This window comes from Tachypleus tridentatus, chromosome 1 (genome assembly GCF_004210375.1).
Source record: "Tachypleus tridentatus isolate NWPU-2018 chromosome 1, ASM421037v1, whole genome shotgun sequence".
NCBI lineage: Eukaryota > Metazoa > Arthropoda > Merostomata > Xiphosura > Limulidae > Tachypleus > Tachypleus tridentatus.
In genome coordinates, this window is record NC_134825.1 from 80,336,730 (window position 1) to 80,408,818 (window position 72,089).

At 32.1% G+C, this 72,089-nt stretch overlaps 1 pseudogene across 1 annotated transcript; it reads left to right on the forward strand.

Moving 5' to 3' along the window:
- The first annotated feature begins 18,588 nt into the window (after positions 1-18,588).
- LOC143253211 (octopamine receptor beta-2R pseudogene) lies at positions 18,589-44,618 on the forward strand (annotated as a pseudogene). Its single transcript, XR_013029448.1, has 2 exons — positions 18,589-20,152; positions 44,070-44,618. The product of XR_013029448.1 is annotated as an octopamine receptor beta-2R pseudogene (transcript).
- The last annotated feature ends 27,471 nt before the right edge of the window (positions 44,619-72,089 follow it).

Below are 72,089 nucleotides of genomic sequence, written 5' to 3' on the forward strand. Positions count from 1 at the left end.
TCAGGGCACAAATAACGTGAGCTTAAAGTATTTTCTTTAAAACAATTTAAAGTGAAAGAGGCTGAAATTAAGTAAGGTATATATAAAAACATAAGTACACTCGTTATTAAATGATCACAACTTTGAAAGTTGCAGTTTGAACTTAAATATAACGATTTATTTAAACCCAATAAGGTAAAAGGTAAAAATCATGTTAGACTGCATATATTTATTTCCTATTTTTGTATTTTAAAACATATGTTCCTTTAAATCCCAACTGACAAACTAGGAATAATGAGAAAAATCAGTCTGTATACTACTGTGAAATGTTTTTTTTTATTAGCTTACTATAATATAATGTAATAATATAAAAATAATTAGTACCACTGTTTCCATGTGGTTTTTCAAAAGGTACTATTAGTTTTAAGAAATTAAAAATACAGATCATTGGAAGTAGCAAACATAATAATAAAAGTCAGATTATATTTTCACATCATATTTTTTGAACAAATATCTGTTAACACATTTTCCTCTACATTGGCTTTTTGACAATACAAAATAATAATTCTTAAATTTTACTGCCATCTTTTGACACTAGAAGGAAATAGTTCTTAATTGTAAGGAAACTTTGAAGGTTATCTCCAAGCAGCACAGCGGTATGTCAGTCTACTTATACTGCTAGAAACCGGATTTCGATACACATAGTGGCCAGAGCATAGTTAACTCTTTGTATTTTATAACAAACAGTAACAACAACAGCCTTGAAAGTTATTGAGTGTTTTTGAACTTTTTATTCTTGTGATTAACCTTTATATACTATTCTACAAAAATATACATCTTTCTTTAATGCTAACTATACAATTATGTTTAACTACCAGTTCTTACTCCTAGTTGTTTTTTGTCAGTCATATCAGTTACAACCAACCTTTCAGAACAGCCTAAAAGTTTATCAAATTAACATGATACACAATGTTGTTCAAAACTGTTACTCCACTTGCGAAATCTTACCACAAGGTGTTATGTTATACCGCATGGTAAAATAAGTAAGTATAGCGACTCGAAGTTCTCGTAGCTGTCTTTATAAGATGAAAGTGTATACATCTCGTATATACAGCAGAATATATGTCTCTATGCCTAACTATAAACCGAAATTTCGAGGCTGAACTTTTCTTGTAATAAAGTCTTATTTATTCAGGTCTTAAAATTAATATAACTGTTCTGATATTTTTAAGATTTAGCAGTTTCGCCAAGTTGTTAAAGTCCATTTCATGACCTTAGGTTATGCTCTAGCTAATGACCGTGCGTCTTGAAAATAACCCTGTAGTGCAGTTTATATTATAAAAAGTTCCGTGAGTAGGCTGTCATATTCAAATTGCGCCTCTTCCCTGTTTTATATGACTATATCAAGCGACTGTAATCGTATGTCCTTTTATGGTATAGCAAGGATACTTGTTTCATCCTCGAAGTGCTTTAAGTGTGAAATGGTTGGACTAATATATCGTAGGAACAACTTGTGTACATATGACAAGTGTCACTTTTCCAGAGAAGAGATCCGTCGTGGCTGTGAGATGTATGTACTACTGTTTGTGGAACGTGAGTGGAATTTGCCACTGACATTTGCATTTGCTTATCAAATTTTGGATTAGATTTCTTTTTCCCATATTTCTGATGTCCCAAGTTCATTGATATTCCTTCGTTTCTCATTGTTATGAAAAACTGTTGATATCGTTGTCCTCGAAATTCTAAGTTTCTGACCTTAACACCGCTTTATGATCTTAATGTATGAATATTTTGGGTCGACATTGGTTATCACATACCATTTCCAAAACGGTTAATTGCAGCAATATACGACATATACAACTCCAAATAATGTCAACCTTTAGTACTTATACATCAGTTCCATTGCGACTATATTTCTGTTGTAGTTGTCAGGTGATTCGCTTATTTACATGTTAAAAAATCATTTTAATATAACGTGCCCATACCTCTGCCTTTGTGTAATTATTTCTGGTGAAAAGAAAACAAATCATACAAATAACAACATATATTAATTGAAAATAACACATAGATTAATAAAGTAATTCGTAATATGTTTCGCAGTTCAGAAATACTCAGCGTCTTAAGTTAAAAGAGCTGAAACGTGATAATTTGATACACTGAATTGTCAGTTGTTCTAAGCGTCCTTGTCAAAACTTCATGCTAATCAATGAAAACGTTGATATTGCATATTTTATGCTTGATTTGCTAAACTTCCAAGGATATTGAAAATAAAATAGTCACGAAATAAATATATATACACATAGAACTAAAATATAAATAGAAGGGAAAACACCACAGTCTACTTTTTAGTTTATGAAATAATAATGAACAACAATTATGAAATAACAATGAACAACAATGGAAGCAAAAAAAAAGTTGTAGTCAAAAATAGATTATTAACACTATTTTAAATGTTGTCATTTTATGAATTTTTTTCAAAATTCAGAGGGGGTCGACGCTAGTGAGAGAACCATGGGGCCAGGCCCCATGAAATTTTGTGGCACCACAAACTAATCTGATGTCTCTCACTGCCACCTGTAGTCAATTAATGAAACTAAGATTGGTACTGGTTCAGGATGTATTTTTATAAAGTCGTGATTTACTCAGAATTTTGAGTATTTTAATGTACCTTCAAAGTATTTTTAAATGTGTACACTTTTGTTTGCTACTTATGGGAAGAGTTTACTCATACATACTTCGTTAAGAGCAAATATGCATAAATATTTCTAGTTTTCCTCTACATAATGTCTGAGTGTAAGTTCTTTACGCTTGACTATATTGGTTCTGGTATTTTTCTAAAAAAAAAAAACAGGTTTGCAGAAGAGATAACGATAAAGATAACAATATTTAGGAGAGAACTTGACATGCGTTCAAACTGAATAGCAGCATACGAATCAATAGAACACGGTGGTCTCAGCAGATAGCCCGATGTGGCTTTACTATAGGGAAAAAACACACACTCAATAGAACAACTGCCGCAGGACCTTAGACGTATGACGGCCTGAAAGGCCAATCGAAAACTATACATATTTCCACTCACTCGCTAAAAATAGTTTTTTAAAGACGTCGAATAGAACATTGAATTCATATGTATTCGAATAATCTGTAAATACAGAACCAATGATAAAAATATTTTGCGTGCGACATTCATTGTAAAGGAATTTTAGTTTATTATGAGGGTGTGTCAGAGAGATAAACCCCAAAGGTGTTTTTGAATAGAAATATTTGTTATAACAAAAGTTAAAATCAGACATTATAATTAAGGTATAGAACCTTTAAAGATCCAGTAGGTAGTTTTGTAAATAGAACTCATTATTCTACTTGTTTAAATATAAGTTTAAGAAATTCGATTATTTAAAATTAAAATCTATTGCACTTTCAATGTTATAAGTTTAGCTTACCTATTTACATTAGGTTTGTTTTGAATTTCTCTCAAAGCTACATTAGATCTATCTACACTAATCATCTCTGGTCAACACCATCCACCGCCAACTACTGGACTACTCTTTTATTAACTAATAATGGGATTGGCCTTTGGGGAAGATAATTCGAACCCAATATCCTCAGAATCGCCAGGCCATGCCAGGTAGGTTTATATCGCGTTAGGGTTTAAATTATAAATAAGGAAAGTTTATTCCTAACTTAGGTCTCTATAATTTGAAGAACCTCACAGTATCCAATAACGCTTTATTAACAGATGGCTATCGCTAATACATCAAGCTGTTGTGTAGTGTTTGAAATCATAGAGACGCACTATTTGGAATAGTGTTTAAAATTATAGATGCTTTTGATTCATGACAGTACTTCAAAGTATAGAGACGTGTATTTCATGATTCACAGGTTTCATGATAAAGTAAGGAAAGAGGAACAAAAGTTTTAGGATAAGCTATAAAAATAAGATCCCCAGATTCTCTCTCTTTTTTAAAAATCAAATTTTGAATAGATTTAATAAATTGTTAAATGTTCATTACAGAACTATAATCTAAAAACACCTGAAAATGAGTAACGTATAGTCTGAGAGAAATACTGCGGCGAACTTTAAAATGCTAATATTGTGTAGAGGAAGAAATGTATCAATGAGATGCAAGATATCAAACCTTAATGAACGCCTGCAGAAAGTGAGAATAACGAAGATAGACCACTGTTGGCTGATGGTTCATTCAGTTGGACAGTTTGGAATTCAAGGAAGAATAATATCAGTGGGCTAAAATAAAAAAAAACAAACTATGGTAATCTTCTCTACCAAAGTTGAAAGGTTTAGGGACACGAAAAAAGGAATAATTCGTGACTTGTTTCAGTTAAAGCTTATAATAATGAACTTAATGATGCAAGGTAAATGGTTAGTTATTTGTTAAGTTCTAATGGAATAATTTCAGACAAAATGTATGATTAAATTTTATTGTAATTAAAAGATTTTCTCATAATTATGTTTTTCTCTCACAGTTTATCAAACACATCAATCATTACATTGGAGGATAATTTGCTCACTGATTCTGTTTTGTATAACAGTGACAAATGTCAATTTCCAAAGTTTGGAAAATAGATGAATTGAAAACGGGAGAATAGAGAATTAAAATATAGAAAAGAAAAATTGTGTTTTGCTTTAAACTATTACAATAAAACTAGTTTATATCATCACCTCCAGAAGTAATATACTATTTACTAATTCAATGTTTTAATCTTGGTTGAAGTAATGCTTTATGATACATTCCAACCGCTAATATTTGAAGAGCATCGTTACGTTCACTACTACTTAAGAGAGCAAATAGAAAAAGAACAAATATAAGACAAGAGAGAGAGAGAGAAACTCAAATGTCTTTAAGTTTATCAAATAAAATTAGAAAAAAAAATATTAACAAATGTACGGATCCGTACGTTTCTTAAAAGCAATATAGAATTGGAAAAAGAGGTCTTTAGTATGAAAAAAATCTGAAATCAGTTTGGGTAGTAACGAAAAATACGTGTTTATATTAATCTTGTAGAGTTAAAACCTCTTCCCAATCACTCATTGCTTTTGGCTTGATTATTTTTACACTGTGGATACTTTAACGCCCGTATATTGGCAAATCTAAACGTCACATAGAAGTCAATGAGCATACGAGAATTTTCACCTAAAATACAAAAACACAAAACCGAAAAATCCTCGCGCCTTCTTTATACACCAACATAGGATGGAAACAGGACACTGGCTCAACATGTCCAATTTCACTATCCTCTGTTAGGCCAGTACTTACCTTGAATTATTTATTAAATTAAACACTTTACATCAAGCAACATTCTCCAACGATGAGCAACAAACAACCTTCATTTAAATTGCACATTTCTAATATATACATAGAGTTATTAATGTTTTGTATGTTTTCTGATTCTAGCGTCTCCTTTTTCTATGTGTTTTTCTTTTGTTTCAATTATCGTTCAATGTAGCAGTGTAATCTTAGTGATATTCAGAGACTGATATAAAATCTCTATATCTTACTCTAGATACTGAAGATGGAATACGTAGAGTTCCGAAACGTTTATTTGTGTCTCTTTACCAAGACATGATGTTGTTCATCATAAGTGTCGTAATCCATTTTTTATTTCCAAACTTTTTCTTGAAACATGTCGAGCTAAGAATTACAACTGTTTTCACAGCTTACGAAATAGAAAGAGATTGCAGCTAATAAATGTAAGTATTTATTTGGTGACGGTCAGTGAGTCAGAAAACCCATCACTTCGAAGACCTGATAGTCCGAATACATAAGTTGTTTTCTTGTTTGTTTTAACAATTAAAATGTTAGATTCATTCTTTGGTAAAATATGTGATATTTTATGACAAAAACACCCCACATATGATCTGAAAGTTGTAATTTCTCATAAATGAACGGATGATGTTTTTCGTTAATTCACCAATATCATTTTCTTGTCGTATACAGCTTTAACTGTAGGACCAGCATCCGAAGTGAATTTGAGAGAATGGACGTTCAATATTCCCATTCCATAGTGCTCTGACAACAAATGTTATATCTCATGCTCATTAAACATGTTGAAACCTTCCAGTCAGTAAATTTAGCTTGACACTGAATCAATGTAATGAGCTGTAAAATGCAATCTCGATTTAAGTGCTTCTGTTATTCGTATTTAATACAAGAGCAAGCCTTCATTAGAGACTCGTTCCCCCGAGCTTCTGTCAAAATGTACTATTTAAACTTTTTGTTTGAAATTGTATGCATCTATTATGGACCTACGAATATGTTTATTTTTCAATTTTAACTTAATATTGCGAGAACCAAAACTCTGTGACTACCTGATCCCCATTTATTTCCCACCTTTCGTTACCTCCAAAACTTTGGTTTGGATTTTGGATGTTTTTTTTAGAGCAAAGCCACATCTGGCAATATACTGAGCCCACCGAGAGGAATCGAACGTGTGATTTTAGCGTTGTAAATCCCTAGGCATACCGCTGTACTAGCGGGGTGCTCCGAAACTTTGCTCATAACATAAAATTCATAACAGCACGTACCCGTAATACTAATTACTGGTTATACAGTTTCAAACAAATATAACTCTGCCATGTTTTTATAAATAGTTGTGGACCTTTGTTATCAGAAATACCGAATATTTCATGAGATATTCTGAAAATTTTGATGAACAGAACGAGACTAATCACGGAGTCTTTTTGTTAGGTTTGATGTAATGTTACTATTGATATTACTGTACATGACAATTATTAAAGGATTGTTAAACACATATATCTCATCAACTGACACTATTAGAATTACTGAAGGATTGTTAAACACGTACATCTCTTCACCTGACACTATTAGAATTATTGAAGGATTGTTAAACACGTACATCTCTTCACCTGACACTATTAGAATTATTGAAGGATTGTTAAACACGTACATCTCTTCACCTGACACTATTAGAATTATTGAAGGATTGTTAAACACGTACATCTCTTCACCTGACACTATTAGAATTATTGAAGGATTGTTAAACACGTACATCTCTTCACCTGACACTATTAGAATTATTGAAGGATTGTTAATCACGTACATCTCTTCACCTGACACTATTAGAATTATTGAAGGATTGTTAAACACGTACATCTCTTCACCTGACACTATTAGAATTATTGAAGGATTGTTAAACACGTACATCTCTTCACCTGACACTATTAGAATTATTGAAGGATTGTTAAACACGTACATCTCTTCACCTGACACTATTAGAATTATTGAAGGATTGTTAAACACGTACATCTCTTCACCTGACACTATTAGAATTATTGAAGGATTGTTAAACACGTACATCTCTTCACCTGACACTATTAGAATTATTGAAGGATTGTTAATCACAGAAGTATCATTATATCGTAAAATACAAATCAATGTTAAAACGCCAATGAATCTTTCGCTTTCTATCTTCTATCAAAATACTTTCATTGTAACTCTCGGTTCTTCAGAATGTCAGTCAACTTGTTTCCCCATTATTTGCAAAGTTTACATGCAACGTTTTGAGGTAACAGCGTCTCATCAGCATTCCGCTTCTATCCACTATGTTTTTTTTTTAAGTGATGAAGATTTTGTTTTATGATATAATGGAAGAGAAATATTAACTCTAAGACGCGTTTACATAATCAACAAGAATCTTCCACTAATGCACTGGTGACAATAGCGATCATAACTAAATACGTCAAAGTGGAAACTGTGTTATAAAATTGATGGTAGATACGGCCTAAAGTATATACAGTAATGAACATTTTGTAATTAAGTTAAAACAAATTTAGTAACATGTTATTAGCAACAACGATCATAAAAAAAAGTCATCTTTAAAATCATTACTTCTATCCCAGTACATAATTAGTACCTTTAACATCAAGATAGCTTTTAAGAGTCCTTCATACCTGGATGACATCATGACGAAATTAAAGTAGCTGCTCTTGACTGCACAACAAAAGCATGACATCTAGTGTCAGTCATATGAGAGTAGAAAATCGAAACCAAAATGTGCATTTCCTAGCAAACATTCACAATAGTATTATGTACCTGGATGCACAGCCATATGATAAAATAACGCAAAACTAAACAAAAAATAAGGTAAATTAAAGCCACAATAGGCTATCTGTGCTTTAGAAGTACAAGTCCATAGGCATACCGCTGTACTACTGGGGGAATATTAATTTAGAATTTCTGTATGCATTAACGGAAACAGTTGGTGTCCCTTGAACTAACACTAGTTATCGTTTCTTGAGGAAAGTAAACATTTTATTAGCTGTGTTATTGATACCTACTTATATGACTTTTCAAAATGTTCCATTGTTATTGTTTTCACTAACTCAATGTTTTGATTAGTTAGTAGAATTGTTTATAAGGAATTATAAAGATATTTCAATTAATTAATTCCTAGTTATGTATTTTGTAATTTAAAATATTAATGTTCAGAAACTATCGAAAAATATCGTGTAAAAGGTTTTTTTTGGACAATGAAGAATACTTTGATATTTATATTGTTGCTTAGATACCTATTAAAATGAACGAATTATATTAAAACGATTTAGTGTCTCTCATATCGTCACAGTCCATGTCACCACGTCTGGTTATTCTCTATCTGGCAACCCTTCATCTTAATAATAGTCTTGTTACTGAAAAATGTTCTGATGTAAAGCTGTTATATCAAAAACATAACACAATTGTTTCTGGACGCTTTTCGTAATATATCCAGTGTAAGTATGTGTATTTTTATAACAAAACTACAGCGTGCTATCTGCTATGTTCACCGAGGAGAATCGAATCCCAGATTTTATCGCTGTAAATCCAAATACTTACCACTGCCAGACTGGGACACACTAGTATACGAAAACGAAGGTTTTCTAGCATATGTTTCAATAGTGTAATAATATATAAATCCACAGAGAATGATGAGTCTGGAGATATGAACAGTATGTAATTGTATGGAATAAGATAAATATCTGTTACGTCATCCAATTGTCTGAGGTATGCGAGAGTTAAACGGATATGGTGTAGAGATAGATTGTGTACACGTGACTTGTGTTGTTTTTCTAAAGATCCTTCTTGATTATATTGCATACTGCTTTTGAGACACATGGACAGCCTTTTCTACTTACTTTTGTAGTTATGGACTCGCATCTTTGACAAGATGACACACTTTTCTTACCAGGATAGTACATTTTGTTTCAGGCCTTTTTTCTGAAAGTTCTGGTGTCCATTATTGTTCCATATGAATATTTGGCGTCGGAAAGAGCTATTACATACTTTGCTAAAAATAGTCAGTAGTCATTGTCATCACAATACTCGCGAAATACAAAACAATAATAAAATATAGTTTTAATATACGCGTGTGTGTGTGTGTTTTTCTTATAGCAAAGCCACATCGGGCTATTTGCTGAGCCTACCGAGGGGAATCGAACCCCTCATTTTAGCATTGTAAATCCGTAGACTTATCGCTGTACTAGCGAGGGGCGTTTTAATATATATTGGTCCAATAAGGCTTTATTTCGACTGTAATTGTAACATGATTTGATGATTTAAATATTTAAAATTGTTTTAATATAACGTACACAATTTTTTATACACTACAACTCAGTTGTCGAAGTCCTAGTAGAATTAGGCCCGAAAGTTTATGGTTTTGTTTGAATTTCGCGCAAAGCTACACGAGGGCTATCTACGCTAGCCGTTTCTAATTTAGCGGTATAAAATTAGAGGGAAGACAGCTAGTCACCACCATTCACCGCCAATTCTTAGGCTACTCTTTTGCCAACAAATAGTAGGATTGATCGTTACATTATAGCACCTCCATGGCTGAAAGGGCAATCATGTTTAATGTGACGGGAATTCGAACCCGCGACCCTCGGATTACAAATCGTGTGCCTTGACCACTTGGCCATAACGGGTCCCTAAAGTGTACGACATAAAAAAATGGCGGAAAACGCTTACTGAAATATTAATTTTATTTGAATTATAAAACAAACCAAAAACAACAGAAAGATATGAGAGGAGAGAGAAACCAAATCTTTAATATAAATGGTTTAAAATAATAGATATGGCATTAGCATTCGTTCTCTAAATAAAATAAAAAGGCGTTTTTGGTGTGTCTTTTAGAAGTTTAAAATATCCATTAAAACCAAACGTTTTACCAACTTAACTTGTGCTAAGAAAATAAACAGATGACGAAACTGTACTAAAACGAGAAATACAAATTATATACCCTGTAGGAGCTTGTCGTATTAACGAACTTCAGGCTTGTACAGATAGCTATCTTTAAATGATTCGTTAAATCGTAGGGTAGACATCTCATAATTTAGTTGTTAGTTTTAAATCCAAACAAATTCGGATTGCCATTAATTATTAAAGTAGAAAATCTTTTCTCAAACATTTTCCAACATCAGATTAAGGGGTTGAAGATCTTCCTTTCAGATTGCTTAAATCCATAATTTTTCTTTTTGTCATGATATTGACAAATTATTTTCTATTTAGTTATTTTCAAACCTCTCTTCTGTTAGTTACATATAGCATAAGTAAATTAGATTTTAAATGAAACTTGTTTACGTATCTGCCTAAACAAATACGAATAGTTCTTGGTTTTTAGGTACTTAGGTCATTTAAAGTTACAAATAGAGTTATACAGACATCAATTTGCTCTAGATATTTTAATAGTTAAAATAGACTTTTCCTAAGTAAAAATTGCATAAGGTGGCAAAATACGATAAATTATATTATCATTGTGTACAGAAACGTATTCAGATTCTTAAACTGTTGTTGTAAGAATCAGTTCCCTGTAATTTTACTCACAAACCATTTAATACTCAACCCATCAAATTTATTCAATTTAAAGAAATATTATAGTAACTAGAAAGGTTTACTGTTGTGAATTTTAAATGATTGGCATCTAGTAGAAATAACAAACGTGTAGAAAGAATTTGTACATTTGTTAAAAGTCGCGCAAAGCTACTTGAGGGCCACCTGCCTCTATTTAGAAGTGATGGACCAAGGGAAGGCAATTAGTTAACATTACCCATTGCTACCTCTTAGGCTAATCTAATTAAATAGTAGGATTAACGTTCACATGATAATGCCCACGCGAATGAATGAGCAAGTATTTTTTCCTGTAGAATTCCCCTAGTGGTACAATAGAATGTTTGCGAATTCATAACCGCTCATTGTTACAGTAAAGATAATCCATTATGTAGCTTTGTGTTTAACTATAAAGAAACAACAACACAGATTAATAAATTCAAACTCGCCACCTTCCGTCAGATTGTGAATCGATAGCCCTAACTATCAAGTCATGCCATTATATACTACACATAAGAAAGTTGATTAAAGACATTGTAAATACAAATCATCTTCTGAACTGGAAATGTTGGTGGAAATGGTAGAATAAAAAAATTAAAAATTCTATAAAAACGCTTCCAAAAAGGAACTGGTGGAAGCACTTCTATAACAAACAAATCGGTAAATATTGTAAATAAGGAAACCTTATTTAAAGTGAAAGTGGTAGTGAGTTTGGCAAAAAGAATAGTCTGATCCAGTAGTAGTATTCAATAGTATCAGCAGTAATGGTTTTAGCAGAATAAACAAACTTTGAATATAAAAGTGTTATGGTGGTCGAGCCTGGTAAGTCGAAAAAGATGATACGCATTAAAGAGATAAAACAAGTGAAGTGATGGTGTGGAAGGAACTGGAAGATCAAACAAGTTTCAGAAAAATGCAAAGAAGAAACAGTTTATGAAACGTAAGTGATGATGGCCTTAACGGAAAAGCACTGTTTAACATTGTGAATAGGAAACTGTGATTGATGTGGCGGTAGGAATACTAAAGAAAACAAATGGATAAATATTATTATTAATAACTAATAACTAGAATGGCAGTGGGAAAGTTGTTGGATGAACGAACAACTGATGAACATTATGAACAAGAAGAATGTCTAAAAATAAAACTGTGGTCAAGACTAACAGAATGAACGTGACGTTTAAATCACGTACTTTACGTTAAAACTATATCCTGAATTAGCTACATTACATTTGGGTTAATGTTTAAATTCGATCTATTTAGATAGTTTGCTTTCATCGGAAATTATTGATAACAAGCTAATAAAATATGTGAATAAGAAGCAGTACTTGGAATAGAAACACCTCAGGGAAAAACAGAATGGACTGAGATAGTGAATATTGATAATAAAAATCTGTGTTTGAGGTTAGAATTGATGGTGGAACTGATACAATCACAAACTGTGAGTCTTATTATCTGCCTCTAATGGTTTGATAAAATATTCGGTTGATTATGGCTGTTGAAATTAGATTGATGAAAATATATAAAATGGGTGATTTTGATATCATAGTACTTCCACAACAAGAGATTAGTTAGTTTGTTTCAGATATTTCTATGGATCTACACAAAGTGATATTTTCAAACAGCTGTCTGTAATTTTGAATTGACAGAGACCAGAGGGAAGACAATTACTCACCAGAACTCGTCACCAGTGTTGAACTACTCTAATCGAAACGTTGGATTAGACAGTCATTCTTATAATAAACCCACGGTTCTAAAGATTAGAGAGAGATTTTGGGGCAATGGTATACGAATCACGAACCATAAGTTTCAAAATGTGCCACGTTAATTACTAGGCCATGTAAGGCCTTACAACAATAGCTGAAAAAAATATTTAAAAAAATACGAAGGAGGCTTACGTAATATCAGTGATAAGAAACACAACTTATAAAATAACCATAAAAACTACGAACACAAACTGAGAAGTAGCACAACAGGTTTCATTTAAAATCAAATATAAGCACGAGCCCTATCTCTAAAAAAAAGTATTATTTATATTGTAACGTCATTAATTCGTAACACGGTTATTATATTAACTTGTTGGCTAACAATACATAGTTGGTTTATTTTGAATTTCGCGCAAATCTACACGAAGGCCATCTGCGCTAGTCTTCCCTAATTTAGCAGTGTAAGACCAAATGGAAACCAGCTAGTCATCACCACCCACCGCCAACTCTTGGGCTATTCTTTTACCAACGAATAGTGGGATTGACCGTGACATTATGACACCCCACGGCTGAAAGGGCGAGCATGTTTAGTGTGACGGAGGATTCCAACCCGCGACCCTCGGATTACGAGTCGAGTGCCTTAACCAGCTGGCCATGTCGAGCCTGCGTAGTAGGATAAAAAAATACGTATTAGCAACTTTTTGGTAAAACACTTCCGTATAGCTAATAGAAAATCACCAAATATTTCACTATAAAGCATTTAAACAGTATATATTTAACTAGTTTGAATGGAGTAAAAACAAACAAAACCTTAGTCAAGTAACAAAAGCAAGTTATGGTAGAAACGTAAATTGGGTTTAAGAGCAGTAACTCGTGTGATCTCTTCCTAAAATCTGGATTTTTGTTTATGAAGAATTCTGTAAGAAGTTTAACATACTTACAAATAGTGAGTGAAATTCGCCATTTTTCAATCAGATAAATCTTTTTTTTTCTATAAAATCAAATACAATACTAACCAGAAAACAAGCACTTATGACAAATGGTATAATTTGTTTTGTAACTAACAGATTTAATTCGGTGAAAGTTTTGAAAGCGTTGTAAACTAGAAACATTAACTGCACAAGAAACATTTTAATACACGTTGTCCACCTGTTTTGAAGATTTGGGTTTCTGCAGGATCAGAGATGACGCCACAGTCTTTATCTCTAAAGATTGGTTTATTTAGAAATGCAGATAAGTTTAAGTTTGTTTGTTTGAATTTCGCGCAAAGTTACACGAGGGTTATCTGCGCAAGCCGTCCCTATTTTGGTAGTGAAAGACTAGGGGGAAGACAGCTAGTCACACCACCCACCGCCAACTCATTGGCTACTCTTTTACCAACGAATAGTGGGATCGACCGTCACATTATAACGCCTCCACGGCTGAAAGGGCAAGCATGTTTGGGGCGACGGGAATTTGAACCCGCGACCCTCAGATACGAGTCGAACGCCTTGATAAGTTTAAAGATTTTCGATGGTAAAATACGCTTCAAGATACCTAATTTTTTTTAAAGTATTTGTAATGGAAATCATTCGAACACAAAATTTTGAAACCAAATTCTGTGGGTTCATATGCATAGAGCTTAAAGAGGGAAATAAAAATCAATTTGACATATTTATGATCATTTTATGCGTCGAAAATTATTTTATGTATTCAGTTGATTTTGTTTACATTGCAATGTAAACAAGAATTTACATAGCTATTTTATGTTTAAACAGTCAGATTATGTTAACGCTGAAAGTTTGTATTTATGAAGACAATGTCTGTGTTTACCTTGCCATTTTCATATCAGGCATTTTTCTGTTCCTAGCTGTTTGCGGTTTAACATCTATTTCGTATTTAAACTGTCATTTATCTTTGAATACCCATTTTATATTTAAATAACAATTTTTTTTGTATAGACAGCCAGCCATTCGTGCTTGATTATCTATTTCAGATTTAAATAACAATTTATTTTTTATACATTCACTGTTTTAAAAACTACATTCGTATTTAGATAGTCATTTGTATTTGAATATGAGCTTAGTATTCAGAAAGCAATTTTTTCAACACCTATTTTGTACTAAAATAACTATTTTTAGAGAGCAGTTTGTATTCGAGTAGCTATCTTATGTTCAGTTACTTCTTTGTTCTCGAATACCAGTTCTATTTATTGTTTTATCAGCAGCTTTAATTTCATATGTCAAATGCATACTTATGAGTCATGTGATAATAGTATTAAGTAATACTATAACTCTTGTACTATAACAATCTTTTACACAGTCGATGATAAGATATTTGTAATATTTACATGAAATATATTCCAAAAATATCACTATACATTTAAAATTGAATAAGGCCTTGTTATTGAACTAGATTGCTTCTGGCATTTGGACAGGTTTAGTTATTGCTCAAATTATAAGTCAAACGGTGTTAATTATTTTTGTTGCAGCTAAAACATGTAGATACTGTTTTATACTGCGTGTTTTATGAAAAGTGATAAAAATAACGGAGTAAGGGATCTAGCTTATCTACTATGAATTTGCTGAAATAATTAACACTTTTGACTAATAATAAATAATATTTATAAGCTAAGTGAAAAGTGTTTTGACAAAAAAAAATGTTCCTAATGTAAAAACCATTCACTGATGATCAACATGTAAACATTGAAAACATAAGTATTTTCATATTTTAAAGACTGAAAATCAGTTTCCAATATCGTCGTCACGTTTTCATAAAATAACTATTGAAATGAGAAAAAGTACAAGAAAGAGTATGTTGTTCATTATCATATCACAAAATGTATAAAACTGTCCCTATTATGCCATTTAAGATAAATAAAGATGTTATTTTCAGTTCTCAACTGTTTAAGTTTGTTTTTTATATAAAAACCGTATTCCGCCTATTCTAATTTCAGTGTGTTTGGTGTCACTTGTGATTTGTTCGTAATTCCTAGAAAATAAATGGGATTCTTTCTTCCATTCTTTAACACGTTTTTTTTTCTTAACACAGTTGTTAGCATTATCGCTAATCCAAAATAATCCGAAAAGCTGACAACACTATCAGAGCTTCTTTCGCCTTCTATTTTCTCAGAAATGTTCCTAAAATCAAAGTATGCTATCAACCCGACAGCAAAATAGAGTATACAAGTTTATTTTCTTCAGTCTTTCCGGTTTGGTAAAACAAGCGAACTGACGTGCGTAATGAACCCAAAATTACTTTTCTAATGTTTCTTCCTTTCTGTTCAGTAAGATTTTAGTTTTGTTCGGAAAAAAATCAACTATCGTACTAAAAGACAGTTCTAAAGTTTTAAATTTTCAAACATAGATGTTATCTTTGTTTTTAAAGAAGGTAGTTGTATTTTTGTATACGTACCTGTACTAAGGAATATGGTTTTATATATATATATATGGTATGTGTGTTTTTTCAAACGCTGTAAATATAAAACAGTAATTATGAAACAAAAACTGATGCAGGAACATTAAGCATTAGTCATTCAAAGACAGAGTTGCGAAAAATATAATTATCATCTTCTTTAATAACATCATTAATCTTTTTTGAGCCTTGTATCTCAGAACAGCTGGTGTGGGTATTAACATTTTTACTATTAAAGCAGAGAACAACATTTTGACCTTCCTGGGTCATCTTTAGGTAGGGTTTTTTTCTCGAATAATTATTGCTTCTTTTATTTTTTCCATTAACGTTTATCTCAATGCAAAATATTTTAAAGTTGCTAATGTTAATTGGATGTTGACTCGTCTTGACTTGTCTCCTCTTAGTGAGTTTCTTTTTTTAATTCTATGAAGGTTCTAGTGACAATGTGTTTAGGGAAGTGACATTTCTTAATATGTGTATCAGGTAATGATGTTGGAGGTTACTGATACTAAATAAGTTAAATGCTGTGTTCTAAATGCATGAAAACGTGTCAGTTTTTTTAAGGGAGCTGAATCCCACTTCGCATAGTTATTATCATTACTACATTTGTGAAAGATTTTTGCGTTAAAAGCCACTGGAGTTTCGTTCTGTTGTTAAAAACCTGGTTTTTATTCTCTTCTTCGTGAGTGGATTTGATGTTATAGTGAATTTCGTTTACGTGTCGTAGAAATAACTGTTGATGGTTGTTATCTTCAAATCCACAAAATACATCGTCGACGTATCTAAACCATGCCAGTTTATGGGAGGCTGTGACGTTCACTTTCTAATTTGTTGATACGCACTTCACATGATCTAGGTGACAGAGGTGGGGGCCCAAGCTTAGACCGTCTATTTATTATAAAAGTAATTGCATCAGATCTTATTCATTGACTACAAAAACGATATTTTGATATGTAAATCTAAATGTGTTTATACACCACTAGACAAGATTTTTTATTGTGCCTAGCAAAATATTGTCTAATAAACTACCTGACGATCATGGAAAAGCAAAACAAATACCAAGAGAAACAAGTTTATAAGAGATTATTATGTCGGTGTACTGTAATTGATACGGGGAATAACAAACGATGTTTTACTTTCAGACCAATGTCCAAGGAAATTTGCGTATACCACTTATTAAAGAACAAAAATACAATGTATTGTCACGTTATGAGAGACTAAAATAATATTTGTTGTCATCCAATTATAAATCTGAGTACAATAATGTAAGTCACAAGTTAAAAAGCTGCCATGTTTTGAAAGGATATTCACCCTCTGTAAAAACAGTTACTGATAATTCAAAAAACGAAAAACTTTTGCCCTTGGAGACAATAAAATCAAGTGTGTGTGTGTGTGTGTGGAAATGAACAAAAACATTTGGGGAAGTTGCATTATTATGTAAAGTTTTGGCTATAAAAACTAGAAACAAAATCATTTACTTAGACAAGTGAATTAGTGGCACTTACACAATATTTTTTATTTCTTTTTGTTTAAGAAAAAATTAAAGTGTACTCTCAGAGACTGAAACTGAAAAAGGATTTTGAAACCAAAATGGTGCCTGTTGTTATTAAATAAAGTGAAGTAAAGACGAGTAAAAATTGTAAAGCTATTTCATATTTAAGAACTTACCTTTTAACCATTAAGACTGTTTTTGTGTTATTTCGTAGCAATTCCAGTTGTGGTTTTATTGAACAATATATATAAATTGGTGTGTGTGTGTGTGTATAATAGATTCAAGCTACTTAGAACACTAAGTACAGCCTCCTAGTAACACAGCGGTTTGTCTGCGGGCCAACACTGCTGAAAACCGGGTTTCGATACCCGTAGTAGGCAGAGCACAGATAGCCCATTGCGTAGTTTTGTGCTTAGTTTTAAACAAACAAACAAAACACTAAGTACAAGATGCAATAATTATACAGAATATAAAGCCATGCTACTGTGTCATTAGTCTATCATTAGCTAGACGGTGCGCTCCATTTATAAATTCATATACATACACACATTGCTACTAAGGATTGCAAACTTGTAGATGTTCGATATTTTACCATGTATATAGCAAATGATAACGTCTTTAGTATAATATTCAACAGTTCAATGTGATTATCCAGATATATATCAATATTATACACCTTTCCAGGTTTATTAAGAAAGCTGTTAAATTGTACCGATGTATTGCATAGAGCGATAACAGTTTTTCTATTTTTCTTAACGTTTGCAGCAAATTACGCAAACATCTAGAAACCTCATTAACATAAAACCGATCACTGTCCTATAATGACGTAATAATATATTTTTATTGCTTCTTCTTGAATTTTCTTAACCTTGTTAACACTTGAAGTTGGTATTTAATCATCAAAATATTGTCCAATCTAGTTTTGTATTGTTTTAAAAGGTGTATGTATACGCAATAAAAAGTAAAACGGGATCAGTTTCTTTGGCTTGAGTCCAGAAGATCGCTAATGAGCTTCCAAACCTAGCCCCATGTCGTTGTAGACGTCTTCACGTTCCTTTTGGTAATCAATAATCGGAAGTGGTTGGTTCCTAGGCTCTGACGCTCTATAAAGGGGGCGCTAACAGTAACAAGCTTGGTAAGTCTCTGCACGCGGGCTTCTCTGTCAGACAATCTTTCCTCTTCTGTCAAATATCGTCGATGATAACAGACTGTTACCTTCTTAGCTACAACTATTATACAAGCTCGTTGAAAGATGGTATTCAAACAATAAATCTGTTTTACAACAACTTTACCTCTCATGAATAGACAATGACAGCTTTTGAGCAAGAACATTCGATTGGAATACATAATAATAATTCTTATCATGCTAAGAGCGAGAGTGATCGAAGCAATGAAACTTTACTTTTGGAGGAACAGTCTTGGGAGACAATGGCTAGCGTGGTACCCAAATCCCTGGTTATGTGTATGATTATGGTGTGTGCTGTCTTCGGAAATTTGTTGGTTATTGTAAGTGTTTTCCGGCACCGCCGACTCCACGTTACTACAAACTACTTTATTGTATCATTAGCATTTGCTGACACTTTGGTAGCTTTATTTGCCATGACATTTAACGCTAGTCTGACAATGGCCGGGAAATGGATCTTCAATCAGACCACATGCGACTTGTGGAACTCCTGTGATGTCCTTTTCTCTACAGCATCAATAATGCATCTTTGCTGTATTAGTGTAGATAGATATTACGCCATTATAAAACCATTACAGTATCCACTTAAAATGACCACTTTCCGAGTTGTTGTTATGCTCACTTGTGTGTGGGTGTCTGCAGGACTGATTTCATTTATTCCAATATTTCTAGGCTGGTACACAACAACAGAGCATTTGAAATTTCGAGAGTTGAATCCAGAATCTTGTGAGTTTATTGTCAACAAACCGTATGCTATAATTTCATCTAGTGTATCTTTTTGGATCCCTTGTTTCATCATGGTGTTCACTTACTGGAAGATCTACAGAGAAGCTACACGACAGGAAAAGATGATCTACAAAGCACAAACGGGCTTTGGCCCTCCAAATAGTGCCCGAAACAGCACCGATACAACTGCCCGCAGCAGTAGTGACCAGACAGCTTCAACAAACTTACTGGCACCTCCACCACATCGGGCCTCGTGTGGTGATGACTCCGAAAGTGGACGTTCGACTCCTACAAAACGAGCAATAAACAAGATGAAACGTGAACACAAAGCAGCCAAGACTCTAGGAATCATCATGGGAGCTTTCATTCTTTGCTGGTTACCTTTTTTTCTCTGGTATGTGTCGGTAACATTGTGTGGTGACAGCTGCTATACCCCAGGAATTCTAGTGGACACCCTGTTCTGGATTGGATATTTCAATTCTGGACTCAATCCTATCATTTATGCCTACTTTAATAAGGAATTTCGAGAAGCTTTTAAGGAAACACTTCAGTCGATTTATTGTAAATGCCATTGGCCAAAGTGGCAGGTCATTCACAGACAAACAAATGTTTGTAACATTGAATGTACTCATGTATGAAAGTAACGTTAGTGAAAGATAAATGAAAGAGAGTCTATATTTGAAGACCATTGGAAAAGCAATAGTTCTCTATAAAGATATATATATAATTTTGTGTGCAGAAAATATACATTTTACCTACGCTTTGCTATTTTTCTCAGTTTACTTTACAAATTACGATACTAGAATGTTTAGTTAAAGACAGTTCGCAATTACAAAAAAAGGTAAGTATTTGGAAAATTGGTATTTTTTCTTTGAGATAATAAAATAATGCAAAGAATAATCTACATTTATAAACATAACTTTAAATTTTCTTTCAGTGTTCACAAGCTCTGTTTTCTCATATTGTTGTAAATTGTTTTCATCTAAAAAAATGTTTATTATTTGATCAGTTTTGAAAGTTTAGTCGCTTAAGTTGCTAAGTCCGTATAACAAACATGTGACGGATGTAAAGATGCTATGTTTCAAACAACCTTACTTAATAGTACAGTGCCCTTGAATAATAAAATGAGTAGTTTTGCCACAGCGTTGACATTGAGAACATGAATTTTTAATAGAACACAAACTCAAAACTGAGCAGAAAAAGACCCATAAAGTACCTGGTTGATTCGTCTTTTCCATGTTCAATAGTGTTAAGTATATCACGGGTGAGAAGATATTATGTATATATTGGACAATACCACTGATTCCGGAGTTGCTCATATTCACTATTCTGCATTTTCGCAGAAAGGGAAAATAAGATATAACGTTTATTTCCAAAAAAGGAAAGAAAGAAATGGCTATAGGATTATAAAGAAACTCTTCTGTAGATTTTCTTGAAAATATTCCTGACAACAGAAATTTAGGGTAATATTGTATATTTAGAGGAAACATATTGGCAACAATGAAATAAAATTCTCTAATGATTATATGTAAATATTTTTATTAAGTAGCTAAGTTACATTTTATCGCTATAACTCTAATAGTCCTATCAGTAAGAATAAAAAATAAATCGTGTAATTTTAGACATTATATTACATTTTCTAGAAAACTGTTGTGCTCAGTAATGTGTTTGATCAATTATAAAATCTCTAGCGTCGTTATTATGACATTTTAGTGGCATGTCATAAAATGAGTTTCTTGTTTACCATCTGAAATATTTTAAAAGCTTTATATTAATAGTTATTTTCAGAGACTCCACATTATTCTTATGTTTTTGATAATGAATATAACGTTTCATGAAAAGGAAGTAGCAGCCATTTTGTACGATTATCAGAAATGTTGAAATATATAAGAAAAGGGCCAGTGTTCGGGGTGTGAACATAATTCTGCATGAATAGTATGTTTAAGTTATATGAAACGACATTTTTAGAATGTATAGAAATATAAGCTTACTCTTATTGTTGTTAATTGAATTTAATCTCTATAATCGTTGTTTATGTGCCTGGTGGTGCTGGTTTTAAATTGGTAACGCTTAAAATCGTCTTTTAGTATCCGCTACGGGCACAGCACACTGTTAGCAAAAGGTGTAGCTTTGTGGTATGCAACAAATAACTCAGAATATTATTTATTTAAAAGCACTTTATTCAAGAGAGGATTAATATTCTATAACGTTACATAATGATTAATATTTTGAATTCGCTCGGCACTTTTGTAGTGTTTTTTTTAGAGTGAATAAATACGAGGTAGATTGTGATTATTTCTTTCTCAAATTACATAAAGTTCTTAACGTACTTTATGTACCTTTGATAGCTAATATTAAAAGACATACTGTAATACTATTATACAAATCATATAGGAATATAATTTTTCATGTACCTCTAATTGCGATTGACAGAAAACAACTTGTGCTAATAATAGGTGACTCATATGGAGCAGTATTTTTTATTTAAGTATCTCTAATTATGGCTGACAGGAGGTAGAGTGTATTAATACTAAAGGCAACATACCGGGCTGTAATTTCTTTTATGTTTCTCTAATTGTTATTGATAGAAGATAGATTGCGACGTTTCCTTTTTACATTTCGCGCAAAGCTAAAGGAGAGCTATCTGCGTTAGCTGTCCCTATTTTAGCAGTGTAAGACGAGAGAGAAGGCAGCTTGTCATCCCCACCCACCGTTAACTCGTGGGCTACTTTTTTACCAACGAATAGCGGGATTGACCATTACATTACAACGCTCCCATGGCTGAAAGGGCGAGCATTTTTAATTTGACGAGGATTCGAACCCGCAACCTACAGATTAAGAATCGAGGGTCTTAACTATCTGGCCATGTCGGGGCCACAGATTGTGATAAAGCTAGAGTAAATATACGAGGGTAAAAGTGTTCATTTATATTTACTTGTATTTGACAGAAGACAGATTGCATTAATATAAAACAAACCATACCGGGCTATAATTTGTTTCGTCCCTAATGATGACTAATATAAAACAATATGTGTTAATCTCAAGAAATCACACGTGGCTGTAAATACCTTTACCTATGCATCTTTAACAGTCACCAACAGTCAGAATATACTATTTTTGACTGTTTAGAAAAATTGTTTGCTATTCACATTCACCTATATTTACAGTTTAATTTTTAACTAAAAATTGCATTAGTTTCCATAAATATCTGATAGAGAACTATGTTAAATCGATATTTTATATTTTGCAAATAGAAATACATATGGGTGTAAAACCCTTGCTTTAGTTTAACTATAATTTTGAAAATCAAACTATTAAGTTGAGTAATCATCACATTAATGGAAGGAAATGTGTTCCATTCGTTAATATCTTTAAAAAACTGACTTTATGTTCAGTCACAAACTAAATTAAAGTTAGAAACAAAATACACATAATAATAAACATAATAATACAACTGACTAATATACAGTTAATATACAATTACGTATACAATGTGTTCCATTCGTTAGTATCTTTAAAAAACTGACTTTATGTTCAGTCACAAACTAAATTAAAGTTAGAAACAAAATACACAGAATAATAAACATAATAATACAACTGAGTAATATACAGTTAATATAAAATTACGTATACAATTTGGAAAGCGGTGCTATTGTATATTATTTCACGCTCAATCGTTAGCGCAGTGAAAATATTTCTCGCTTACTTTGTGGTGCTATTGTGTACTATTTCATACTCAATCGTTGTCGCTATGAACTACTGTCTTATTCTTATTTGGTGGTGCTATTAAGTGCTATTTCACGCGTATTCGGTGAAAATATTACGCACAATCTGCCACTCTCTTGTTGGTACTATAACTACTATTTTACGCTTACCTGGTGGTGGTATAATGTACTAATGTTTACCGCCCACGTGGTAGATTTATTGTTTTATTCTTCCATGCTCACTGAGTTTTTTTTCTGGTCAAGGAAGCTTTGTTTCAAGATGCTCTTATCCATCCATGTTATGACTGAGTTCGTAAATCTACTGGGTTATTGAGAAGGAACTGGTTATAAAAAAATATATGAAGACGTGATCTCCTTATTCACTTAAGAGAAGTATTCGCTACTAAGCTTAATTTTACAATAAATTCTATCTATCTGTGTGGATACATGTTATATTTATTATTCCCGCAGAAAGTTACGTGAATAAAAGTCACACCGTGTAGTATATTTGATATTGTGCTAACTATATCTTTGCGGAGTAAGTTACGCTGCGTAGAAACACCTTGATACACTTGTGTAATTTAAACAAGTTATTTCAATATATCTAAAACATATTATTTATTTTATCAAATTCTTCAGGTAGAAGATCCTTACTTGCACTATTTCATTGTGTCAATTGTTTAAAGCGAACTCTTAGGTTCATCGTTTTGTTTTATCGAAATATTCATACAAAAGAAGTATCGACCAAATTACTTAGTGAAAAGTCGTTCAGTTTCTTCATATTAAGCAGCATATACTATAATAAAAACATCAACTCACTAATTCAAGTTACTGGTGTGTAGTACCTTTAGAAAACATCTTTCATTTTATCACGATATTAAGGTAGAACCTCTACAGAAAATTATTTTATTTCGTCGAAATAGTAATTTTCGCTTTAAGTTATCGTTTATTACAAGCTACAAACTTAAGAATATAATATCAAGTCGCCCACATAAACACAGAATAACTTAGCATTTATTGAAAAGTACGTCATTCAAGGGGTGTCAATTTAACTGTAACACATCATTCTTAAATAAAGTACATGAGAAATTAATGATGTTTAAAACAATGATTTTAATGAAAACTTGACCAATGTTGTAATCTAAATTTTTAAATTGATTAATATGCATATTTGCTTGCATTAATCATAGTTTCTAGCATCTGTCAACAAGTATACAAACATGTAGAGTCGTTACAGTAGCATGAGTCATATACAACCAGTTCATTAGAAAAGCTCAACATTTCATCTTAGATTCCTAATAGAATTACAATAACGAACAAATGAAGTCAGTTCACATTCAACACGATATTTTGATGCTCATAGGGTTCCTTACGGAGTTCAACCGTAACTTTACGGATACACGACAATAAAATCTGCGCTAAAATGAACAGTATAAACAACAACAAATATTTTCAAAGTCATTTCATTCCACACCTTTTGATTCTTTGAAATAAAATATCTGTACACCGATAAGCCTACTTTCATCTTGGAAGTAATCTAAATTTTTGTACATATTGTTTTTCAAAATGTCTAAACAAAATATGTTTGTTAATCCTACACCAACACACAGAACATTGAGCAGGATGCTCTTTACGTGTAAACTTTCCAGCTTTATACCTCAAGTCTCTTCATTGGATTGGGTGTGTGTTTTCTTATAGCAAAGTCACTTGAGGCTATCTGCTGAGTTCACCGAGGGAATCGAACGCCTGATTTTAGCTTTGTAAATCAGTACACTTGCCGCTGTACCAGCTGGGGACTATTGACTTGGGAAAAATATTTTCTAAGAAACCTTCATTTTACAAGCAATTCTACCTAATTCTGTGAAATCGTTTTAAATTTATTATTCCTGGAGAAACTTGTGTGACTTTGAAAACAACACTGTGTAGTATATTTGACTTTGTGCTTTAAATAAATTATTAAAATACATGACTGAAACATTGCTTCAACATAAAAAAACAGACTCTTAGACACACCGTTTCATTTTATCAAGATATTCTTTCAGAAAGTCCACCAGCCAAAGCATTTAGAGAAAATCTTTGCATTCTTTCGAAACGTTAAGGATTTTTTTCATATTTTGAAATACCAACTTTCAAAAAATAATATAACCCTTAACAACATATGAAAATGTAGTGTTTATGAACGAAACAACACATTTTTTTTAAACTATTTGATATAGGTATACTTTACCTTACAAACTATATCTAAATAATTACATATATGTGAAGCGTAGATGCCATATGTTTATAAACTCATATGGAACAAAAATGATATATTATTCCCATTATTAAGCATTAGAGAACATTTGAGCATGCATATTAAACGAATTATTTATTAACCAAAATAATTATACCTTTCAATAAAACCTTAAAATGTGCATTTTGTTGTTATATTCTAAATACCCAAATGTTTAACAAATGTGTTGTCATATACTATAAAACATTGATAGTTTGGAATGTTTCAATACTAATAAAAGAAAGTTAGTTATATTTTTGGCGTATGTATGTGAAAAAAATACTACAATGTTTTTCTTAAAAGATGCAAGTACTTGGTTAAGCTGTTTTTGAATAACTGATGTCCTTTAGGTCACCTTAAAAGTTGAGTTCATTGTCATAATGTGTTATGTTTTATTTTGGTCCAAGCAATAACTATTGCATGCAGGTCAAGGTAATAGAGTAAAAGTCAACGTCATGGCATTATGTGTTTATTTTGAATATGTCGTAGTTTTTGGTTATTTTACAACCATCGAGTGTCATGTTACTCTCGAATTTTTTCTATTTGTCAGTACATGTGAATTTAAAGATCTAATTTATTTTAGCAGAATAAAATTGTATATTCTTAGCCAACTTAGACTGAAGTACATAATCACTTTTTTATTTAACTGAACATTACAGTGTAGTTTTTTTTAAATGTGAAGGGCAAACATTTTATTTAACTAGTTTAAACTGTTTGTGTGTACTTGTAAGGAAATTTTGTAAAGTGTTTGTTCCAAAATTTATGTAAAGTCAAATTTTAATCAAAAGTTTCAAGCATCATAAGAGTTCTATATAGAAACGTCCTTTTCCTTGCACTGTTTAATATTATCTATAAAGAAACGTCCATAGCGCTGTTTAATGCCATCTTTAGTTTGGAATGCCAACGTGAGAGAAATATGCTGCACCTACGCAGTGTAGCAGGACAGTGTGGTCTTTACTCACTTGTTATGTTTCAAGTATTCACAGTATGTAAACACATTGACCCTAGGGTTAGTTTTATAAATGTAGGATTCGGAGGAATAAAATCCCTTTTCTTGAAACAATTTTTGTTTTGATGAAAGTAAGATACGCTTTATGGTTATATTATTTCCAATAAGTTTTAAGTTACGTTTTGTAATATTAAAGTCATGATGTGGTCTTCTCCACGAAGAGCTCTTTCCAATATCAGTGTTTGCTTTCCTTTGTGTTTCTTTTTATTTTAACGAAATAAAAAATAGCATTAGAATAAAACACATTCTCATTAGTGGTTACAGTATTTTGTAAATAATCTATAATTATGTTTTGAAAAGCAATAACGTAACACATGAAGTCAAATATTATGGTTCAGAGATTGATTTACAACACCATGGGTTACACACTAATGACATATTCGGAACTTGTAAAGGCGAGGCTTAATTTATAAACTGTATAGGCGAATACAATATTACCATTACGACTACTTAAAAAACTAAACTGTTAAACATTATCAGGTGCTTATTTAGACTGTATACAATTTCTTTTTTTTGATACGTTACACTTACTGAAGATAAACGTAACTTGGTCAACTCAAATGGCTTACAATGACTGCACATTTCATAAGAGAAACGGATATACACTAGAGATAAGAGACTCATGTGATAAATTGATTTGCTTTAAGATAATTACATTACAAAAGCCTTGATTTAAAGCTCTCACAAGAACGCTTTTTATTATACGTTCCAGATGCTATGAGAATTACATTTCTCTTAGTACAAAGTTTGAAGAAATTATTTTACTTATGAATAAAATACCCAAAGGTTTGATTGTTTGTTTTTTTAATTTCGCGCAAAGATACACGAGGGATATCTGCGCTAGCCGTCCCTAATTTATCGATGTAAGACTAGAGGGAAGGCAGCTAGTCATCACCACTCACCGCCAACTCTTGGGCTACTCTTTTACCAACGAATAGTGGGATTGACCGTCAAATTATAACGCCCTCACGGCTGAAAATGCGAGCATGTTTGGTGCAAGCGGGATTCGAACCCACGACCCTCAGCTTACGAGTCGAACGCCTTAACCCACATGGCCTTGCCGGGCCCCCAAAGGCTTGATTCTATTTTTCATTTTTACGTGTTATTTCACCAAGTAACAACTATTATATATTTGCACTCTCACTGTTTTTGTTCATTTCTTGATGAAATTCTAGGAATTATGAAATATTGTAGTTTAGGTAGAAATATACTTGTTCACATTGAAATTTCTTTTGCAAACTCTAACTATAGACTTTCTTATTTACCAGCAAAAAATTTCATCTCTATTCACATGATGAGAATGTTTAACCTCACTGTAATATAATTAAAAATCTTATTATTTATTCATAAGGAATGTGAATTACATTATCATAAATTGAAGTTTTAAAAGTCGTAGTAGTGTTTCTACTTAACCTCATTAGCGTCATTAAGTAAAAACGTTTGTCTGTTAACATCATTAATGCTGTAGAAGTCGTATTAATGTAAATCTACCTTCTGGAGATTTATCAAAATCATATATATATATATGAATCCCTTTTTACTGTCACTAACATTGTAGTAGTAATAGAGAAGTATTTGTTTGCTATTAGTAGTATTATGTCAGCTAGATATGTGAGTCTGTCTGTTAACAGAATCGTTAAAGATTAAGCAGAGATGTGTATCTGTACATACTTTCAACAATGTTGTATAAATTAGACTTGATGTTTTAGTACGTTACCAATAGTGTTGGATAAATCAACTGGATGTCTATGTCCAAAATCACCAGTGTTGTAAAAGTAGACTGATATTTCAGTATGTCAAAAATAATGTTACGTACACCAGATATGACTCTGTTTTTATCACTAGGTTAAAATTGATAACGTTAAAAAGTTACATAAGTGTTCCTGCCCCCATAACAAGTATTATAAGAGTAAGACTTATTTTACTGTGTCGTTAATAACATTAAAGAAGTAATCTTGTTGTTTACATTTATCGTCAAGTAGCGTTCTAAAAGCCATGGAATTGTTTCTTTTTATCAGCAATGATGTAAAACTTGTTTACACATTATGTATATATTCGCTACAAAAACTTTGTTTACAGTAAACATCTAGTTATTTTGTTTTAAAAATCATCCAGTCTTCCAGCGGTTTTTATTATTTTAATAATTTCTTAACCTGAGTATTTATCCGAATGCCAGAAATAACTTTTTTTTTGTCCATATTAAGATAATTTTTACATATATTGTAGAGGTCATTCAATACGTGATACAAATACTATGTTTTGAATCGTCTCTGAGATTCTTATATGTTTGTAGCTTTCTCTCTGAAGCACACAGTTTGATGTGTGGTATTTGAAGTATTATGAAACAGTGAACACTGACAACGTATTTCTTTACGTTTACAGTTGGTTACTGACACATTCTGTAAACTATTCGACGAAGAAAATGTGTTTCTGCACGCTAACGATCCATTATATTTAAGTAAAACAGTCAAGATTGATCATTGGCTCTTGCATGTAAATGATAATTTAAATTCATTTTAAAAGCAGTCAACATAATTAATGTTATAAAGTGGACACTTTATGGAGCCATCACCTTTGGTACATTCCTGCACGCAGATGCTAGATTAAGCACTTTATAAACGTCTATAAAGATTCAGCAGTTTCCAGATTTTTTATATGCAGCTTTGTCTAAAAAACTTACGACTCAAAGATTGGGAATCACCAGGACTTTCATTGACAATGCATTCTCACATGCTCGGTCAAACATTCTATGACAGTACATATTACCAATGCATATCTCTATTGTTAACGCTAGTTAAGTATTTATAATTCTCTCTGTTTATATTATTGGCAGTGAAAGTGCAAATATTTAAACGTAATTTTGAGAAATTGATAGATAAATAGATAGATAGTAATACTTTCTAAAGGTATACTACCTTTCAAAATAGAAGTGGTTTTGAAATTCCAGACGCTAATTATATTCAGTTCGAATTTGTTAGAGAAGGAGGTAGTGTAGTAGAAATGTACATTGTGTGTTCGTATAACAACTCTTCCCTCGTTAAACAACGGCATATTTGCTTTGTCTATGTAGGAACTCATTGACTAAGCACTCCTGTAAGCCTACATTAGGAAATACCATGCTTAAAGAATCTCAACGTCATATCTTGTTATATTCAAACAAAATATATACAAAAAATGTCTGAAATGGAAATTTACTAAAAAAAATGCACGATTTCTACCACAATCTCTTATTTATTTATTTAATTTTTTTCATATAATGCGAAAAGTTACGGTTTCTTTTGAAAACTGTCCTATTTCAAAACTTTCAATGCTAGACTTTAGAATTTTTATTCATTTACAACTGAATTTACCTTTAGTGAGAAAAGTATGCATAAATAAGAGTTAATATTCGTAACTAGCTAGAATGTTGTAAGATAAATAAAACACTGAGTAATGCTACCATACTATAATAATGGGGTTGACAATGATTAATAAATATTACGATATGGAAAATCTTTAAAGGAAATAACAATTTAGATTATGAATTAGAAGTCAACATTCGTGGGCGAATACAACAAGGCTCCTCCACTCTATGCCAACATGGCCAATTTTGACTTGAGAAAAACCTTCAATAACACTGAAAAATTGAAAACTATCTATACTACTACTTGAGACCAGCAAGGATATATCTTTGTATTATATTCTTTGTAAGTTGGTTGACATAGACATGAATAGTTCGCGAAACTCCCAAACTGTGCTTTCATCGCTTAAATAAAAACCATAAAATTATGCGTTTATTTAATATTTTTATCCCTCTTAAAATAACGACATATAGGCATATCCCATACTTTTGTATATATGTAAGACCTGTTAAAAAAGGACCTTGGTACCAAATCTCATGTAAATTAGCCGAAATACGGCAAAGTAATTGTCCAAAAAATTGTTTTTCGTGGCATTTGACCCCCTCATGATTACTAAAAATTGGAAAGCCTACCATTTTTTTTATTTTTTCTATGTAATAGACGTGTGAAAAAAATATCTTTTTACTAAATCTCATGTAAATTTATCAAACTGTAGTCGATTGATAGACTAAAAATCCCAACGTATGCTATTTTTATGAGCACTGACCCCATCTAAACTGACTCTAATGAGCAACCCCAACTTTTTAGTAAGTTAATATATTTGACTCATATTTATACCAGATTTCATTTTTATTGCTAAAAGTATAACTGACCAGGTGCCTAAAATTTGCATTTTTTTCGGACGCTTCATCTTTAATCCCATAAAATTCTCAAAGTAATGAACAAAAACGTATTGGATCAACGTGTAACTCCAACGTCAAATTCCAAATCAAGCCGCCGATAAATGAAGGAATCACGGTCGTTTGAGAAGTATTAAAAGTTTAAAAGGAGAATGAAGACAAAGGAAGAAATAAAATTATGTCTTTCTGGAGATGTAAATATATGGGTTAAATAAGATATGATGTTTCTACGCTAAACAAGAACCAACAAGGATTTAATGAGAATACACATTAGACCAACACCAATACAACTCTGTTATAATGTGTTGAGTTAAACGGTATTTGTAAAAATTTTAACGGTAAACTTCTTTATATCATTAAAGCGTTGTTTTTATTTCTTTAGAGCAGCCTTTGCGTCAAAACGATAACAAATTATGTTTCTGTATTTATATATATGTTAATGATAAATATAGTCTTATCCACTACTCTATCTGAATATATCTTCAACTTTCTCCATAAAACACAAACCTGCTCTGACCATTTATAAAGCTATCTTTAACTCAATAGTTATAATTCATCTATTTTTGTTTTCAAAGATCTACAGTCAGTATTACCCATTAGGCAGAGTTTTAGTATCTATTCATAACTTTGTCACTGCCAACAAATAGTGTTACTTTGTAATTCACCCAAATGGTTTTAGTTGGTATACCTTCTGTCCATAAATCACCTGTTTCTTATTTTCTACAGTTAAAGCATCGGTTAATCTTTATTAACAATCATTACACTCATGATATACTAAATACAATATAACTATATATATATATGCATAATATAGCTATATGTCCACAGTTAAGTGTCGGTATGCAGTTCGTCGGTCTATAAATCCATACACGTAAGAGATTTGTTAGTACATTTCCATAATTTTCTCCATAAAACATTAATAATATAATTATCTTATGTTAGTAGCAGACGTCCATTTATTAGACACCATGTAGTTAATACCTATTTATATTTGCATTCATAAGTCATCAGTCATCCTTTGTGTGTAATTTAATTCATAAATTTACAGTCAGTTACATAACTATAATTTTAGTCATAAGTTATCAACAATTGTTCCTGTATAGAATCTTTCATAAGTTACCAGTTGTACGTTTAATTACGTACATAGACATTCTCTATATTTGTAAATCTCCCAATATACGACTTATCATCTTGTCTGGGGCCATAAGTAATCAGTCAGTGGTCGTATGTAATTCTGTCTAGCTATAACTACGTTCATACACCGTTATATTCTGTAGGTTCATAATTCTAAGCATAAATCACCGTCTAATACTTATATTTAATAATTTTCATAACTCATCCAAAAAGTTAACGTATTAAAAGACTGAAAAGTATCGATTAATTTCATCTATAATTCTACTCAAAGTCAAAACCAAAAGTTTCTTCTATAAAATCTCCCGAGAGTGTCATCTATATTTTCATGCATAGCCTACCAATTCATGTGTTTCTTTGAGGCGCGATTAGTTGATGTCTATTTTACAACTTTATCCTTATTATCGCTAGGTAGCGTCTGTGTAGAATCTTGTACATATATCCACAGTTACTTTGCATTTATAATGTGGTACATAGACCAGCAGTTATTATATTTTTTTCTTCATAAGTCAATGAACTAGGTCATTTCTGGAAATAAACATTTAATTTAATCTATAACTCTTCTTCCACTAAGAAAACTTTCAAGAGCCACCAACTAATATAATTAATTGTAATTACGTGTACTACACCTTTTACAAATTGGCTAAGAATTATTAGAATTAGAATTGTCATACTACATAAGTATCTGGCTGACTGCATTTGCAAATTCTATATTCTTTATCTAGTCCCTTAGAAATTTTTAAGAATCAAAAGTGTTTATAATAATCGTAGCCCAATCACACTGAAATTTTGCAGGTATGGAAGGTAAATGGTGGTAGTGGTGGGGACTTTCTGATCATTTTCTTTCTGTTGTGGTCTTCTTCAAGGAGTTTTTGATGAAGAAGGAGGTGTAACCATTCTCTTTAAGCCATTGTTTTGGCATTCTGCTTTGATGGATGTCTTATCGCAAATGTTTTCTGCTCTCTTGTTTAGGCATTGGATTATACCACGTTTCATCTGTTCGTGTGAGTGGATTTTATGTATACAGTTGTGGCCATTTGTCTTGCTTGTTTGCTGAGGAATATGTCAAGACACTGTAGGCTGTTTTGGTCCTCTATTTCCATGGTGAAGTAGATTATTTTGTCTACGGAATTTAGATGTTCTAAGAAGGCTGGTAAGTTTTATGACCTCTTTCTTCAAAGTCTTCCAGGAAAATGTCTACAAAGATTAAAAGGAGTGATGATCCCATGACCAGACTAGCTGTTTGTTCGTAGAATTCCTCGTTGTATATAGAAATAGGTTGATTGTAGGCAAATAGTCATTAGTTTCATTATGACGTTTTTTTCATATCTGTTTTGTGTGGTAGAGAGTTGTCATTCAGCAGTCATTGTCTGGTGATGTGAAGGGTTTCTGAGGTTGGAACATTGGTAAATAGCTCTGTGACGTCAAAACTGACCAGAATATCCCGGGATTTGATGTGTAGCTTTCTGAGTTGTCCTATGAAATCTACCGAGTTTTGAATGTGATGTTCAGTGTTTCCTCGTTGTGGAGATAAGATAGGTAGTAGGAAGGTAATCAGATGATAACTAGGTGAGTTTTAAGCACTGACGATAGGCCTTAAAGGTATATTAGGTTTGTGTACCTTAATTCTTTAGTTTGTTCAGCGTTCCATTGGTGAGTCACTCTGTATTTTCTGAAGGATCACTGGTGATATTTTTATATTGGTGTTTGTCTGGTAACTTTTTGGTCTTCGTGCCATAAATGTTGACATCTAGGATGAACATACTGTTTCCTTTGTCTTCTGGTAGTATCTTGATGTTGTTGTTTCGTTTTAGACGGTTCAGTGCATTCGTGTTTAGTGACGTTCGGTTTTGGTTTCTTGCCATTCCTGAGGATGATGTAAGTTTGATGTCGGAATTGTTGAGTCATAGGGTTCAGGATACTTTGTGCATCAGATTCTAAGATTGCAGCTATGTCAACAGTTGGAACTGTGTCAGGTTGGATGGCGAAGTTTAGACGTAGGTTAAATATTTTATTTTCTGCAGCACTTACTAATCTCGAACTGTAATTGTGAACTATGTTTATAGACGTAGGATTGTCCGTCTTGATCAGTCTGTTGAATTTTTGAACTTGTTTCTTCTTGATGTTTTCTAGATTAGGTGTGTATCGTTTGATGTAGAGGTTTAGGGTATCTAGTGTTCTAATGTTTGTGGAAAAAAATTGTTGAAGCTCAGTATATTGTATTCCAGTTGTGTTGGTTAGATAGTGCTTCTTCCTTCTATGTTCTTTTATATGCAATCTAAGGAGGTGTCTGCTGCTATTGTCAAGACTTTTTTAATCTTAGTAGTCCTGGCAAAAGTAGTTTTTTAAATATCAGAAAGTTCAAGATTACATTGAATCCCTGTAGCGTAATAGGAAAGTCAGGTGATTAGAACAGTGGGCGAGCTTTGTAAGGTTCTTATCGTTGTTGTTGATTTTCTTGATAGAGGATGGCTCATAACAGCTCTTTAGGTATTCTTTGACAGATTGTTTAAGCATAGTTTCATCATGAATACTCTGTCTTAACAATCTATCAAAGAATAACTGTTTTTGTATTAAATGAATTTTTTGTTTCAGCTAAACACGTCGTCAGTAATATATACGACAGATATAATTTGGATGGAACACAATTATTATACCTTCTGAAAACTCATTAAATGACTAAATAAATACGTAGTGTTAAAAAATGTAATAGGCTTTATGACAAGCGTAAGCATAACCACCATTTTCCGTTCAAGAACAGCCAGTTAAGAGTTTACATCAACATTTCTCAACAGAAGACGTCAGCTAGTTTCAATATATGGCATTGTCTATGAGATACCAGCTTCCATCTACTTTATATTTAACCCATCAGCTACTTTCATCCATATTTCCTTTCATAGCTGAGTCCAGAAATACATTCTGTCTTTAACTATGCCCATAATTCTTGGATTAATTGACCTATCTTTAAATTAACTTCTGGGTGTAATTTATGTTTCCGTACACTGTTTTTACGAAATTGCCCTTTTGTAATTCTACCAATAATTCATCAGCTTAAGTATATTTACAATTACTTACATAGAAAGTAAAATAATTTATATCTATGATCAGTCCTAAGCCATCAGCTAATGTTTATGATTTTCTGTATAAGTCACTAGTTAATATCGGTTTATAACTTAGTTCATAAGTCAACACTTAATATACATATAATTTCATAACAGTATAAACTGGGTTTTGATATTCGTGGTGGGCACAGCACATATAGAAAATATTGTATCTTTGTGTTCAACAACAAATATCACTATGATAAACAATGAGACATGTCAACAGCATACCAAAACAGGTTACGTATTTTCTTCTTTAATATTGTCTCAAACTGATCTAAAGAGTTATGTCAGGTTCCTGGCTTTATATATCTGTGTGAAAATCTGTTTTTTCCTTTTCCAGTATTTCCATTCATTGACTTTTTTATTTGCGTGTAAATATGAAATTATAATAAAAACGAAGCCTTTTATAAATCGTTTGTGTTTTCTTATAGCAAAGCCACAACGGGCTATCTGCTGAGTCCACCGATGGAAATTGAACTCCTCATTTTGGTGTTGATAATCTGTAGATTTACCACTGTACCAGCGAGAGACCCTTTTATAAATCGTTTGTGTTTTCTTATAGCAAAGCCACAATGGGCTATCTGCTGAGTCCACCGATGGAAATTGAACTCCTCATTTTGGTGTTGATAATCTCTAGATTTACCACTGTACCAGCGAGAGATCCTTTTATAAAACAAGAAATATTTTTAATTCATGCTGCATATGTCTGGGATCGATCTTAGTCGATTAAAGCTTTCCAGAATAAAGAACTAGAATATAAATCATATTTGAAAGTGTTTTACTTTTCAGCGCAATCTATATTATTTATTCTATATAGTTGTGCAGAAAAGTTACAGGCTCGGAGAATATCTCGTTCGTAATATGTTGAAAAATAACCTGTTTGAAATGTTGAATGTTATCGATTTTAAGTAGTTTTTTCCCCAATTTTAGGAAAAACGAGGTATGCAGGGAATTGTGGGAAACTAGATTACGACGCGTTCTGCTTCACAAGAGTTCAGAGCGTGGTAAATACAGTAACATATACTCAATTGCTCCACCTTCAGAAAGAATGCGCTTAGAGAGAGAACAACCCAGGAAATACATTTTGTGTTTGAATATCTCACACGCAAAGAATATATTTTTGTCTTAAACTAGCAAGCAAACGCTTTTTACAATTCTCAGATGTAGGAGATTACTGGATTACATGTTCAAATAGAGTCAAAAATGAAGAAAATGATGCAAATCACACACCTACAAAGCATGTGCATCAACTTCTATTGTAAACAAACTTATAAATTACACGAAACAATACTTATTTGTATATATATGCAAAAACGGCTCGTTTGGGTTGAGAAAATATATTACGTAGAGGAGCAAACAACGTCGATGACCGAAGAAGGTCGAAACGTTGTTCGCTCTTCTATGTAAAATATTTTCTCAACCCAAACGAGCCGTTTTTGCATATATATTTCTCTACAAGTGGGTTTTCTCGACATCACTGATTAATACTTATTTGTGTTCTTTTATTTCGCGCAAAGCTACACGAGGGCTACCTGCACTAGCCTTCCTTAATTTATCAGTGTAGGACGAGAAGGAAGGCAACTAGTCATTAACCCCATCGCCAGCTGTTGGGCTACTCTTTTACCAACAATCATTGGGATTAACTGACGAATTATAACGCCCGCGGCTGAAAGAACGGACATGTTTGGTGTGACGGGGATTTGAAACCGCGACTGTTAGATTACGAGTCGGGCCAACAAAATAATACTTTATGCAGAAGTTAAGTAAATACATCTAACATTAAAAGTTACCGTTTCATTTGCTTTCTCATTGCAAATTGCAAAGTTTATAACTCACATATTTTACTTGTAGAATATAAATTCATTTTGTTTTTGAAAATGATATATCACACATATCAACGACTCATAAATGTTTAAATTATTTATGTTTTATCTCATATCCCTACAGTCTGAAACTATTTTCCTAACGGCATTTCGTCGGTATTTATTATGTTACTGTTTTTATATATTATTTCTTTCATCCAAAACTATACAACTGGGTATTTTTGCTTTGTCCGCTACCGAAAATGAAACCCCAGATTTTAGCGTTGTAAATACATAAACTTAACTCCGATACAATTAAGAATATATATTTAAATTTGTTACATATTGAACCAGGTTTTGAATGTTTAAATTTGTTACAGATTGAACTAGGTTTTGAATATTTAATTTCTTACAGATTAAACCAGGTTTTGAATATTTAAATTTGTTACAGATTGAACAAGATTTTGAATATTTAATTTGTTACAAATTAAACCAGGTTTTTAATATTTAAATTTGTTACAGATTGAACCAGATTTCGAATATTTAAATTTGTTACAGATTGAACCAGCTTTTGAATATTTAAATTTATTACAGATTGAATTAGGTTTTGAATATTTAAATTTATTACAGATTGAACCAGGTTTTGAATATTTAATTTGTTACAGACTGAACCAGATTTTGAATATTTAATTTGTTACACACTGAACCAGATTTTGAATATTTAATTTTTTACAGATTGAACCACGTTTTGAATATTTAATTTGTTACAGACTGAACCAGATTTTGAATATTTAATTTGTTACAGACTGAACCAGGTTTTGAATATTTAATTTTTTACAGATTGAACCACGTTTTGAATATTTAATTTGTTACAGATTGAACCAGATTTTGAATATTTAATTTGTTACAGACTGAACCAGGTTTTGAATATTTAATTTTTTACAGACTGAACCAGGTTTTGAATATTTAATTGTTTACAGATTGAACCACGTTTTGAATATTTAATTTGTTACAGACTGAACCAGGTTTTGAATATTTAATTTGTTACAGATTGAACCAGATTTTCAATATTTAATTTGTTACAGATTGAACCAGGTTTTGAATATTTAATTTGTGCTTTTGAATCACATTTCCTCTTTTTCTTTCCTTGATCTATTTAACAACCTCGTGAGGCCCAAAAAGGTGTGACTGCAGATAATCACTGAACTGTTATATGTTTTATATTTATATTTATTTAGATGTACTAAACATAACAATAACGCAGTTTTCAACTGGCCTAGTTTGATTATTATCTGAAAAGGTACAACTCGTGTCACGAAACTACTTTTACGAATGCAATTTTAAATAATTCAAACCCGTGTCGTTTCGTAGTGATAAATCTTACCAGTTAGACTTTACAAAGTTGGTAACTTAGCAACTGGCTTGTAAACCAAACACAAAAACTCACAAATTTGTGATATTCTTTAGTTAATGTATAGTTTCATTAATATTTTTCTCACGTTAATTTTTTGTAGGGATAGTAAAAACAGCTGGTGACAGATATGTAAAATCCACTAATTATGCCAATTATATTATACCTACATGTTCGATTGTTAATTGTCTATGATGCTTATCGTAAGATCCAAGTTTCGTCCCATGATTCCATTGCGCACGCTCTACAATTTCAGCTTTATCGGAGAGGCAGGTCAAATCCGTTATTTGATTTGTAATACTGGACAATGCCCGATGAGAACCACTGTCTGTTTGGTCATTAATTTACAATTAGAGATGGCTATACCTGAAACTTATGACCCGGCCGTTTAGCTCATTTTGGTATAATATTAGGTTGAAAATAATAATAGTTTTTACAAAGCTATAAAAATTAATATTAAATTAAATTCGTCTTTTATACCATTTTAAGTTGCTATTCGATATCTATATTTCTTTCTGTGTTCATTCTAACCAGATTGAAAACTGAAATAATAAATGTTTCAGTCACGTAAGCATTAAAATCCAAACGAGTCGAAATTTTTGTTTTCATTTTTCTGAATGGTTTATACGATACTTATGCTATAAGCAACTACTGGAAAACGTTATGGCCTGGTAATTAGGGGCAATCGACTTGCAAACTGCGAGTTGTGTGTTCGAATCCCACGTCGCCAAATTCGCTCGCTTTTTCAGTCGTGGGGGCGTTATAATGTAACGGTAAATTTCACTATTCGGTGATAAAAGGGTAACCCAAGAGTTACATACTATCATCGCGGAGTTAAGGACAGATAACCATTAAGTAGCTTTGCGCAATAGTCAACGCAAGTAAAACATTATACGTCTAGCCTTCGTCAAGACAACTCTCCGATGTTACTTTGAAAAGGCCCGGCATGGCCAGGTGGGTTAAGGCGTTCGGCTAGTAATCTGAAGGTCGCGGGTTCGTATCCCTGTCATACCAAACATGCTCGCTCTTTAAGACGTGGATGCATTATAATGTGACGGTCAATCCCACTATTCGTTGGTAAAAGAGTAGCCCAAGAGTTTGCGGTGGGTGATGATGACTATTTGCCTTTCCTCTAGTCTTAAACTGCTAAATTAGGGACGACTAACACAGATAGCCCTAGAGTAGCTTTGTGCGAAATTCAAAACAAACAAAAATACGTTCTAAAACTATTAAAACTTAACATCCAGATTTTTCTTTATAACAAAAATTAAAGTCGTTGGTTGCAATGCTAACCCAGTGCTCAGATGATTTTATTTTTTATAATTGTACTTAAGATTTCCTTTTTTTAACATGTATTTAAAATTGCATAAACATTATTATATGCTTTTTTTTCGCTTTCAATTTTTGGATATTAAATGTTTTACGCACGATACTTTTTAATCGTGTTAATTATCGTTAGATTATAAGATTTAGTTTATTTGATGATTTAATTTTCAAAATATTTCAGTTTTGATAAGAATCGGTCTACTTTGTTGAGTTCAGTAGGTATTGTCTACTAACTACTCATTGCATCCCTGGAAGGTAAATAGCTATTAACTCAACTTTGGAAAACTAACAATTAAGGGTTGTCAACAAAGGTATTTTGTGTAAATATTATACTGCGCAGGATTACGAATGTAGACTTTGGGATTTGTAAGTGTTATATTTATAGTAAGAGTAATGAGCTTTTAATGCTAAACCGGCCACAAGATTTTTGTTTAGAATAATTTAAATACAGCTCCTAATGTTAAATTTAAAGTAATTTACCCATATTTATAATGCGTTAATTGTTTCAAGCACTGCACTGGCTAATTTCATAAGATTAATATTTGTAGTTCTTTCACTTCAAAGTTGGCCCCATGTAAGTCTATGGATTAATAATGCTAAAATCAGTTCTAAGTTGAGCTTTACCAAAGATTATAACGATACGAAGTTATTAGCGATGAATTAACAACTATTATATGCTACATTCAAAACTTTCATTCTCTTAAATATTAATTAAAATGTTTGATACATAAGCGCTTTGCTAAATTTCACAACTCAAGCGTTTTGATTGTAGTTTTATTTTGCATATTGTCTTATTACTAGGTATGACCATTGAAAAAACTTAGATTAAATACGTCTACATAAGTGATATTGTGAATATGAATAAAACGCTTTCAAAAAAGTAGATCGCTCTCTATTTATTTTACGCTCGTAGATAACAACTTAATTATTAATTAATAACATGTACAGACGTGAAAATCTAATTATATTCCGCACCTGTTTCTTAACAAACATAATGGCTTCATTTCGAAGAAAAGTTGTTGCAACAGTTGATCAGTTCTCGCAAATAAATAATTATATGTATATTTGTAGTATAGAGATAGTCCTTTATCGAATCTTTAAGTAGTTAGACAATTGAATGCCTACAGACCACTTTTTACCCGTCTTTAAGTAACTATATAAATCAATGTCTACAGACAGTCTTTTATTCAGAGTTTAAGTAGTCGTATAGCTCTATGCCTAAAGGTAGCCCTTTATCCGGTCTCTAAATAATTACAGAAATCAACGTCTAAAGACAGCTTTTTATCTAGTCTTTACTTTGCTCTACAAGTAATTTTTATTGGATAATGCTTAAAGACAGCCCTTCATCTTGTCTTTAGTTTGCTCTACACGTAATATTTATCGTGTAATACCAATTGCCAAATGCCTATAGATAGTTCTTTTGGGTTAAGGTATAAAATGTTTATTCAGTGATATTTCTAACCTAATAGAAGGGCAAAATGTCCTTTCATCCTAAAATCTGCATGTTACGCTTTATTGCATCACATGTCCTAGGACTGCCGTAGTCAATAGAGCAATCGATTTTTTGATCATTAAAGAAATGACGCTGAAATCTCAGCCTCTGCAAACTCTGGTAACATATATACCACGCGCTGTATTTGGTCTGTACAGCGTGTTAAGCTCTTTTTCAAAGTATTTCAAATAATTCCTGTATAGCCAATTATTTTTTAAATGCCTGATTGTTTTTTTACAAATGAACTCTTCTTAATAGGAAAATACAGTTGTTTTTATCCAGTTTCTGAATGTTTAATGAACAACTTTAATATATAAATGAAACTCAACTTATAAATTTAATACTTGTATTTTTATTACCAGCTAATATAACCCTTTCAAAATTATCGTAAGTCGAAAATTCTCTGCCATTCAATAACACTAAGCTAACTTTAACGATATATAATATTCTACATTTATAAACGATATTTTTATAAAACTTCCAAGTGTGATTAAATGGCAAAACAGTGAAAGTTTCAAATGTATTAATAAAAGTGCATTTAAAATCAAAGTTAACACGCAAGTGTCATTTCGAATAACTCTTATCAAATAAATTATTTTTTGTGTGTGTTATATATGTCTTTAAAATGTGTAAGCTGAGTTCAGTCTTTGAGAGAAGCCAGTATTCTTGAAAAACAAGTTAAGATGGAAGTGTTACTGGTTCCTCTAGATTCTGCTTGAATATGCTTATTCAGCATTTTCCCTAATCCTTTCTATTATACATTTTATTTGCTGTTATGACCCTCATATGTGGGTTCTCAATTGAGATTGTTCAGATTTACTAAGATTACATCATCTTTTTTTTTTCTTGTACTTTTCATTGATAAGTACTTTTGTTAGTTCTCTTTTAAATACCACATGTATATAGATATTAAAAGAGAAATAAATAATAGGTTTTCGAATAGAACGTTTTAGGGGTTTCATATTCGTTTCAAAATGTTCAAAATGAAACGAATATGATGGGTATTCTCATAAAACCTCTCTTTACAAAAAGTTCATAAAAAACGTTTTAAAAATTTCAGTCTGTTCATCTACAGAGGTGCATCAGCTGCACTCCTATGTATGCCTCCTTTTGTGACAAAATAAAAGTGCTTTTATTTGTATAGTCTTAAAATAGGTGTTGTCCCAGATTTTTATGAGATGAACTATACGGATCTTATGACATATACAATACAAAATATACAGGAGAGCTCAATAAGGAAAAAAATGTACTTTTTGTACAATAAACTATGTTACTGACCACAGAATATAAGCTCTGTTTTAGCTCTTTACACAATCTCTTCCTCCAAATGATATTAAGATCAACTAATAGTTAATATTTATAAAAGAATTTTCTACTACCATTCGGATAGTTAAATATCACTATTTGAAACATTTTTATTGGGAACGTCAGACTCTTCAGGACACTACAGTAGGACGGATCTAAAACACATGTAAACTGTACTAAGAAGTATATTCTCTATCATCAAAAGTACATGGAGAATAAATAGTAATGCTCTTGTAAAAACACATTGTGCTCTTATGACGATATCCATACATAGTTTCTTATCATTCAACTTTCGATCTTTGGAGCAATTTATTTATATAAAAAGTACTTTGTACTGATACTAAGTTGATTGTTTAAATATTTTTATTACACACTACCTTTGTTGGTTTTCACGCTTATTCATATGTATATTAAAAAAATCTTCCAAAAAACGATTTTAACCCATGAAACCATCTCACAACGAGTCTTCTCTTTCAAACTATGCTTAAGATTATCCCAAAAATTGATTTTTTTGTTATTTAATCTAATAAAACAAAATGAAAAATAAATTAATTTTGTATTTATACCAAAACCACATAGAACTCGCTTCAGAGCCCGCCGAGGGAAGTCGAATCCCTGATTTTAGCGTTGTAAATCCGTAAACTTACCGCTGTACTAACGGGAAGCTTTAAAGATACACATAACACGATATTTGATATTATTTTAGGAAGCTAAGACAATAGTGTGTGTACGTATTTTCATATAGCAAAGCCACAGCGGGCTATCTGGTAAGTGTACCGAAGGGAATCGAACACCTGATTGTAAATCCGTAGACTTACCGCTGTACTGTGTGGAACAAATTAATCTTAAAACTAACTTTAACATTGCATTGAGTAATAGAAAATTAATGTACACTACATATTTAGTTTTAAAAGAGATAGAATTATGTTTCTTGAGTGCTGAAGTATACAAGGTAGTATGTATGTTTTTAATGACAAACTATCTATACAACTTGACTATTTTGTAAATACACAAAGTCGTATAAACTAATTTCAAATAACATTCAGATTCACTACGAGGGATCAACACGTTTATTTGGATACATGTTTCGATATTTTTATGGAAGAGTAAAAAATTGTATCTTTTCAAAGTTATTGTTCTCTAATGGGTCTAGATTCTGTTTTAAATTCCAATAACGTTTCTGTGTACTAAATATTGAAACGACACACTTATTGCTCAGATGACCATCTCCTCGTTAGCCTATCATTATCCACTGAAATGAACCAGCTTTGCTAATTTTAACTATTTTAACTATAGTTTATGCTACATTTGATTTTTTATTTTGCATTTTTTTTGTTGAACTATGCAACATTTTTACATAAGTTCAGAGAATTTTTGTATTTTACTAACAAATATGTTAGAGCTAGCTTTCTTCTACATTTGTTTTTACTAAAAATTCCAGTTTCTGCTGTTTAATCATAATGTGAAAAGTACCTTAAAATTTGTACTAAACTATAGGGGTGTTATTTCACAAAAGACGTTGAGGGATAGAAGGGGTGGGACAAAAAAAAACGATTGACCTCGCATGTGTCCCTAAATTCAGCTGCAGCCCTATGCTATGGATAGTTTGCGTATATGAGTGTACAGAAACTATATAGAAATATCTGACAGAAAATTCCATTTGGTGCGCATTTCCACGCTTGTGTCATGGACGGCTATCTCACCCTCTCTCCCATCTACACAAAAAACAAGTTTTACAAACAATCATTCTCGGTGTTTTGTTTGGTGACGTTGATAAACATTTTTTAACCATATTAGAATCTAAGAATTAAAGTAATCCTTTTGAAAATAATTTCAACCTGCTTTGTTACAAATGTTTGTCGATACAGTAAACTATATTCTACCTTACGATTCAACGGGCTTTCACATATTAAGGATGAAAGATATCTTAATAAAATTCACTAACATATCTACTATTTTCAGGACGAACAACCCGAGAGCGACATCGAAGAGAAATGGCATGGAAAGAAGATAACTGATGGCATAATATATGTATATAGATAGATAGATAGACAGATTAATTCGTACACAAAAAGGAATAGATCCGTTTTCTGACTGTCTCTTCCATGTCTTCTGTTTAGAAAATTTCTACAAAGGATTCATAAGTATAGAATCTCTTCATTATGATATGAGGATTGGGTCGTGATTTTCGAATTCGTTCCTCAGCATCAAAATCAAGTATTGATTACATATTCAATGAAAACTAAACATACAATTATATTATCTTATTTTGATTTTGCTGTTTTTTTGTGGAACTGCTTTGATTTTGTTTCGTATTGCTTTCGTACATAAAAGTCATTCAGTGTATTTACAAAATTCATTCACGTTGACTTTGTTTCGCACACGTTAAAGTGTGCTTTAAAGACCTTGACAGAGAACTGTTATCTTTATTTTTATTATTTTCAACTGTGATTTCGATTATTATTCCCTGTAAATTATTTCGTGAAAGGTGTATAGATAATATGTATCTAATGGCAAGTGTATGGTATATATTTTAAAATATATTATTATACATAATGTTGTTGGTGTATTCTTCATTTTTGTATATGTTTTATTTTTGCGTTTTCTTGGTTTTAATTATTTAACGGAAATCGAGTTCTTTATCAGAAGAACTGAACCGGAACAAGTCAAAGACTAAGAAACCATCTTTACCTTCAAGCAGCTAAATTTGGAATTGTGATAGTATTCATAATTTGACCGCTAGGTGTCCTGGTACCGAGAAATTTGTATCTACTGTTTGCTATGTCGTTAGGCGCAAAGTGCTCAATGTATTATCAGAGTTGTCCTCACCGTAGGTATCAAACCTCGATTTTTAGTTTAATAAAGACAATTTAAACATTAACACTTCTTAATGTTTTTCTCCTATATTGTAAAAAATTAATATTTTCTTTCTAATGGTTACCTCATTTTTTAATGTTAAACAAATCCATCTAATTATTATGTAGTGTGAACCAGAAAAATACGTAATAAAAACTTTATTTCAATACGAAATTCTTTCCATGTTTTCATGCACTAGTAGCTAGTAACAAAGAATGAATAAAATTATATGAAAAAGAAATAAAATCACAAACACATGTTTTGAAATATTTAATGAAATCCGTTCCAAGGGGAATACACCTTTCAACATAACAGTTTTAATATTGTCTCTGAACACAACTTGAAACTAAACTAATGATGTGTCAAAATTCTAAGGTAAGTCTTAACTTTTTTTTTAAACCACATATATGATAACAAAATAAGTCGAACACACAACACATTAGTAATTTCTACATTTTCTATTATTTGGACTGATTTCTACCATTTGTAATTTGTGAAAGTCAAATTTACTTTAGATCCATCGTATCGTAAAACATTCATCATCCCACCACTTGTAAAGCTTTATTCAAAACTATGTTTTGTTTAAGGTTCTATTCAACAACTGAAGTGGTCTTGTATTTGTAACGTTAATTTCTGATCAAAGGAAGCTACCTACAAAGATCAGGACTTAAAATATGTACCTGGTAATAAACATAACTACATGAACACATTGTTCAAGCTATGTTAATTATAATGATCAGAAAGTATTGGCTCATCAGGTAGGTAGCTTCATTGTTAACTGTATTGTTTTTCAAATTTTACTTTTTTGTTAGACTTTAAACTATGGGTTATCTGTACTCTGCCCATCGCGGCTATTGAGACATGATTTGTTAAGTCCTCTGATTTAACTGCTTAGCCACCATGGAGAATATTCATAAGTAAGAACTGTACGTTAAGTTACCATGTTCTTTACTTGGTTTATTTCTCATCTATGTAGAATAATTTGCCATTGTTTTGCGAACTCATAGTTTGAAAGAACCACTACGACAAAGAAAACATTTTATTAAAATATATTTAAGCGTCACTTTTTTTAGAAGTACCAGAAATGTTAAAAGGAAAGAAAAGATTAAAATATACTTTTCGTTTTAATTACGAAAGTTAAATTTGCTTGTTTTATTGAATTTCGTGCAAAGATACTCAACGGGCTATCTGCGCCACCTGTCCCTAATTCTGAGAGCTAGATGCAGTGTTACTGGTCAACACCACCCACTGTCATCTCCTGGAGTGCTGTTTACCGAGGAACAGTAAGAATGACTGTCACATCATAGCGCTAACACGACTGAAAAGGCAAGCATTTTTAATGATTTTTTATCCCACGACTAATCAAACAAACTATACCAGGTCTGAGAGTTAAATTCGAATGAATCTTGGAGAATTATACATGTATGTATAACATTAGTGACTAAGTAATTAGTTTAGTTGCCTAATGAATACATATCTAGTTTAACCGTGATAGCTGAAATACACATATTTTTCCGTTCGTTTTGCAAAAAATCACTATATATATATATATATATATAGTCCCTGCTAACAACTGTTTGCATTAATATCTAGTTTTTAACAACCTTATATACTGGTGTTGTAAAAAGTTATCAGTTAAGTTAGGAAAATAAATAAAAAACGATTGATGTGAACCTTATAAACATCATATATTTGTCACTAGTGTTAGGTCCATTACATTTTTAAATACTACATTTTAAATTATTCCCTTGGCAATTTTCAATAACTAGAAAAGTGTATAATAACACTATTGCAACCACACTATATTTGCTATATCTATTGTTGACCACGCGTTTCACACAATCGAGAGCTCCGCAAGGCTACAACTAAAAAAAAGATGGTTTGAATTTCGTGCAAAGCTACACGAAAGCTATCTGTGCTAGCTGTCCCTAATTTAGCAATGTAAGACTAGAGGGAAGGCAGCTAGTGGTCACCACCCACCGCCAACTCTTGGACTACTCTTTTACCAAAGAATAGTGGGATTGACCGTCATTTTATGATGCCCCACGGCTGAAAGGGCGAGCATCTTTGATGTGACGAGGATTTGAACTCGCCACTCTCGGATTACAAGTAGAGAGCCTTAACCACCTGGCCATGCCAGGCCTACAATAGGTGGTCGGAACACTATTTATATAAGACATTTGATACAGTTATAATTGTCATGGCAGATATATCTTTTACAAACCGGCATAGAATGATTAAAATTGAGTATATAATATTAGGCTTAATACTAACTAATTTTTTATGACAAATATAATTACAGTCATTTTCGGCGGCTTATAAAACGTGTATACACCATAACACCTTATTACCTCTAAGTGTCTTCGTCTTTCCAGACATAATATAAAGAATTATACGTACGTGATAACGAACTTCATATTGAAGTTTCAACTAAAAGCAATGTTACTTACCTTTCAGGTCTTCTTTTATTCTTCGTAACAGAATATTTCCGTAGTAAATAAACTATTATTGATTTGTGATTATTCGATGTAACCTGATTATTAGATATATCATTGACCTGTGAAGATTTATTCTGAAATTCTTTCTTTCTCTTGACTTTACTGAGACCGTGAAAAATTTTTATATCTTGAAACCTATTTAGGCAGTGACCATTAGTTCTTCCTTCTACCTAATGAGATCGTGAAAGTTCTTTCTGTCTCAAGACTTATGGAAATCGTGGAAAGTCTTCTCTTCTTCTGACTTACTGAGATTGTGAAAATCTTTGAATAAAACACATCATTTCCTGAATTCTCTTTCCTTCATAGACGGGACGTTTGTATATTTCGAATGTTACAAAATATTCAACTTTAGTAAATTCCCATCGGACATCAATAATTTTACGAAAACATTATATAACTTCAGCGGTGTGGCCCGGCATGGCCAAGCGTGTTAAGGCGTGCGACTCGTAATCTGAGGGTCGCGGGTTCAAATTCCGGTCGCACCAAACATGCTTGCCCTTCCAGCCGTGAGGGCGTTATAATGTGACGGCCAATCCCACTAAAAGAGTAGCCCAAGAGTTGGCGGTGGGTGATGATGACTAGCTGCCTTCCCTCTAGTCTTACACTGCTAAATTAGGGACGGCTAGTGCAGATAGCCCTCGAGTAGCTTTGCGCGAAATTCAAAACAAACAAACAAAACTTCATAGATAAAAATGGCTTCAAGTTATGCTTTCTAATTCCACACCTTTTAATTAATAGAATGTCTACCATAAAACACTTAATTAAAGAAGGTCTATCGATAAGTAATAAAAAGTCAACACACTCTCAACAGCAGCAGTGTAAAACACTTACAATTAGACATACAAGTGTTTTACCATGTTTTACTTTATTCTGCCAAAACAACATATTTTTACTCTTTTACTATTATTTATTTCCATTTCTTAACTATGCAGTTTCAATTGACTGTTTCTTTCATAATGCGCAACGATTTTGTCATTCTCAAAAAACTGGATTGTATATAATGTAAAAGGCTTATTCTCTGCTTCGTCTTCATCTTAATGCATGCTCAGGTATTAAAAGCAAGGCTTTCACTCCATAATTAAAATATATATATATCATATCTTGACTGGAAATAATTATATTAAATGGCCTACAATCAACGATTAAAAACAAATGGTGAACCGCAAAATGTTCTTGGTTTTTATTGTTGAGTACGTGATTAGTCACAGATATAAGATATATCACCAATGAGAAACATCTTTTACATTTTAAACCAAATACTAACCAATGAGATGTATCTTAGCATCTGGATATTTTTATGTCTTTTTGTTCCTTCTGTATCTTGTGGTCTGATAACATTCAGACCTACGAGAAACAAAGTCTTGGCGCCCAACCGGCGAGCCACAAGAAATTTAGAGAGCTGATATAATACACTTGATAAAAAAAAAATTTTAAAGAAGTCATCCGAATGAGGGAACTTGATCAATATATTGATGTACACTAACCGAGACTTTAAAGGTGACACTTCTACAAGGATAGATACCAATAGTGGTCATGTTCATCAAGTTTCAGCAAATATTTGAAAAAGGATTCGTAGAAGATGGAGCAGTAATACATATTTGTTTTATTATGTTTTCACATATGTCTGGCGAAAACTTTAAAGCATAAGGATTTTTCAGCTAAACTCCCAAATATTATTACGTACTCAGTACCAGTACGAGCACCCTTAAAACAGTAAAAACAAAATGAAGAAAGTGACTATTTTTTTTACAAATTTGACAACTCAAAAACTTTATACTGCTTCACTAGACAATTGTTAAACTACTACTGAGCGTAACTTGTTAATATAGTATTGTATGATCATGTCTTCAAATCTACATTTGTACCTTAATTGTCATATACTTATTGTGACAATTTAGTGTGACATTCAAGAATATAGGTATTAATTTTGATAAGTTATGGCTGGCTTTCCAGCTTATCTATTATTGAGAAGCAATTAATGCTATCCCAAATCATAAATATTTTTAAAATCTGATCAAAATATGATCTTTGAAGTTTACTAACACATAATTCTAAAATGTAATTCCTATCTCCTTAAGATAGTAGTAGATTCCCAAAATATCCATGTAATTCTGTAAACAAACAAATCATGGAATTCACTGTAGCAGATAAACTTAATAAGTTAACAAAGTATTAAGTAAAAAATAATGAGAGTTAAGTATTATACGAGAAACAAAGAGCATCTTTAAATAACTTAAGCTGATAACTATGATTATAGCCTAATAACCGTTAAATAATCTCGCTTGTCAAAACCTATTTATAATGAAATTTAGAAGCTAACATTATGCTCTTTGTTACATTTCTTATTCATGACTCTTAGAGTCATATAAGGTTGTGTCAATATCCACTGAAATTTAGTTAATTTTGTGTGAAAAGTATTTGTTGTACATTGCTTTTGCTTAGTATTAACACAGCATATGTGTATTTGAAGTTTATGGCATACATCCTATTTAATACAAAAGTCACAACTTAGATGTTCTTGTCTCAAGAATCCAATAAATCGATCGACTCCGTTTAGGAGTTGAACTTGGACGAGGTATCTGGTTCTGCAGGAAACGCTAACCAATAAGAGAAGCTTCTTCATCTGGTTTACGTCACTGAAGTTTTTCTTTCTTGTCTGGAAAGAAATAAAATAAATCTACACCAACTAATTTCTGTCATTGGTAGTAGATTTTTCTTCGACAAATTGAGTTTACAACAAAACAAAAAAAGGTTACAGAATTTTTACTTCAAAATATATATATATATATGTATATATAATTTAAACTTCTGTTTAAAATAGTATTCATCTCTTCCGCTATTAAAGGTCCAGTTTACATTATTAACCTTTTTCCACCGCTGTGCCTTTATCCTGTCGTAATCTCAGATATTAATGAGCTGTTTAATTATAACATAATTTTAAATTAGAAAAATTAAAACATTATATTATTAATTCAGTTCATTTGCTTTTTTCGGTATAAAATGCTTTTGTCCGTGTTTATCTAGAATTTTGAAGGTGCAAAAAAATTGTTATTATTTTGATTCATAAAATACCTTAAATCATTTATATTTTGCTAATTTAAGCTTTTTATTTAGAATACGTTTAACACCCTCAAAAATTATCTTGACAGTAACGTGTTGATTTTGTGTGTAACTCAGAAAATACTAGATATACCTATATCACTCCATAGATGTGCTTTTTCTGAAGAACCTATAAATCTACAGATTATTGCTTTTAAAGGTTACAGTCCATACTTCGGTACATCTTTAACAATAAAAAGTAAATAAAATGTTTGTAGAAATCGCTGTGTGTAATACAGTGGCAATTTACAACAATCCAAAAATTCTATTTGTTTCAACTATTGCAGCAAAAGTGGCAAAGCTTCATTTAATTTGCTTTTTTCCTTTTGTCTTTTAATCTTAGGGCTGTTTCACGACGTACACGTGTTCTCATTTTCAAAATTATTTCGCTTAGAAATCCTGTTTGTAAAATTTATTTAAGAATGCTTGTTTTAATAAATGTAGACATATAACAAATAAATGGTGTAAAATTTATCTTAAATGTCATGAACGAACTAGCAACCCATCTATTATTACATTTATCACATTCAATAAGCAAAAGTAATTAACTAAATATCGAAGTTTTATAACAGAAATAGGCCCTTTCTGTTTTTCTGCAACATATAGCTATTTGTGTAATGTAAAATAATCATAGTTATGTAATGAAAATGCAATTTCATACGTAACGTAAATGTTCCATAGATTACAGCTTAAATATGTATTCTTATTAGAAAGAAAAGCTAAAAAATGTTAACCCAAGTGTTTACTATTATTTTTTAACACTTTTCTTAATATTTCCTAGGTAATTGTACGATTTCACAAGGAATAGTGTTTAGAAGAATCAATCTTTTTTTTATATATACTTCAGGTTTTCTGATATAGTGTATATATTTGGATTTCGGCAAACCTTTTATTTTACGTGAAAGCGTGCATCAGTTGATTATAACACGTAATGCAAGAACAAAGTGTTAAGTGTTCACACGTATTCGTTGTCTCACTGAATAAATAGAACGGATTCTGCTAGAATACCTCTTATGCAAATCAAGTATTTGGATAATTCACTTATACAGATACTCTAACTTACACTTCCTGATAATTTCCCGACATTTTCCACGCATTAATTTTAAAGTTTAATACACCTACAAAAAAGAAACAGACCTAAACAACGTTCACTCACACTGCAAAACAAAAAACAAACAAACAACTATTGCTTGTGTTTTACCCATAACAATATTTTCTTAACATATGGATTATTATTAATTCGTGTGTATGAGTAACACGTGCCAATACATTGTTTATCAAGCATGAGGCACAGCATTTTTAGAATAGTTTTATATTGTTGCGTGTTGTTCTTAAGATGAATTATTTTCTATGAAACTAATTAAAATAAATTTATAATTTATGGGAAGTAATTTAGAATCTACGCATATTGAATATATATAACTTTCAATATATAAAGAGAAATAAAATTCAAGTTTTCAAAATTTCGGGTATTTCGTTAAAAAGACATATTCCTACCATAAGTAGATATTTACTAATCAAGCATTTCATAAATGTTGCTAACACTTGAATGATAACATAAAATAAAAATTAAGATGAAAAGTTCGTTTGCATTCAAAAGATAATTTTCGACCTTCAGGAAAACTCTTCAAGCGAATATTCTTACTGCATTTCCCCATTTTGCTTTATATATATATATATTCAATCTTTTGTGAGTGTTAACTCAGTTTTTATTGTCACAGTAAAACAGGTTTGGTTTTCCAACTGAATTAGTATTAAACCACATATGTTTGGAGGCCAGGCATGGCCAGGTGGTTAAGGCACTCGACTGGTAGTCGTGGGTTCGAATTCCCATCACACCAAACATGCTCGCCCTTTCAGCTGTGGGAGCGTTATAATATGACTGTCAATCCTACTATTCGTTGGTAAAAGAGTAGCCCAAGAGTTGGCGGTGGGTGGTGATGACTAGCTGCCTTTCCTCTAGTCTTACACTGCTATATTACGGACGGCTAACGCAGATAGCCCTCGTGTAGTTTTGTGGGAAATTGAAAAAACAAACATATGTTTGGGAAATCTGAGATGAGTATGTGATTTCATGCATGGTAATAATATGCGGTAGTTTGTGTTTCTACAATGATATAGGAACAATCACGATAATTTAACCATATTCACTTTACAGACCTTGGTAAGACAAAAAAGAAGGCTACCTGGTTTGTAAACACACGTATTGACCATAATATACAAATATTACTGGAGGAAATAAGTAACAGTATAATATGTAACGACTACTTAATTACAATTTTGAGTTTTAAAGGGTCCTTTAAGCTCAAACACTTTCGAAAACTCCCCCGCCCCTCACCTTCTCATTGTTGAACATTCTCCCTACTCAACTGTGAAGTGGTCCATTATTACCACGCACTTGGCCAACACGCATCGCTATTAGTAAGTAATATGATCCACTGCAAATATTGTGTGTCTGTAATATTCTTGTGTTGATAACGAAAAGGTTTATAAATGTTTATTAGTAACGATTTAATATTTTGAGACCATTGTTTGAAGTATTTATATATGAATTAAAAACTGTTGAAGTTAAAAAAAACTCAATAATAATTGTTATGACGTTACTGTTTCTAAACAAATCCAGGATTCCACTTTAATATAAACAAAATGACCACCTGCTTCTGAATGCCTGGATAATTGTATACTTTCCTCCTTGATAGCGAGGTTATGATATTTAAAAAATAATTATGATGAAAACTGTTTTACAGATGTAAATATAACGTTCTAATGGTTCTTGTTTTTATATTTATATATAAATAAACATAATTCAGGGAATGCTACGAACTATTAGGCTGAATAGGCTCGCTTGATTGGCAATGGCAAAAAGAAAGTTAACTTTTTGCAGTTTCCTTTTACTGGTGTTTTATATTTATGGATAACGTAAACTGTAAAGATTAATAGCTTAACGGAGTGAATGTGCGGACAGTTAATAAACTACACTTCAAGTTTCGCCGGTAAGTTTACGGACTTGTAATGCTAACATTCAGCTTTAGACTTCTCCTGGTGGACAGAGGGCGTATATCATCTTTGTGTTAATACAAATATACAAAGCAATAAAAGTTTCCAAAAGCGAGAGTCACAGCCTGAAAAACCAGGATTTTCAGATATTTTATATATAAAAATAATTATATTAATGTCCTGATTTTATAAATATTAAATAATTGTAAAATATAACTGAATATTTTGATATAATCACAGCATTAAACCCTGAAATAGAATTCAGTAATTATGTGTGTAATTACACATAAAAAAAAAACCAAGAAGGAGTTCTCGTACCTTTATGGAATTCGCGAGTAGAAGTTCATCCATGAAAGGCAATATTAAGGAAATGGTTTCCCAGACAAGATGAACCTAATGATGGAATTTGTAATGCATATCTTCGGACGAGACGAACTTGATAATAGAGATGTCTCCGGACAGAACAATCCTGATGGTAGAGTTTGGTAACCATGTTCTTAAACAGAATGAACCTGATAATAGAGTTTAGTGTACATGTCTGTGGACAGGATAAATATGGTAATAAAGTTTAGTATATATGTTTCTGGACAGGGCGAACCTGATGAAAGAATTTTGTATACGTGTCCTCTGACCAAATACTTTAGAAATCCTCCAGTGACAAGTTTCTTAAAGCAAAACTCATTTTATATAACGTTTCAAATCGCCTTAGTGGGTGATATTAATTTTGATATTTACAGAATACAGTTATTACTAAGCGGTTAAAAATAATGTGGGTCTTGAGGGATTGTTTTCCATCAGGTAAATCTTAGTGACATTATGAAGGTCTTTTCTTTCCTGAACATAATTTTGTTTCGTGTTATCTAAGAAACCGATGTCATTATTCAACTTATCACAAATCCCGATTTTATGGCATTATGATCTCTCAGATTTACTGCTGAGCAACCGACCCTACATGGTGGAGAATAAGAAAATTACAGTATTTTTTTATTATTTTTTCAGTAGTAGAACCACTTTTGGTTTTGGGTTTCGGTTTTCAGAAATAGTGCTATGAAAATTATCATATCCAAAAGAACTAAATTTCTACATTAAATTATTTTAAATTAAGTGTTCAAATTGGCTAAAACAACTGCTATCTCCCTGAACACGCTTTAAACACCCATTCCTTTGTTTCTGTTTTTCTTACTGATGTGAAGTTGGTTTCCGAAATGTTCATTTGTTCTATGTGGTTTTATGAGTTGCTACTTGAACATCAACCTTCGTGTTGATATTTCGTCATTAATCTTGCCACTTCTGGTTTGTAAACAATGTGTACATTCGTGGCGATGCTATTCACACTTGAATAGAACGTGTACTACGTGTACTTTTCACGCTCGTAAACATTGTATAAAATCGTGGTGGTACTATTCACACTTGTATAAAACGTGCACAGTGCCACACTTATAGGTAATGTATACAGTTGTGACTGTGCTAGTCACATTCATACAGAATCTACACTTCACAATCTAGATAGGATTCCCATATATAATTTGTGTAGCTTTATAATATAATATATATATATTTCTTACTTCTTAGCTTATGAACCACTGTATTTCAGCCCCTCTTATCAAGTTATATTGCTGACATATTTTGATATGTCATAAAATACTGTATGAATATTTTTCTATCAAAACCTAATTTGAATTTTCAAATCTACGCTAATATGTATGTAGCCACGCCAAGCGTAAATTTTGCAAGATTCCGATTCTTGTTAATTTGTAGCCAACGTTAAACCAAAATAATTCTTATTATCTTATTTAGTGTCAAAGTTGACTTTTCTTAATTTAGTATAATTTACTGAATTACTTGTATTCTGCTCGAAATTTTTAATTTTAGATATTTTTCGTCTCCTCAATCGTGCATGTATATAAAATAAACTTACGAAATGTTTACTGACAGGGGAGAAGTGGTACAACAAAGAAGCGTTGGATACGTTGAATATCATTCTGGTGAATTCAAATTTTTGTTATATCTTTTCTTACATTCATTTCTGCGAAAATCAAATTGTATTTTTATCTTTCTAATTACCACATAAATATAAAATGAAACTCCTTCAAAACATTTATCAAAAGCAGCCTAAGAAAGAATAGTTATGTGTAAAGGTAGAAGATATTTAATTATTGTATTTGAAATAATGTTAAAGACGACATACAATTCATTGTCGTGAGTTAACGTTATATTTTATTATAAATATACGAAAGCAAAAGGCCCGACATAGAAGGATGATTAAGGCACTCAACTCGTAATTAGCGGGTTAGAGAACCCGTCAGACTAAACATTTTCAACCGTGGGGGCGTTATAAATTGACGGCCAATCCTACTATTGGTTGATAAAAAGTAGCCCAAGTGTTAGCTGTTGGTGGTGATGACTAGCTGCCTTCCCTCTATTCTTACACTGCTAAATTAGGGATGGCTAGCGCAGATTGTCCTCGTGTAGCTTTGCGCGAAATTCCAAAACCAAACAAACAAAAGCAAAAATTTAGATTGTGTTTAAAATATGGTGTTCTATATTGTTTTGCTTTGGAAATCTCAAAAAATGTTCTAGTTCGTTGTAAGATTCCATTTTTTAAGTTTAGGAAAAATTCATACGTACCTAAAATGAGTCACTATGAGAAGCATATTCTGTATTGAATTTGTTTGTTTGTTTTTGAAATTCGCACAAAGCTACTCGAGGGCTAACTGTGCTAGCCGTCCCTAATTTAGCAGTGTAAGACTAGAGGGAAGGCAGCTAGACATCACCATCCAACGCTAAATCTTGGGCTACTCTTTTACCAACGAATAGTGGGATTGACCGTAACATTATAACCCCCTATGGCTAGGAGGGCGAGCATGTTTGGCACGATGGGGATGCGAACACGCGGTCCTCAGATTACAAGTCGCACGCCTTAACACGGTTGGCCACGCCGGGCCATCTGTATTAAAACTTACACATCTTTTCTTGTGTGATTTTATTGAATTTCGTCTACTGCTCAGTACTACATCCTACACAAAATACGTGACTGAACAGTGAAAAAAAGCAACTGTTCTCAGTTAACAAGGAAAAACATGTACAGAATAAACACACAAAACGTGTTACAAAGGAGATGAAATCCTCAATGTCGTGATGAACTGTAGATCAAATGTTATGAAAGAAAACAATTTTCACAAAAACTTTAGTCACATATTTTCGGTTCATGTTTGCCTGTGTTTGCTCGCTTTTTCTGTATATTTAGAAGAAATAAATCCCTCTGAACGTTTTTTCAGAAAATATGTAAAACCACAAATTCGTTAAAAACTAGTAAAAATGCTTTAATCAAAAACAAGAAAACTGCTGATAGTTTTAGTTTGCCATTCAAAGCACGGATATCATTTTGGTATTTTGGTGGCTACGTGAATGTTATTTGATATATTTACATTTCTATATTTAAGGATTGTTGAGAAAACAAAGCAAAGGTGCTCGTCCCCAATGACGGGGAAAAGTTCAAATTAGTCTATAAATTTAAAATATTTCATGAACTTTAAAAAGGTCAAATATGTTGAACAAAGCTTTGAGCTACTTATACTGCTAAACGCAAAAAGTAATTATTGAGCATATCAGTCATGTTAAAAACTGTTCAGCAATAACATACCGTAAACATGCATTTTTATTATTTACGTTACGTCACATTTTAAATTGTCACTGATACTGTGATTAATACATAACAATTTAGTGTAGAATATTCTTCTTGTGAAATAAAAATGTGAGCTTTGCCTGCATGCACATCTTTTCTAAAACAGCGAGGGCAGACCGTCGCCGTAAACGGGAGACAGACGAGCACTTGCCTTATATTTGGGATGTTTCTTTGCATAATGCATAATCTAATCTGACCTGTTGGACTTTTTTATTCAATTAACATTGTTAGGCAACAGTCAAACAAAATATTGTTATCATATTAGCAACCACAAATAACATTTTAACAATAACAAAAATGAAATCTTTCCACTGCACAATCTTAATGATAACCTGCAGAAATCGTTTTATTAATTTAACAAAGCTTTGATGAAATTCCTACATGGTTTTCATAATAATTTATAAAATATCTGTATTGAATTCACAAGTAATTATAAATTAGCTTATCAATTAATCAGTACACTATAAAGATCTTTACTTAATGAACTTATAACCACTTTCATGATCTTTGAAAATAGTCACCATTTTTAAAACACATTTTAGTAACCAACTCCTTTTCTTTATGTTTAAAAGAATCAAGAAAACTTCTTAATACCTCTCTACTGACAGTTACATTCCTTAAAATATTCTCCACATACTACACCTAAGAATCCATGAATCAAATATGTCTTTTTTTATTGTAAAAAATGACACTTTATTCAATTTAGTACGTTTGTTTCCATGTAATATTTCATAAAATATTTTGCAACTTTCAAATACTGAAACATAATAAAGGTAATTTGAACAACAAAATAAATAAAATGATTAATGAGACTCAACTTATTAAAACTTTTTCTTCCATTTTATTTCAATTTTCCTGAAAGTTTTAACGTTAATATTTTTCCTAATTTTATCCAAATATTACTCATATTTTATGCTTCACACATAATGCTGCTCACATTAATTTTTGGAAGATTTCCTCCTAGCTGACCACCTAACTTAATTATAACATCTTGTTAAAACCGTAAATATAACATTCATTTATGGATTACCTACAACATTCTTGAAGATTCTAACTTTAGTATTCCAAGTAATTTTAATTGCAGAATTTTTGAAAACCTTAAGAATAAAAATTGTTTGAAGTTTTCCTTGATCCTTTAAAAATACTCTCTCAACTTACATCTAATTTATGTAAAACTTAAACATAATTTTGGAGTCTTACTACGTCGTTATGGTCCACGTTTCTCTGAAGATCGTGTATCTTCACAATAGCTTTGTAGCATAGTTTCCATGTTAAGCCCTTTAGTATACGATAACAACAGTTTCTCAGCACCCATTTCAACTGTCTGATTTGATATAAATGCAAAGATCTGATCGGTAGATTTTTACATGAACTAGCATGAATACTCATTCCATTCTGCAACTGTTTGAGATATTCAATGGTGAAGCAAATATGTCATGAAAACAACATGTACATGCATATTGTGAACTGGAACATATAGATAGATTTTGCCACTGACTTTTGTTTCGGTGATCACACACCTGTTATCAGACTTTGTTTATCACGGCTAAAAATAAACGTATTTTAGGTCTATTTCTGGATTGTCGTGGTGGTCCAAGTGTACGCATATTTCTTTATTTTCGAATACCATTAAGTTCAAGAAATACCCCAATCTTGGAAATTATAAACTTTTGAACCGGTTTTTGGGATTTGAAAATATGGATAACTTACATCGGAAGGGCTATTATGTACCTTTCCCAAAATTGATCAATTTTAGGCAGCATCACAAAACCTATGCAATGCTAAACAGTGTCGAATGTATTATGATACACTTTGTTTTACAACGCCTTAATACCATCTGAGATTTATCGCGTTGCTTGCTGATTTGCATAATCAAAACTATTTTTGGTACAATGTATGCAACCCTCTGTAAAAATGTTTCTATAAAGGCTAAGATTATTAGAGAAAATATAGAGCTGTACATGGTATTAAGGTTTATCAACAAAGATATGTATATCAAGACTCTTAAAATATATTATCAGATTTTTAAAAAGTTTTCGATGCACTATCTTAAACTTTAAAATAAAATCTTAGACGTCTTAGGCTTTGTAAATTTTAGTAAACGCTCCCTCTTTCCTACCCCAGTAATTCAGCGGTAAGTATTAAAGGTTCACGACATTAAAAAAAAAAATTGGTTTTCCAAACCATTGTGGACCGAGCACAGATGTACAGTTGTGTATCTTTGCGCTTAACAACAACCAAATTAAAAATGGATGAAAGTTTGCTACGATGATAGAAAATCTATTTTGTCGAAAATGGTTCTAAATGACTGTTTTCGAAAATAAAATAGGCGAAGACAGGAAAATCTCTCCCCTTATGTGTTTAATTTATGAACTGAGATACTAAGAACATTGAAAGAGCTAAAATATATATAAAAAATATTCTTTTCGTTTCCTTAATATATATATAGATGATACCATAATTATTTTAGATGAAACTGAGATAGTCTTATTAAACGTTTTAACGTAATTTTTGAAAGAGATAGTTGGTCAAATACGAAATTAAATTTGGAAAATTGTAAATCCATCTGGATTGCTAGAAACAGCTTATTTGTTTTGAATAGCGTTAAACAGTTAAATATCATAAATTATATTCAATATTTAGGTGATTAGTTTTTAACAGATTTAAATTATATTAGTGATGTAAATTATGATCTTAGAATAGTGAAAATATTAATGCTTTTAAGCAATTAAAGAAAATTCGTATTAACAGCCAATTGACGCATGAACGTCATTAAAAGCTTATTACAAACTTATTTTAATTAATAAGAAATTTACCAAATCACAAGAAAATATCAGTAATATGCCTTGTTATGCATTTACATGGAGTAAGGCACAATAAATAGTGAGATTGACCGTAACATTATAGCGCCCCCCACGGCTGAAAGAGCGAGCATGTTTGGTGTGATGGGGATTCGAACTCACAACCCTCAAATTACGAGTCGAGTGCCTTAACTACCTGGCCATGCCAGGCCTAAAGTTGTAGAAATATCGTGCTAACGTAGATCGTACAGAATATGTATAATGATAAGACTGTATCTTTATTTTCTGAAAATATATATTCAGACTTAAAGATATAACACAATATGATGAAAATAAAATAAAAAGTATCAGAAGTAATATTCAAAATATATTTTGGAAATTATTTTCTTAGTTTGGACATTTATGGTATTCATAATAAAACATTATAATAATTTCACGCTAATCCCTTATAATATACGTATGTTTTTTATAGCAAAACCATATCTGGCTATCAGCTCTTATCACCGGAGGAAATCGAACCCCTGATTTTAGCGCTGTAAATCTATAGACGTACTGCTGTCCCAAAGGGGAAATTTATAATATAATTAAAAAGTAATAACTAATAATATTTTTGTTTCTTTGTTTTTTAGCGCAAAGCTACACAGTAGGATAAATTATCCTTCTTGTAACCACATATATTTTTTATAATTCTGTATATAAATATCTCCATGTTCGATACTTACGTAACTGAATATAGTAAAATTATAAAAGTAATTCATAAATATGTGAACAATGATTTTGATATGCAAATCCAAGTAACTAAAATAATTTAGCATTTGATATCAAAACCAAAATAAATTATCCTAAAGGAAAATAACAAAAGCAAATACATTTATAATATCTTTCTTTAAAATAAAAGTTGAAAATTTATGAGAAGAATGGAAAAAGAAATGTTTAATTTGAAAATAACGATATACAAAGCTATGCGAGAGATATCAGTGACAACCATCCCTGGTTTTGATGTGATAGTTCCTGTTAAGCGCAAAGCTACGCAGAGGACTATCTGTACACCGCCCACCACGGGTACCAACACCCGGTTTCTAGTGGCAGAAGTCTGCAGACATACCACTGTGCCATTGGCTTGAACTGATAGACTAGAAGGATGATAACTAACTAACACAACCAACTTCCAACTATTGGACTAATCTTGTCAAATCATGTAGTTCGAATATTGACTTGCAATGCACAATATCCTTAAACTGTGAAGTATTTTATATACATAACAAGACAAGAATACAGAACCTCAGACACTAGTTCTAACACAATAATAACTTAGCCGTTTAGATAAAATTACTAAAGGATCTTTATCTTGTTCTTTTTATTATATTTATTGCGTATATAGTATACTGCTTTTAGAACAAAACACTTTCTTGAACACTTGAAACAGAAATTCCTTCTTAAAATATAAAGTATTTATTTGACACTGTCCCTTCTATTTTTTCATTGATTTACTTGCTTTATTCATAGATGTTTTTGATATTATGTTTATTGTAACATTTATGCAGCTTTTTTGGAAGCCTTAGTAATATCATTTATTTTAACTTGACTACAGCTTTCTTGGAATTCTAAAGTTGTTTTTCTTAATAGAAATATTTTCATCTATATTCTAAATCGATATTGCTGGTTATATTGATTACGTGGTCTCAATTTGAATGTTTATAAAATACTCAAATAAGTTGATTTGTTTGTTTGTAGTTAAGCACAAAGCTAAACATTAGCTATATGTGCTCTGCTCACTACGAGAATCGAAACCCAATTTTAGTGTTTTAAATCTGAAGAGGTATCCAGGTGCTACTGGGAGGGCAAACTGATTTGCTAAAATAAGTTTGAATATTTTTAGAGATACTGAACTTCATAAAGAAAACTTAACTAACTTATTTTATTTTGCTTACACTCTAACAGGAATATAAGGCACATGTAGGAACGTTATAACGATCTCAGGGACATTAAATATATTGTTATCGACTATTCCTTGTGTACCTACAGAATGATAACATGAATGTTTTTAACACCGTCTTCTAGCCTCTACCTTAATAAATTACTAGATAAATATTTTTTGATTGCGATATTTTGTATATGAATACACAAAATTAATAAAGAGTAAAACCATGCCATGTATTTTTTAAAGTAATTAAAAAAAGTTAAGTAAACTGCCTACACTACTAACTTATGAGGTTAGGTACGTTGTGTTCTACAAGAATTTGACGACTTTGTGGAGTATATCAATGACTGTAAGGTAGAAACCTGGGTGATTGTTTTGTTTTAATTTAAGCACGAAGTTACAAAATGGGACGTGTGTGCTCTGGGCATCGAAACTTGTATTCTGGCGTTGCAAGTCCACAGACATACCGCTATGCCACTGGGTGACAAACCTAAATGAATTAAATGTATTCTACAACACGAAATACCTTCCAACCCATCTTTAGTACACCAGCCACTTTGAGCTAAATATTCCGGTAAAAAATTACAAACTGGTCGACTTATCTAGCAAGAGATATTTGATCTAGTGATCCTTCAAAACTGGGTCAAGTATCAAAACTCAACATGCTTTATCAACAAGTGAAGAAATTCCCACATAAAACCTTAACGTTGTTCCAGTGCACATTATCGTCTACTCTCATACCTTCCTGCTTCTAATTTCATTTCCACATGAATTAATGAAGTTTGAAATATTTCCCACACGCGGACATTACCCTTGATTATGTAGATGTAATACTGACAAGCACGATCTGTTCTATTGTAGCGAATGTCCTGAAAACGACAATACTTGTGTAGATTATAGATGGAAATAATCTGCATAGGAATTTATCAATTTTCATAAATCACATGTATTAAACACAGTCCTCTTAGTGCGTTAAATATGTCACATGTATTAAATACAGTCCTGTTAGTGCGTTAAATATGTCACATGTATTAAATACAGTATTTTTGTGCGTTAAATATATAATATTCAAAATTCTTAACCTGCAAATATTTATGCCAAGTTTATTCCCAATATTAGTGCATGGATGTAATAAATAGTTTTAAGGGCTTAATATTAGTGTTAAATACCTAGTAAAATTATGCAACCATATTCGCAATATCAGACATTGCAAGGGTATGGAAAGAGCCTGTAATACGTAAATTCTCATAATACTACTCATGCTCTTTGTTTCACGCTTTATAGTATATTCTAAGCACAAAAAATAATAAACAATTCACTTATACCGAGATAAATTAATCTGGTTACATCATAAAGTAACACTCTAACATAACAGTGTAAATCCCATTGTGTATGACTCCACTTTTATTGAAATGAATGACTCTGGCGTACACTTAAAAAAGTTTAAATTCGAGCGCCACTAAATTTATTTAGTGCATTGAGACAAATTAAAAATGTGTATAAATTATTTTAGTCCTTAATGATTATATAAACAAGAATCTGTGCAGCTAATTCAAAGAGAAATACTAATAATTAGGATGAAGTGAATTTGTACATCTTGATATCATTTTTAGAATAAATTTAAATTGTTTTTCTACAAATAATTCCACTCGATTGTCTAACATATCTAATAAAATTGTTTTAAAATTCAATAGATTGGATAACATGCGTTTAGCTAAGACTGTAGTAAAAAAATTCTCGAAAATAAGGGGTCTATAAATTCTTATAAGAAGTAAAAAATGACCTGCTTGAAATTTCGCGCAAAGCTACATGAAGGTTATATGTGCTAGGCATTTCTAATTTAGCAATAACAGACTATAGGAATGGCAACTAGTTAACATCATATACCATTAGAACTTAGGTTACCCTTTAACAAAGAATAATAGAACTGGCCGTCACATTGCAACATTCTTACCGCTGAAACAGCATGTTCGAAATATTTTAACTTTAGTCTTTGAAGTCATCCTAGAAAGTAAATATTGTATTAAAATTGATTATCTTAATCACCACCACTCCCTCACCGGTAGTTTATAGGTAAACTTGAGGGCTTACAATGCTAAAAATTGGGATTCGATATCGGTTATAAAAACAAACTCGCTTAGAAACGAGTTAATTGCTATTTCTAATATCTTAAAGATTGTTCAAAAAATTTAAATATGATAAACTATGTTCCACGGAAGAAATTATCAAATAAATAGTTTGTATATATATATATATATTTAAAGAGAAAGGGTTGACACGTTATATAAAAACATTTTTGACATTCTGGCATTGTTTGATTAGTTGGTTGGTTTTGAATTTCGCGCAAAGCTACACGAGAGCTATCTGTGCTAGCCGTCTCTAATTTAGCAGTGTAAGGCTAGAGGGAAAGTAACTAGTCATCACCACCCACCGCCAACTCTTGGACTACTCTTTTACCAATGAACAGTAGGAGTGACCGTCACATTATAACACCCCCGGCTGAAAGGGCGAACATGTTTGGTGTGGCTGGGATTCGAGCCCGCGACCCACGAATTACGAGTCGAGTGATTTAACCACCTGGCGTTACGTATGTAGTGCGATGCCATTGAAAATTCATTGCTTTTGGTAAAGGTACGCAACACTATTATCGAAATCAAAATATTCATACACCCATATTATAAAGATAAGTTCAGATCGAAAAGTTTGAAAATCGAAGAAGTAAATATTTTTTATGTATTTTTACTGAAAATAAAGGAATATACATCAGTTTGGGAACTCAGTATTCTTCAAAAAAGCATCGGTAAAACATCGTATCCCAACCTTCTTGAAACAGGTGGGAAGCCATGAATGCAAAAGTCAGTGTCAAAAGCTAGCCACACGCTCAAAGCAAATGTACGTAACATAATTAAGAAGGATCTTTACATAGAAAATCGACAGAAGTCAGGTGTAAAAAATAAATTGTTTTCACGGCATATCTGTGTTCACCTTTGCCTGACTTAAAGCAACTGGAGAATGAAAAGGGGTTTTCATACTATTACAAACGAAAATATACCGGTCAAGTTGCCACTTAAAGCATCTATAGAAGTCTGTGCGATGAGACTGCTGAAAAGAGCTCTAGAAAACTGTACTAGACAATTACTAGAAAATTAACAAGGTAAGAGGAGTAAGAGATAAACGTAACAGTCTTATAATTGAGTCGTTTGCTGTAGAAACTATGTTCTAACGTTACTGTCAAGATGTAAGTTCATTAGTTAAAACATTAACGGAAGTAATGATGTGAATAATAACGACGCAGTAAGGTTACAAATCCGTTTTAATTTAGCTTATTTAACCTCAATTTTACTTACAAAAAGTAATCGAGATACATTAAAGACAGTTTTGCTCAATATGAAATCGGTTTGAGTAGTTGTTTATTTTACTAGCTCAAAAGATCCTTATAAAAGCTATTAACAGTACACAAACATCCAATACAGGATACACGTCGTCGGATTCTTTAAAAGTATGTGCTAGAACATTTATTCTCTTCAAGGGTCTGGATCAAAGCAATTTTAACCGAACATAATGTTTAGAGACAACAAGGAACCCGTTAGTTCATCTTAACCGTTCCGTCCTCTAGACCCGGCATAACCAGTTGGTTAAGACACTCGGCTCGTAATCCGAAGGTCGCGGGTTTGAATCCCCATCACACCAAGTATGCTCGCCCTTTCAGGCGTGGGAGCGTTATCATGTGACGGTCAATCCCATTATTCCTTGGTAAAAGAGTAACCCAAGAGTTGACAGTGGGTGGTGATGACTAGTTGCCTTCCCTCTAGTCTTACACTACTAAATTAGGGACGGCTAACACAAAGCTTTGCACGAAATTAAAAATAAGCCAAATCAAACCCATCCTCTAAGTCAAACTAAAACTATTAAATAAAAAAAAAATTGAGGCTAACTCTTCACACATCTATCATGCTTTCTTTAAACTCACCCAAATTTACCGTCTCCACAACATCCAAAGGCAACCCATTCCATAAACCAACCACCCAATTTGGAAAATAAAATTGTCTTGGCTGAAGACGGCTTATACCTTGCTTAAATCTTTATTTTATCCCTTAGTTCTATAATTCTCGCTGTTAAATAAGAAAAATGTTGATGCATCAGTATTATCAGTATTGTCAGTTCTTTAACATATACTTCAATCATATCCCTCTGACTCTTCTGTTTTCAAGATAAATCAGTTTTAGGGATCTTAATATCTCTTCATATGACAGTTCCTCCATTACAGGTACAATTTAAGTAACATTCTTCTGAACCTTTTCCAACAATTCAATGTCTTTCCTACATTAAAGAGCCCAAGAGTGAAACAAATGCTCAAAATGTGACCTAACCACTGACCTATGCAATAAAATTATAACCTCGTTAGACTTGTATTCAATACTTCTGTAGATACAACCTAAAATGCTATTTGCCCTACCACTAATAACAGCATACTGCTTCGATGGCATAAGGGACTGATCAACCATTACACCAATGTCCATTTCTGTCGTGACATTGTTAAGATTATTCCCATCCAAATTACACTTATAATTCAAATTATGATAACCCACAGACAATATCATGCATTTATCATAATTAAAACCCATCTGCATTTTATTTACCCAAGAAACTAACTGATCTAAGTCCTTTTATAAATCAGTAACATCTCTTCACAGCCAGCAACACCAGTGAGCTTGATAGAAGCAAATTTAAGTAACTTATTGGCCATTCCTTCATCTATGTTATTAATATAAATAAAAAAGAACGGTGGTTTTAAAACTGCCCCCTGAGATACACCACTTACAACATTAATTCAGTTTGACTAAACTCTATATATATCAACTCTCTGTTTTCTTCCATTCAACCATTCTTCTATCCAATTAGTTAACGTATCCACTGCACTTATAGAGACAAGTCTGTCTCTTTACAAACTTTTTATGTGCTAATTTTTCAACTGCTTTCTGAAAATCCAGATACACCAAATCTACACTCTTACGTTCATCTATATAAGTAGTATCGTTTTCAAACCAAGTCAAAAGGTTTGTGAGGCAAATTTTTCCTCAATGAAACCATGTTGATTATCCGAAAAATTCTAAACTTTGTTAAATGGCTTTACAAAGTATCTTTTATGAGACATTCCACAACTTTCTCCAAAATGAAGTAAGACCAATAGGCCCCTAGTTACTGGGAAAACTTCTATTACTTATGAGTGACATTAACTAATTTCAAATCTGTTGGTACTTGTCCACTTTTCAATGACTTGTGGCAAATTGTGGTAAGTGGCTCATATATCCAGTCCTGACAGGCTCGGCATGGCCAGGTGGATTAAGGCGTTCGACTCGTAATCTAAAGGTGGTGGGTTCGAATCCCCGTCGCACCAAACATGCTCGCCCTTTCAGCTATAAGGGCGTTATAATGTGACGGTCAATCCTACTGTTCGTTGGTAAAAGAGTAGCCCAAGAAGTTGGTTGTGGGTGGTGATAACTAGTTGCCTTCTCTCTAGTCTTAAACTGCTAAATTAGGAACGGCTAGCGCATATAGCACTTGTGTAGCTTTGCGCGAAATTCAAAAAACAAACAAACCAGTCCTTTAAAACCCTCGTGGAAATATTATTTAGCCCAGGAGACTTATCATTCTTTACACTTATCAATTTTATTTCAACAAGCTCAGAATTTATGCAAATTTCTTGTTAAACTTTGCAACTATCAATTGTTCAAAATGTGGAATACTGTTTTATTTAATTTAATAACCTAGCTATTATCTTAATCATCAGACACAAACCTTCCATTGAAGGGTCCTATCCCAATCCTAACATTTTTGTCTACCCCTAATGTACTTTAAAAACTCCTTACTCTTAATGTTTTGTTTCCAATCAAATGTTTTGATACATCTACTTAGAAGTCCTAATTTCCTCGTTATACTATTGGTTATCACAGCTGAAGCAAGAGATTTAATAAATCATTTCCTTTTCCGACAAAAGCCGACACAAGTAGTTCAAATACTTTATAATCCAACTGACAAGACGAATATTTCTTCTCTTATATTTTATCACAATATAGGCAGTGATATATTTACTTACATTACCTCGTGGATTACCACAGTTGTATCCAGAGCTTTAAATAACTGTCTTCAATGGGAGTTCAGCTACTTTAAAACACTCTTTAACAAGACATTATTGATCTTTATCTCTGTTTTTACAACACCACTGTAAAACTCACTACATATATTGTCCTTATGATTAAACGGACAGTAATGCAGTCTAACTTTACTTTCACTAGTTTGCCTTGTACTAACTTAACTTTTACTCGCTTCCTTACCTTACTGTATACGCACATATTTATAATACACGATAGAAATATCTAGCCCTCGAGTAGCAATGATATTACACATAACGAGGAAACTTAGAAACTTCGAGTAAGATGACGTCAACAACATTACCAAAGCCCATTACAACAATTAATCTTCATACATGAATCGTACCGAGTTACGAAAATTTTTATAACCATTACTTTCAAAATAACTGACTTTTAACACTCTTTTCATGAAAACTAAATAATCATTAAATATTAAATCTTAAACATGAAGCTAAATAGTAATTCTTAATATAAGAGAATATGTATTAGAATACGATTCACGCCTAAATACTGTCAAACATTATGCATACACAAAAGGTGTGAATTTATACCTTCTGGCCAAGTGGTTAGGAAGCTCGATTCGTTATTTGAGATTCGCGGGTTTGAATCCCCGACACACCAAATATGCTGGCCCCTTCAGACGTGAAGGAGTTAAAATGTTGCGGTCACTCTCACTCTTCGTTGGTAAAAGAGTAATCCAACAGTTGGCGGTGTATGGAAATGACTAGCTACCTTCCCTAAATTCGGGACGGTTTGGTTTGTTTTGAATTTTGCGCAAAGCTACACGAGGGCTATCTGCGCTAGCCGATCCTAATTTATCAGTGTAAGACTAGAGGTAAGGCAGTTGGTCATCACCACCCACTGCCAACTCTTGGGCTATTCTTTTACCAAGGAATAGTGGGATTTACCGTGATATTATAACGCCATCATGGCTGAAATGGCGAACATGTTTAGTGCGACGAGGATTACGAGTCAAGTGCCTGAACCACCTGTCCATGTCGGGCCAAATTAGGGACGACTAGCTTAGTTAACCCTAATGTAGCTTTGTGCGAAATTCAAAAGATACAAACAATCTTATTTAGAAAGACAAACGTAAAGTTTACGAAATTACGACGTTTTAGTCGTTACTTGTAAGCATCTGTTTAAAGTTTAATAAAAATTGCAAGTTAGCACAAACACTGACTGAAACTAATTTTATATTTGCTCTAGGAACTGTATCAATATATTACTAAAACACCAAAACGTTCTACAGAATTGAAATTTTCTCTTGACATTACTTAAGATTTAAATAATTATTTAAATTAAAAACAATGATTTGCACTCTCATTTATTTTAATTTCGTTAATATTTAATTACAAAATAATTTATTATAAAAGTATCTTTTCAATCAAATATTTTTTAAAGAAAATCCTTTCTTAAAGAATTTGCTCGCTAATTAAAACACGGAAATTTAAATTTAGAATTATCGTGTTATTCTACTAAAAGCACGTGATAGTTGTATCTTTGATACAACTTATTTATATCTAGACTTTGACAATCCCTCTGGGTATTTAGTCAATAGTTTCACATCGGAAACATTCCTGAATCGATTCTTCAAAGGTAATCCCTTTCTGTTTATAATTTTTACAATCGTTGAAACATAAACAGAACTACACAACACCAACCGACCCAACTCTGAAGCCTCCATGATGATCGATTTTACTATCAGTCGATCCCCGTGGCTGTCTCCAAGCTACAGCTTAAAGGGCTCTAAAAACTTCGGGAATGTACACATCAGAGCGTTAAGCACATCCAACTCTAGAAATTGTGCTGCACCTTTCATTCCCTACATCAGAAAGCCTCTTTGGCTAAGGACTTTCGAGGCTAACAGGCAAAACACTGCTGAACACAAACATTTCCAGCAACGTCGATAATCTTATAAGTTCGTATAACAAACTCAAGAGACTCACTTTTTAGTTGCAAAGTACGCTTTCAAATTCGTATTCATAGATGTATAAATATATATATACATACACACGAAAACACATGTATATAGTGTACATTTTATTTCAAACACAAATATCAACTGCAAATAATTCAAAATATGTATATATAAAAAAAGTGCCCGACATGGCCGAACGCGTTAAGACATGCGACTCGTAATCTAAGGATCGCCGGTTCGCTTCCGTGTCGCGTCAAACATGCTCGTCCTTTCAGTAGTGGGGGCGTTATAAAGTGACTATCAATCCCACTATTCGTTAGTAAAAGAGTAACCTAAGAGTTGGCGGTGGGTGGTGATGACTAGCTGCCTTCCCTCTAGTCTTACACTACTAAATTAGGGACGGCTAGGCGCAGTGGGCTACCAACCTACTCACTTAAAAACATGTTCAAGAAACCGCAGTGATTGCGGCGCTATGTTCCTTAATGGAATTGAGTGGGATAATAATATATATAAAAATATGCATTTCAGCACAATTTTTTTTTTATAAATCAAATACCTCAGTACGGTAGAAAGTAAACGTTAGGAACTGTAAATATTATTTTCTTTCATTTTACAACAAGGAACACTCTTTTACGAATATCTCAGAATATGTTTATTTATGTTCGGAAAATGTTTCGGTACATAACTTGTCTATATAGATTGGCTGCATTACATCAAAACCTCGCCACGTTGTTTACAGTTCATGTCGCCACGTCCAATCATGCTTTATCTGATGACCATACATCTTAACAGTAGCCCTGCAGAATATTTTAAATTGCAAAATGCTCCGTAGGATGTCACGCTCAAATCACACGACTCATCTATTCTACTTTGTATAATACCCCTAATGTACATTTTTTGTTAGTTTGATTGTGATTATGCACAAAGCTACAAAATGAATTGTTTATGCTGTGCCAATCACTAATATCAAAACTTGATTTTTAAGGTTAGAGTTACCTTCAGAGTTACCACTGTCCCAGTTGGGGACTATAATGTATGATTGTGATGGTTTTTCAGTAACCATTTCTATATTATAATAACATAAAAGTCCATATGCGCTGTGTTCAGCGACTTGACGTGTTTGTCTTCCTTACGAATAACACGGATACTTGTTTTATTCTCCAGGTGTTTGAAGTATATGACAATTGAATGATATGACGTGGAGGCACCTAATGCACGTTATGTGTGTCACTTCTCAATACTGAAATTCTTTTTGGTTATCTTACGTCCTAGAGCATGTACATGGCTTTTGCTACTGACCTTTATGTTCATGAACTGTTGCTTGTTATAAAACGTCGCAAACTGCTTATCATGAACTGGGTAGAAATTATTGTAAATCTTTTTTTTTTTGTATAGTTCTGGCGCCTCAAATTTATCCGTGTTTCCTTCATTTCTAATGTTATTAAGCAGAAAGGATATTTCTGTCTTGTAAATTTTAGATCCAAAATCTAAGTACGTTTTTATGATGTGAGTGTATAGTTATTTTCCATCAAAAAGGGCTGTTACATATCCTTCTTAAAATTGATTATTTTTTGCTGGAACCACACTACCTATGATGCCAAGCAATGTTAAAATGTAGTTCTGATACATGTCGTTCCACCATCTTATATGGTTGTCACGTGACTAGTTGATTTTCATATAGAAAAATCGTTCTAACATAATTTTACAATCATGTATATTGTACCAGTACTTTTGAAAAGCAACAACAGGAGTTTTCTGAGACTAATTACCCTAGGTTCAGTTTAGAATTGATATATTTTCTATAAAATCAAAAGTTTGAAGTCTACATCTAAACAAAAATATTATAATGGGAAATATATTAATTACCATTAATTTAAAAATATTCAAAGGATAAATTAAGGTCATTTATTTAGTTAAAACGCTTGAAATGATATTTGAGTTTTGGGGTGGTGTGTGTGTGTGCGCACTCACATCTTTTTAGTATCAAGTGACACGCAACGATTTTCACACAGAGATTTTAACGAATTGTAATTAAAGAAATAATCATTAAAG